General features: G+C 46.5%; 2 protein-coding genes across 3 annotated transcripts; both read right to left on the minus strand.

The window, feature by feature from the left end:
- Positions 1 to 10523: 10523 nt before the first annotated feature.
- Positions 10524 to 14190, minus strand: LOC144124903 (uncharacterized). The gene is made up of 2 exons (XM_077657853.1): positions 13968 to 14190; positions 10524 to 10651 (listed from the first exon to the last, which is right to left on the minus strand). Exons 1-2 carry the CDS (start codon positions 14188 to 14190, stop codon positions 10524 to 10526), a joined length of 351 nt encoding a protein of 116 aa, XP_077513979.1.
- Positions 14191 to 28303: 14113 nt separating this feature from the next.
- Positions 28304 to 36801, minus strand: LOC144103796 (uncharacterized). Of its 2 annotated transcripts, none has more exons than XM_077636487.1 (5): positions 36510 to 36801; positions 35654 to 35747; positions 35044 to 35119; positions 32873 to 32984; positions 28304 to 28430 (listed from the first exon to the last, which is right to left on the minus strand). In XM_077636487.1, exons 1-5 carry the CDS (start codon positions 36523 to 36525, stop codon positions 28312 to 28314), a joined length of 417 nt encoding a protein of 138 aa, XP_077492613.1. In that variant the 5' UTR covers positions 36526 to 36801; the 3' UTR covers positions 28304 to 28311. The 2 variants fall into 2 exon arrangements, with proteins under 2 accessions (XP_077492613.1, XP_077492602.1); XM_077636476.1 differs by having other exon boundaries at positions 32855 to 32984; positions 36510 to 36800.
- Positions 36802 to 72089: the final 35288 nt, after the last annotated feature.

Raw genomic sequence — 72089 nt, forward strand, 5'->3', positions numbered from 1 at the left:
CAGTTTTCAATGTACACGCTGTCCCCCACATCAAACGGCGCGTCTCTAGCACTGCGATCGTGCACCTCCTTCCTGCGCTTCGCCGCTTTCTTTAAGGACTCCTTTGCGATGTCCCTCGCCACTTGCAAGCGCGATTCTAGCTCAACCTTATAGTCGTCCAGTGAAGCGTATGGGACACGACGGGGGCCCTCTGGCACTTCACTAGGCTGGTCCGGGTCTCGGCCGTAGAGAAGAAAGAATGGCGATTCGCCCGTGCTCTCGTGTGCTGCGGAATTGTAAGCAAACATTGCATACGGGAGCCACAAGTCCCAGTCCCGCTGGTCGCGCGAAACAAAATGCGACAGGAACCCGGCCACGGTTTGGTTCAGTCGCTCCACCGCGCCGTTGCAAGCCGAATGGTACGGTGTTGTCTGCTTCTTAGCGATCTTAAGCAGCTCGCAAACTCTCCTCATTAGCTGCGACACGAAGTTCGTTCCCCGATCTGTCAAGAGTCGCCTCGGGGGTCCATGTCGGAGCACGATCTGTTCGACAAATGCTCTTGCAACCGTGTCTGCCTTCTGATCTGGGAGTGCTACCGCTTCCGCGTATTTTGAAAGGTGATCGACAAATACTAAAATGTACTTGTTTCCGGAAGTGGTCGTGGGCAATGGGCCCATTATGTCCATACCTGTCCGCTCGAAGGGAGCCGAAACCTCAGGGAACGGCTGAATTGGAGCTGGTCTTCGTCCCTTGGGTGTTTTTCTTTCGAGACAGGAATGACACTTCGCACAGTAGTCTCTAACATCCGGTCGCATGCCACTCCAAAAGTACAAACGCTCCACACGCCTGCGTGTCTTCGCTACGCCAAAATGACCGGCGCATGGCGCATCGTGAAACGCGCGAAGAACCCTTTCTGTCCACGACCGAGGTATGACGACTCTCTCCCATACGGTTTTCTCTGGTCTCCCTTTCCTGGTTGGCCTCGTGCGCCGACACAGGGTGCCGTCTTTGCCAATGAAATAACCTAGCTGTTCGGGGTGAGACGGTGCGTCCTCTAAGCTTTCGATTATTCGCTTCAGGTCCGGATCTTTGTACTGCTCTGTGCGTAATTCGGCGGGGTCGACTACGGGGACAAACTCATCTATAGCTGCCACGGCAGCTGTGCGGCTGAGTGCATCAGCATTCAGATGCGTCTTTCCCGACTTGTGCTCAACTTCAAAGCAGTATTCCTGCAGGTGTAGATTCCATCTAGCGAGTCGCGAGCTAGGGTCCCTGACACTCATCACCCATTTCAGAGGATGGCAATCTGTGACTGGCTTGAATTTGCGGCCGTAAAGGTAGCATCTGAAGTGCTTTACTGCCCAGACAACGGCGAGGCACTCCCTTTCCGTAGCTCCGTACTTTTGCTCTGTGGGGCTCAGCTGTCGGCTAGCAAAAGCAACGGGATGTTCTTTGCCCTCGATAACCTGAGATAGCACGGCACCAACTGCGAACTTTGACGCATCTGTGGCCATTACGAAGGGCAAATTAAAATCCGGGTGGCGCAACAGCGGTGCACTCATTAGCTTCCTTTTCAGGGCCCCAAAAGCATTCTCCGCGTTTTCGTCCCAGCGAAAGGCGACATTTTTGGCTGTTAAGGCGGTGAGCGGCTTAGCGAGCTTGGCGAACTCCTCTATGTGCCTTCGGTAGTAACCGATCAGGCCGAGAAACTGCCGGATCTGGCGGACGCTAGTCGGGGATGGAAAATCCGAGACACACCTTAGTTTCTCAGGGTCCGGTCGCACGCCGTCAGCTGAAACAACGTGCCCGAGGTATTTCACCTCGTTTTTGAGGAATTGGCACTTAGAGGGCTTCAGCTTGAGACCCGCTGCTCTTAGTCGCACCAAAACCTGCTCAATATCGCGCAAATGGTTATCAAAACTGTCACTGTATATGATAATGTCATCCATATACACGAAGCACAGCCTCCCCAGAAGACCTGCCAGGATAACATCAGCGGTTCTCTGCCAGACAGCAGGGCTGTTGGCCAGACCCATCGGCATTCTTTTCCATTCATAGTGCCCTGAGGGCGTGTTGAATGCCGTTTTCTCGGCATCTGCCGGATCCATTGCTATCTGCCAGAATCCCGCCGCCATGTCCACTACCGTGAAGTACCTGGCAGAGCCCAGCTGAGAAAGCGTCTCCTGTATATTGGGGATGGGGTATGGATCGATGCGAGTTACGGCATTTAGTTTGCGGTAGTCCACTACCAATCGATACGAGCCATCTGGCTTTTCCACCAATAGTGCTTGTGCTCCCCAGGGTGACTTTGAGTGTTCGACAATGCCGCGATCAATCAGGTCCTGCACCTGCCGCTCCATCTCCTCACGTTGGGAGTAAGGAATCCTGTACGCACGCTGGTAAACGGGCGATGAAGTGCCGGTTTCTATCCTGTGCTTTATAACGCCACAGCAGCCCAAATCCAGGTTTAACGCGGCGAATACCTCCGAGTAGTCGTTCAGCAAACCAGCCAGAGCCTCCCTCTCCCTGGATTTTACGTGATAAAGATCGAACGACACCTTTGGAGCAGCCGAAGGACGAGCATGCTCTACAGTTGCGAGTACCGTATCGGTGGGCTCACGTTGCTCTATCGCAGAGGTGAAGAAAGCCAATGTTTTGTTCTTGGGAAGGCTCAGTGGCTGCTGGCTACAGTTAACCACCCGTAGGGGCACTCTGTGGGCGTCATTAACTGTCACGAGGCACGCGGCTGCCTTCAGGCCATTGCTGAGAGAGTCGACCGGCTCAAGCACTCCCACGGCGCCGCTCTCTACATCTGAAGGCACAAACGCGTACAAAATGTGCTCCGACCAAGGAAGGACGACCGCCTCCTCGACCAGCCGGACGGCAACCCGCGAATACACCTTCTCCAATGATCCCACTGTTTGACGGGTGTCAATATCGGTAATGCGAATCTCAGCCCCTCTCCTGTTCAAAAACGGAACTTTTGAGCCGCCCGCATTAACCTCTTCCTCAGAGAATGAGACTACTACCTTCCCTTTTCTCAAAAAATCCTGCCCTAATATACCTGACACTCCGTTTGGCAGAGACACCGTGTCCGGGCATACGTAGCAGGGGTGCTCCAATGCAATTCCGCCGAGAGAGAAGTGTAACCGGTAGAGTCCACTTATGCCAAGAGGATCCCCCGTTATGCCTACAAATTTGGTTGCCATACCACCAGACGCTTCCAACACCTCGCGGTCCCCCTTCCTTCGAAGCGTGTTAAAACTGCTCTCCTTAAGCAATGTCACCTTTGACCCCGTATCTATCAACAATTCCATGCAACAACCATTTAACTTGCAACGCACAACAGGGCATGCCTCGTCGGCCACACAAACTACCACCACCTCATCATCCACTGCTCCCTCCCCACGCTCCTCAGGCTGGGGAGGACTATCTAGTTTTTTGTCTCGGTATCTGGAGCCCCGCTGTAGGCTTGCTTAGGGCGTGTCTCGCCTGCTTCTCTTTGTGGCTCCCCACGGCGCACGTTTTGGCAGAACCTGGCGATGTGTCCGCGACCCTGGCAAGCGAAGCATACGATTTCTTCAAAATCTCGCATACCGCGCCTGTAGCTTTGTGGCGGTCTCCGGTTTCCAGCGAATGGGCGCTGTTGAGCGCGCGCTTCAACCTGGCGTTCTACCTGCTGAGTTAGCAGCTGTTCCAAGCGATCTAACCGCTCTGTCAAGAGAGCAACCTCAGGGTTGAGCACCGCTCTCTCTATGACGCGTACTCTCGCTGCGGCTGTCGTTAACGCCTCATTTCGTTCCTCATCCAATGCGGCCTCCACGGCTTGGTCGAAATTGCTCGGCTTGCGCGAGAGCACGAACCGGCGCACGGGGTCTTGCAGACCAGCCACGAACAAAGCGGTCATTTCCTCTTTAAGTAGATCCTCCGCGTATTTCTTCCTTAGCTGGTCCCCTTCCTCCTCCCTTCTTAACGTATCGCGTGCTAGGCGCTGAAGCCGCGACGCAAATGTTCGCACGTCCTCCCCTACCATCTGTCCGGCGTCACGGAACCTCTGTACCCGCACGTGACGTGGTTCAGTGTCGAAATGCTCAAACGCGAGCTTCTTAAATTCCGCAAATGATTTTGTGGATTTTACTTTTTCGTCTCGCCAGGCAAAATCATGAGCAGCTCCTGCCATCTTACACCTCGCCATTCCCAGCATTTGAGCATCGGACCATCCCCCCATTTTCCCAATCTCTTCTAGCATGGAAAAGAAATCGCAGATTGGAACCCCTGTCTTATCTCCTGTAAACGTCGGAATGACGCTTCCTAATGCCAGCATGCTTGCTCCGAGCGACGGCTGTGGAGTGGGAGCTCCCTCAGATACAGTCATTTTTTTTTCAAGCCCTCCAGTGCCTCAAGCCTCTCAAATGGGGGTAAAAGTCCCACAATCAGTCCCGTGATTCCCTTTTGATTACAATTTTGAAGTCATGAATGTCACAGCATTCAGAGGACATTTGCTTTTGAGACCCCACTTCTGACACCAGTGTGATGACCCCCATAATGCGCAGGTCCACACGGGACGGAGAGGCAAAGAGACACCGTATGGCTCAGTTTAAACAAACAGGTATATTCAACAATTACACATGATTAAGATTATACATCAGAGGCTGGGGCGTCCGAGCTTACGTGCCGACGACTTCATGGGGGCGATGGAGTGGCTCCGGAGTTGGGCTCGAGCGGTTGCTGGCAGAAGCTGCACGCCGTCGGGCTTCGGCGCTGAAGGCCCTCTTGGCGAACGATGTCGTCCTGAGCATGTATGCAGTAGAATTTCAGTAGTCGTCCGTTTCTTCGAGGATGGTTCACAAACCCTTCCTCTAGTGTCGTTCGGCTTGGAAGATGAACAGGAGGCGAGCTTGTAGATGATGACAGCAGAGCATAATTTTACAACATACATATACAGAGAGTTAAACTGGAAAAAGCAGAACTGAATTTACAATAGAACAAACTTTGCACTACTTTACTCATCGACCGGGCAGGTTAGTGCCTAAGTAGCATCACATTACATGCTAAGCATGGAGCCCCACCTCAGACTGGACTGCATCCGTTTACATGTGCTTTTAAGCACTTGATTAACAAAGGACTAAGGGCGGTCATTTCCAGTGGCCCGCCCAAAGCATCAATTCTCCAATCCAAAATAACATGCGAGATGCGGACCACCCCTTGGGTTGGGCTTAGCCTCGAACCCAGAGTCTGTTAACAATACAAACTAAATAAACAACAAAAACGCCACCACTCTCTCTCAAGTGAGAGTATACACAGGCTCTCTCTTCGGAGCTAATTCACTAGCGCCTGTCTTTCCACATTCTTGGCGAGTACTGCCTGTCCGTCTGACAGGTGTCCGTCACGGCCCTTCTGGGAAGCTGTGGGTGCCTTCCCGGCGATAGCCCACGACAAAGGGGGGGGAGGGAAAGAATGTTGTCTTCGCGGTAGCGCATAGCGTCGGCTGTGGTACGGCGCGCTCTGGCCCGCTGACAGCTCCCTTGTCCTGGAATGTGCCCGGAAATTGGGGAGGATAAAGCCTGTTTCCCCGCGGCGGCGGCGGGTCCGGTTGTTCTGGTCGTCACTCAAAGAGCATGGCTGGGTAATTGATGATGCCGCTGTCACGGGTCTCCGTCTACGCCGCGCCGTCGAACGTGGATCCTCGTAGCACACACGGAATGTCACACCGGTGTGAATGCAAAGAGCCGCATGCCACAGGCAGCACTTCTGCAAGCTACTCTCGCCTACTTAATCGAAGAATATACGCAGCACACCCATATCTTCACCGATGGTTCAACTACTAAAGAAACTTCTTCTTGTGGCCTTTATGTGCCCTCAACAGGCCATGCCCTTTCTTACCGGCTGCAGCGGAGGCCCTCCTCTACAACAGCTGAGCTTCACGGCATTAAGGAAGCTGTTTCTTACATCCTGCGCCGAACCGCCGGCGGTTGGGTTATCTTCACCGATTCAAAAGCATCTCTGCAGATCCTGGCCAACCTGCTGAAGAAAACGAATCACCAGCCAGTTTCCCTGGACATTGGGTATATCCATCATTTAGCTATTGCCGCAGGCCACTGCATAACATTTCAGTGGGTACCTGCTCACTGAGGCATTATGGCTAATGAAAAAGCAGATGAAGCGGCCCGTAAGGGCCATCAACATCAGAGATACATTCGAAGTTTTCTCACGAAATCTTATGCGTCCCAAATGGCTAAAAGTTTTGCGTACGAAGAAACGTATCGGCTTTGGAGTTTGCCGACACATCAGTACCAATTTCTTCACTCAATCGACCCACATCTTAGATCAAGACTCTCACCCAGAATTCCTTGACAACTCGAAACACTTTATCACCGACTTCGTCTGAATTCTGCATATACAAATGGCCTGCGATACCGTTTTGGACAAATGAACAGTCCGCATTGTGACAACTGTGCTTCGATAGAAACTGTGGAACATATCCTGCTTGAGTGCCCTGCGTATGCTAAAGAGCGTGCGTACTATGAACATTGCATGCAGAAGCTCTGCCCAGTGCCCCTAACAATGGACAAAGTTTTAGGCCCCTTAGCCTGCTTCAGGCAACAGAGACTTGCAATGAACTTTCTTTTTACATATTTAAAAGACATTGGACATCTCGATAAGCTCTAAATTCACTTGCAGGTTACCTTCATGCATTCTTCTTGCAGTGAACTTCGTCAGCCCATTCGTCGGACTATGTACTTCATCATTCCATAGGTTACATCAATACTCGCCACTGCATCCTTAGTACCCATTTCATGGCTGCATTTTATCTTCGTTTTTTTTCCACCTTTTCCACGCTGCTGTCCTTCAGTCTTTATCTCCAAAATTCCCCTCCCTACGCAGAGTAGCATGCCAGCGATATTGAAACGCCGGCTAAATTCTCTGTTTCTTCATTAAAGAGTCTCTCTCTCTCTCTGACGCGGAAACCACTCTTGTCTTTGCTCGCAATTCGCGCGCAGAGCTGTGCCATCTTGCGTGGGGCCGAGAAGGCAACCGGCACGCCATGTTTGTTAGCCACTTTTTTCAAGTGGTGGGCTACTTTGTGCACATATGGCCCAACCTCCGGTTTGACAGCGGTTTCTCTGCTGACACATGGCTGCTGCAACTTGATGGTTTTTATCTTCTGTAAGAGGGCTTCAGCAACCGCTGTGATGACAGTGCCTGGGAACCCTGCCGAAAGTAATCTGTCAACCTGCGTGTCATAGCTCCCTTGCATAGTATGACAGCACGATTTCATGATAGCCGATTCAAGGCACAGCTTGGCAATGGCGCGTTTCACTGTTTTAGACTGAGCCGAAGCATACATTAGTAACTGCTTCTGTGCTCGCGGTGCGTATTGCCAACATGCATGATATACACCCACATGGATGTTTATGTCTAAGAACTGTAAAGAACCCCGCACAGGCAGCTCATGCGTGAACCTCAGTCCCCCTCTCATATCTTTAAAGGTATTTAACACAGTGCTCACAGCATCTGTGTACGTCAACTCATTCTGTTTTTAAAAACTACCAAGAAGTCGTCAACATACCTAAATACTTTCAGAACCCCCTTCCCCGTTAAACTTAGTTCTAGGGCGCGGTCAATAGATGTTAGAAAAATGTTAGTAAGTACAGGCGCTACGCAGGATCCAATGCAGATCCCTTGTCTTTGGCGATAAAATTTGTTGCCGTAAGAGACAAACGTCACACTGAGGTAAAATTCAAGTATCCTCATAAAATTATCTATTGAAACCCCTGAGGAGTTCTGAAATTGAACAGCACCACTCTCTTCTATAGCAACTCTTACAGCTACAAACAACTCACTGTGAGGCACAGAATACAATAAATCTTAAACATCCACAGAAAACACATAACCAATGGATGCACTTCCTTCTAGAAAACTAATAACATTTTTTGAACTGTTAGTATGAAAAGGATCAGATACAGATAGATGACTTAGGTGCTTTTGCAGGTATCTGCTTAGATGAAGCTGCCACGTTTCCGTCTCGCTAACCACAGATCTAAAAGGCACTGACGGTTTATGCGTTTTCGCGGTAAAAAACACTGTAAGCGCATTCTTTTTACTGTTCGTGATGCTACTCCCTAGTCTGTTCAAGTTTAAGCCCTTGCACATCTGGGCTGCCTTGCCTTTCACTCTCACGGCGCTGGCTTTCACCGGAACAAAGTTCTTGGCAATAGCTTCACCGGCTCTGACACCAAACTCTTCCTCGGTGAACATCGCAAACCGCCCTCTTTGTCGGCTTGGAGAAGCTGTAGGTTGCTTTCCCTGAAGTAGGACACTATTTTCGTCATGGTATACTTGTTAGCCTTTTCGAAACTGCTGCACGTCGATCTTGCTAACGCATCCACTCCATCCAGTAGGCATCTTGCCTTGTTTTCTTCAGAAGTCTTTCCTGCTATACGCCTATTCAAGGCCAGGAACTCATGTGCTTCAACATGCGGCTCATGGCTAAACTTCGGTCCTCTGCACAAAACATGGTTTACTTCACTAGGAAGTTCAACTTCCCCCACAATACTCACCGGACTCTTTGCCTGCGTCTTGCTCTTCGTCGCAGCAGTCCGCATCACTTGGTTGAGTGTGCGGGCCCACCAAAACTCCGTCATTCTTCCAATCAGGCGGCGAATTGCTTGGTGCTTGCTCTCTGCTAGCCATCTCGGATCCATACAGTAGCATATTGTGCGCACATAGTCTTCGCACCTTCTAATCTGTCACCACAGCTGATCTTTCAAAAATCTGCACAGCTGCTTCAGAAGACCTAACGGAAGCTGCAAGTAACCAAAAAGTGCACTCACTTCCCTAGGTATGATATCCTTTCGAAGGCAAAAGGAAATGTATCTTGTCCGGCACGTTGATGCAATTATGATGGAGACAAAGGCATCTAGCTGAGAAGAAGACAAGAAGTCACATACAAATCGTGCTGTCATACTATGCAATGAAGCTATGGCACGCAGGTTGACAGATTACTTTCGGCAGGGTTCCAAGGCACTGTCATCATAGCGGTTGCTGAAGCCCTCTTACAGAAGATGAAAACCATCAAGTTGCAGCAGCCACGTGTCAGCAGAGAAACGGCTGTCAAACCGGAGGTTGTGCCATATGTGCAAAAGGCAGCCCACCACTTGAAAAAAGGGGCTAACAAACATGGCGTGCCGGTTGCCTTCTCGGCCCCACGCAAGATGACACAGCTCTGCGCGCGAATTGCGAGCAAAGACAAGAGTGGTTACCGCGTAAGACATGCAAAGAAGTTTATGGATTGCTGCATCGGGGTGGTATGTCAGATACCGCTGTCATGCGGGAAGGTCTATGTGGGCCAAACAGGGCGGTGCATAAATAAAAGGGCAGGTAAGCACGCGCGCTCACTGAAAGACCTATGTGGTGCGTATCTTCCTCAGCACTGCACTGAGTGTTCTGACTGCCCTCGAGCGGCAGAACATTTGGCGCAGGATAGATGCCAGTCCTACAAAAAGTGTCCACCACGGTTTCATGAGATAAAGATTTTGGGCAAAAGCAAAGGTACTAGGGCAAGAGAACTACTGGGGCATTTCATATAAGGAAGAGAGGCGTATACTGTGTTAGCCATACGTCTGTGAATCTATACAAATCGGAGATGGCATATCTTGAGCGGTTCTGTTGATAGTGGTGTGTGTGGCCTGGTATCTGCAGGTGATCGGGTTTTTTTACTTATATTTGCTGCGCTTCCAGTGAATAAAGTTAGATGAAGTTTAGCGCTAGTCCTGTGTGCCTCTGTCTGGTGTTCGTCTTGGTTGCGCTACAGTTCTTTTGTTAAAAATAATGGGTTTTGGATTATGGTCGGGAAATGTACTACCGGGGACGAATGTCTTTAGGACGGGCCACTTCCGATCTTGGCGCATAGTCGCAAAGTGTGCCAATATTCCACTGCTTTCACTCGTACACGTTAGAGAGCTCAAGAGCAACTTTCACCACCGCAAGTGCGGTGTCCCTGTCAGAAATTTCAACAGCTTACTGGTCTGAAGGAAGCCGTAATTTGGGCATGTTGTTGACGGCCTGTTGTTGACGGCCTGTTGGCAACGGCCTGTTGGTGACGGCCTTTTGGTGATGGCCTGTTGGTGACGCCCTGTTGGTGACTCTTGTCGGTGTCGGCAGATGCTAGGCCTACTTTGTTATTAGCTCTATGGTACGGATCGTGCTTGCAGGCATCGGGCTGTTAGTGTAAGGCCTAATAAGGAAAGCTAAGCCTAATGGCATACCAATTAGTTCACAATGACAGCTTTTATAACTCAAAATGTGTGCTGCACATTGTAATAATAACTTAGCTTTTTCAAGTATTGCATTGCAAGCTGCTGCAAAAAGGCAGCACATACTACTAAAACGCTTTCCCAGCTGGCCAAAAGGGAAAATAGTGCCCTATTTATGTACTGACAACCAGTTTTAAGAAAAACAAAAACTTTATTGTGAACTATAGCTACCAGAAAAGTATCTATTTACAAAAATAATACACACAAACAAGGGATGCGATAAAAAAACTATTCAGGAGGTGATCTTGTCCTCCTCAGCATATCTCCCAACTTCTGGGAAAGGTGCTTGCGGACAGCTTTTAGCCTCTTCTCTGCAAGCTCAGTTGGCACATCTCCCATGTTGGTATGAAAAAGAGCTGCACAGCAGAAAGTATATACCAGATTAGAATGCAAATGGACGCATGTGATAAAGGCAAGCCTTAAATACAGTGAAATTTGGAATTAGCGCTCTCAAAGAGAAGTAAGTGATGTGCAAATGTTAGCGCAAATTGAAAGACAATCACAAGAAAGGTGGACAAGACAACGCGCTACTGACAACTGATCTTTATTGAAAGAAACACATATTATATAAGTTCACCGTCACACCCCCTATAAGCTGCAGCAAACGTCAAAAAGATGAATAGGGTCATAAAAGCGATTAAAGAAAAACACTAAAAACATGACGTAGTTAAAACGATAAGATCGGAGAAAGAACAATAACAGGCATGACACGTGGTGTAAAGGGCCAAAGAAACATGACTGATTGGGATCTGAAAGGATGAAGACAAACCAAAGAGCATTACAACCGTAAAAAAACAAAAAAGCACGTGACACAAGAAAACCATCTAAAAGGCTTTGTGCACTCAACCATTCAGATTACACTGGGAAAAAACCACAGCACCTGTACACTTGTGTGTATCAAGAAAACTTTACTAAAAAGGCTTCTTCGCTTTTATACAAGAAGATAAAAGCATCGCTAACGGCACTCAGGCCCATTTTCCTAATTAGAAAGGCTTCTTTTAATTCGCGGGACATCGATCCGGGCCTCTACCTAAAACTATGGTTCTTTCAAGAATGGGCCCGCAGGTGCTTTGTTCACAGTCGTTACAGTGAAGAGGCAGATTAGAACCTGTTCCCGTCTCCATCGAACGCTCATGATTCTTCAACCTTTCATTTAGGCAACGCCCCGTCTGTCCAATATACACTTTCCCACAGGTGAGTGGGATCTGATAAACAACTCCTTCATTGCATTCTACGTACCTACGGGCATGCCTGGTTCAACATGGCTTTTTCCTTTCTTTTTTCTGAGTTTACACGAGGACATAATGAGGTCAGCTTACAGGGAGCAGAGAATACAACTGGAATTTTGAATTTTGATGCAACTTGTTTCAGGTTATGGGCAACGCGGTGGGAGTAGGGCACTACTTCTGGCATAATTCTATTCTCAACAGGCATAGGCTGTTTACGTTCCACGCCTTTTATACTGTGAAGAAGGGACTCCACCACACTAGTCAGGACAGACTGAGAGAAGCCTGCATTCTGAAGCCTTACCATCTGCAACTGGAAGCCCCTTTCCATGGTATGACAACAGGATTTCGCAATGGCGGCGTTTAAACCAGACGTAGCAATGGCTCGCTTCACTGTCTTAGAGTGTGCCGATTCATATCGTTCCGATCTTATCGTTTTTAACTAAGTCATGTTTTTAGGTTTTTTTATCGCTTTATGACCCTATTCATCTTTGTGACGTTTGCTGCAGCTTTTAGGCGGTGTGACGGTGAACTTATATATTATGTGTTTCTTTCAATAAAAATGTGTTGTCAGTAGCGCGTTGCCTTGTCTACCTTTCTTGTGATTGTCTCTTATTTTGCGCTAACGTTTGTACATAGAACTATGCACCAACTAGCCCAGCACCAAGTGTTATTTGAGAAGTAAGTGAGGCAGAAAAGCTTACAAGAAGCAAATTTTCACCATTAAATGAAAAAATTTAATGAAATGTACGTTTAAGATTAGTGTGCAGCACCAGTTCAGGAAGCTGAACTGAAACTTGGTGCTGGCTATGCCCAAAACAAAAGGTCAAGTGCATGCAAGCCTCATCATTTGCTTGCTATGGCATTGCCGCCACATTGCAGCCAGCTGCGTGCTGCCCGTACCAACAGCCACAGACAGTGCGGAAATGTTTCCATGCAGTGAAATGTGGGAACGTGCTCCTATCAATCTGCGCCATTAAATCATTTTCTAAATAAACGAGTCATATATATATATATATATATATATATATATATATATATATATATATATATATATATATATATATATATATATATATATATTATACATACACAATTTACCAATATGCAATGAAATGCTACTGGGACTCGGCTGCTCAGGTGTGCAATGTTACAATGACGTTTGCAAATGCCAACTGCGACAACCCCCTAGTCTGATCACGTGTAGGAGATAATGGGGCTGTGATTCCAGTAATGCACGAAGACTAGTGTTTTTTTTTCAATGTACACGCACTCCCAGCCCCATGCCCGGCTTACTTAGGAAGACTCCTAGGAAAGGTTTTTGCAGCAGTGGGCAGGTGGCGATGTTACAAGAGACAATGTTTTTTTTCTTCATATCTGCACAGCATTGGTTACCATGTGGCGCCAATCAGTATAAATCATCAACCATGCCACAAAAAGTCTACCCAATTAATTGAAATATTTAGTCAAGCCGACTTATAATGGCCGCAGTTACAAGGGACGCTCGCTCATTACGAATTAGGGTGGCGCTACCGTCAAAACATCTGTTACAGCAATGGTGCTGCGTCTCAGATACAACGAACAACCATGGACATACAACTGGGTTAGAGCGGACAAGGAGGCACTATGAACTGGGCTCCGCAATCGATAAACATGACCTTCCACAAGTGAGGTGACCGAAAAGCGTTTTCGTGTTTCCACGACACTCATGCACCCCCTGCCAAAACAAGGTGGCGACGCCAAAGAAAGCAACATTAAAGCTGACATTAGAAATCCTGGGCAAGTGTGCAGCAATGGTTCACCACGTCAATTTGTGCATGCACATGTACCGGCTTGTTCAGAGCCGAAGCAGAGGCATGATGGGCATGAGACCAGTGCAACTTTCAAAACGAATCTACTGCAGGCTGCCGGTGATCAACCGCTGGCAGCGATCTCAGATCATTGAATGCTAGTCATGAGGTATACATTGCTGGCACGTCTGGCTGTCCAATCGGTTCTCCAACTCCTGCGCTGCAGTGGCGTGGAGGCCATGTTTATACAACAGGCAGTGCAACTGATACATTCTTTGTGCACGCATCAATTGCAACAGCTTAGTTGCTGCATCCTTAAAATTTGGTCAAAGATTGGAGAATGCGTAAGGCGACCTGCCACCAGTTGCTGTGAACCCTCATTTCATGATTATTAATATCACGCACATAAAGGAGGTCATTGACAGAAAGGACTCAGCGAGAGCCACATGAACACTGGAGATCTTTGAAAGCGCCATGATAAAGTCTGCACGAAGAAGCACAAGGGCATAACACAACTTTTAAAAACTAAACGCTACTTTTGCTTGAATTTGCATTTTTGGCGGTAATAAGGGAAGTTTAGTTACTACAAACCTCGGATACAATGAACACGATCTCCGTGACTCTCATGCTCTTTATAAGTGGGCTCGACTGTCAGCGCAATAAAAAGAAAGCACTGGCACCTTTCAGCGAGGAGACTTTTTCCGGTGTAAGCGCCGGTTTTGCTTCAGTTCTACCAAGTGATCTACACTTGTTTGATAGCATGCCGGTCACGCTGCGGCTCTTCAACTCGTCTGGCATCCAGAAGACTTGGGTTGCACTACGGAAGAACATTGGGTCTGTCGGTGTCCTCAGCAGCATCTGCCAGGCGTTGTGCTCCATCCAGACTCCACTGCCAGCATAGACGTGCAGCAAATGTGAAGAATTTCTCATGTGCACACTGACAGGAGTGACACAAAAAAATTTAAATAAAAGTTCATGGGTTTAAAAATAAAAACTGAGAAACAGAAATGTAGGCATGAATGCATTATTTTGCAGCCAGCAGTGTCCTAAATCAGAAGAGAAATAGATAATCCAGGGTTAAATTTTTAGATTTTTTTAAAACTCTTGTGTGCAAAATAGCAAACGCCTTTGGCAGTCCTTATTTGGCTCCAGAGTTGAAAACCACCAAAATTTAAAATAACTTTCCCCGCCCTAAGTCAGGCAAACTTAAGAAAAGAATAAATTTCGGAGATTAATAACTAGGCGCACTTTGAGACAAATCACTTATTCATTCAAAATTTCTTCAGATGCCTCCTAGCAATATGTTGCAATTGACTCATTACTAAGGTTGTACAGAGTAACCTCCACATGATAAAATATTATTTGTATATTGATAATTTTCTACTGACAAAAGTAACTGCAGGTCCATTTTTCCGTCATTGACAATGAAGTACAAAAATGTCACTCAGAAGAACGGAAGGCTGGGCAAGTTGGTTTGTGATATCCATCTTAAACAGCTGGAAAAAGGCGAACATAGGACAAGCACGACAACACGAGCGCTGACTTTCAACTAGTGGTTTAATAAGCACACGTATATTTATACTTTTTACAGCTGCGCCCAAAACAAAAACGGAAGGCAACACTGCCTCATTCCCGATTCATAACCTGCTTTTCAGAACATTCCATCACCAGGAAGGCAGTTTCGCATCTAAACAGTGATAATGAAGGTTACATGAACGTTAACATGAACGAAAACACCTTCGACGGAAGTCCATCTGGTAGGGTTCTTGAGACAGTTGAGAGAAAATTGACGCCAACCAGTATTTCTATCTTTACCCAACGTTTCGGGACGAACTCGGTCCCTTCTTCAGGGTTGACTAAAGTGTGCCAGCAGCAGCGGGTAGCTGCCTTCGCTCTCCCTTTGTTAGCACGTGGCGCAGTCTACTAATGCACGTGGAGGGGAGTGTTCTTGGATTCCTATTCATCAGCGCCTTTGTGAGCCGAAAGTGCTATGACTCAACATGTCGCCTCTTGAACAGGTTTGGCTCCACGGCCAAGATGCTCACCTCCTCGAAGGCTATCCGGTGGTCGGCTAACACTCTCTAACTCGCAGTGTCGGCGAGGGGGTTGGATTCTGAATTCCTTAGCCGGATGCCATTTTTTGTTGCCTTATGCTTGTGCAGGTTTTTGTTTCGCCGATGTATGAAGCCGGGCCCTTTGAGCATAGAATTTTGTAAACGACACCTGGTTGTTTTTCTCTGGGGACGCAGTTTTTCGGTCGTGGTAAGAAGCGGCTTATTGTCGAAACAGGCTTGTCAGCCGTGTAAATTTTATGTTTTCTCAGGATGCATGCAAGTGCCTCGCTGGCTCCCCTCACATATGGAAGCAAAACGCGCGCGAGTTTCGTTGTTTCATTGTTAGCTGGTCCCACTGTCCTCCGAGCTTGACGACGACCAATGCGTTGAATAATGCCACGTGTGTAGCCATTCTTCTGTAGGTCCGCGAAAAGGGTGGCTTCTGCTTCTGCTGGAGAGGGAACAAATTATAGTTAATTGTATCTTAGCTAAAATTAGGTATAAGAAGAAATGGGGTTTGCACAGGGCATGCTACTGATTACAAGAAAAGGCAATATAGCATATGCAGCGGGAGTCAGGGGCATAGCAAACGGACGGCGGGAGGATGAAATTAGGAAGCTTGAGGAGAAACAGTGCTCTCAGGTGGCACAGGACAAGGTTAACAAGAGCTCACTGGACAAAGCCTTTGTCCTGCAATGAGTGAACACTTAGGCTGATGTGACAATAAAAATAAAACACGGCTTCCATCACGAGAAGGATTGCTCACCAAACTTGTCTAGCCCACTGCCACTCGCCCCATTGATGGATGGGATTGTTGAGGGCAGTGCTGGGGGCATTGCCGAGGACGGGGACAGTGCGGTGAAAGTGGTAAATTTAGGATGCACTCTTTCACTTCATAAAGCATATTAAGGAAGCATTGCTAAAAAGCAGATGGCTTCAAGCACTACAGCTATGCACACCATGACACCTACATGCAATTTCGCCAAGCAGCTTGCACAAGCTTAAACGCATGGTCACTGACTTAAGCACTACTGTTAACATCAAATGCAAAGTATGCATCACAAGCAAATGCGCGCACCACGACGGTTTAGGAAGCTGTTACTGGACCCAGTGCTTGAGGAAGCGCTTGCTAAGAGTCCTGCAACGCACAAATTTCCATGTCAAATGCTTCAGCTACCAAATAAGGAGTCACATATTTATAAGTGTCTCTGCTGCACCAAGATATGAGGGTAAAAGAAACATTCAAGAAAGAATAGAGGAGGAAACGAGAACGACAGAAACCAAGAATGAGAAGTTATGTAAACCTGTCCTGCTACAGAAACTTGCATTGGTACAATTGTGGCTTGGCATGCACGTTTGTTGCCATTAGAAGAATCAGAGAAAAACTTGTGGAGCGAAGCAGAAATTACCATAAAAACCATAATATAGGTCCAACTTTTTTCAAAAAACCATGGCGAAAATTAGACACCCGCCTTATATACCGGTCATTGGCATAAAAACTACGGAAGTCTTGCAACGATGGGCGGCTGAAATAAACCACCTCCATCACCATCGCCATCAGCAGCAGCGCGGCGTGTTACCTCCATTTTGCGTTTCCGTTGTTGCAAAGCTATTTTGGTTAAAGGCTGCTTTCTCACATTTTGATCAAAATGAGCGGAACCCAACGGCAATTCACCATCAGCTTCAAGAAAAACGCGACTGGGTACGCGGAAGCTCACGGCAACTTGGCAGCACAGCGCAAATTTGGAGTATATCTGAAAGGAGCATTGGGTACTTTGGGGGCAGAAGCTGCGTATTACAAGTTGCAGCAAACAGAAAACATTATTCAGTGGGCAGACCGCAGAGTATCCAGAATTGGAACGAAAGGTTCCGGAGTTCGTCCGGGAGCTGCGTGCAAGGTCGCTGCCTGTGACTGCCGAATGCATCCGCGTGAAAGCGGCAGAGATCAAGGCACGGAGCGGCGAAAAAAGCGAGAGTACGCGCATGTGTACACATGCGCGTACCTCGTTTGTTTTCGCCGCTCCTTGTCACGATGATAAGGTGCTGACAAACATACGGGGCGATGAGCGCGTGATACTGTTAAAGAATTGGCCGGGTGTACATAAGAGCAGCATTTAAACGAAAATAAATGCTTTCACCATTATGCAACCTGTTGAGCCGCATTTGTTTCATGTTAAGGGTGACTTTCGGTACTTTTTTCATTGAAAAAATATTTTTCATTTTCAAAATTTGTTAGTTGGGGGGTCGACCTATATTCCGGTCCAACCTATAGTCCGGTTTTTACGGTACACACACTAGGCAACTCCAAGAGCATTATCTTTCCTACTGTCCACATCTCACGAACCACTGCAATATATCTGTGCCCAGTCTGCTGACACTTGCTAGTATTATTGCAATTCGAGTTTAAAAGACGCTTGCTCTTTGAAAATTATTTTGTGCAGCTCTGCCTCGCAACCCAGTAGCATTGTATTGTTACCGGAGAATAGAGCACTGCATGTTCCTTCATACGTCAACTCATTTCAGGCGAATGGATTATGTGACTGCCCAAAAATAAGTTTTTCCTGCACCTCTCGTCCATAAATTTTTGCTCAGATTCCCACAAATAAGTACACTGGAATTAACAGTTTATGAATTGTAATATTAGCACGAAACAAAAAAACTTAATCTTTCTTCCTGCACCTTGAATTGCATATATGCAATCGAACACTGGTTGTGCAAACTTCATACTGCCCATTACATCTGTCAGAGTGCAAAGTAGCTTTTCAGAAACTCATGACAGCGGCTGTACATAGGGCATAGATATACCAGGTGTTTCGGCGAAGCTCACCACTAATTTTAAAAAAATGGGGCTTTTGAGGTAAACAGAAGCTTTCTGAGGCATAGTAATACCAGCGTCGGTGGACGTCAAAGAACAGGGGTCATGCTAACTAGAAAGTGATTTAATACATTATAATATTTACTTTTCTTAACTATTACCGATAGGTGCCTGATTGCAATTAGGTGCAATGAAGTAAACGAGACGATGAATACAATACAAGAAAGCACACTTGTCTTTCTCTCTTTGAGGAGCTGCTTGTATGGCCGAATTAGCATGCACGTCAAGCGATGCTGCACAGATAATTCTGCTTTCTGAAACATGAGAAAACAGGCCACATGCATGCAACAACAGCCACCTAAAATGATGTTGAACACAAAACCATCATCATCAGTTAAGACAATTTTATAGAAAAACAAAGGCCAATCCCAGGGTCTCTGCTATCTAACCACAAATTGCAACATGCCACCACTACAGCAAAATTCTTAGCAGACACCAAACGGAAACAGTGGTGGGAACTTGGCAGTAAGTCATTCTTCAGTACACTTGCACTGCATATTTACTAACTTCATTACATCACCAGTAGCCTAAGCACCAAGGAATATAGGTATCTGGCCAGTACAAGAAATTGCATGTAGATTCAGTAGTGCTCCAAACAAAGAAATGTCAAAGCACTTGTCCAGTGGTATTATTTGCTTACTATGTAAATGCATGCACTGAGAAATAATGTACCGCCGTCAGCACACTTAACACGAACGGTCGATTGCGCGTCCTGCGCTGATATTGCAGCCCCTAAGCGCTGAGCGCTGAGTCCAAGACTATGCTGCACGGTGTGTTTTCGGCAGTTGGAGCAGCTCATGATTTGCTTCCGTCCTAAAGTTGTACGAGACTCACCCGACGACGCCCAGCGGCGCTAATGTCATTGGAAGACACGCGCTTAAGCGTTCATGTTAAGCTTGCTAACGGTGGTACATTCTGAAAACTTTGCAAAATGGCCAACCAAGGCAATGAAAACACGTAACCAAATAATGCACTCACCACATGCAAATATTTTTTTCGTGAGGCTACTCTCTAAGTTGCATTAAGCGAGCGCAGTTCTTGCAATTCCTTTTGCAGTTGAAAGACTTCCTCTTTACACCCACACGTCTCCGCAAGCATCAGTGGTACTTCTTTGTGCCATGTGTTTCTTTAGGCCAATAAGCTCTTTCTGTATGATACGCAGCTGTGCACGCAATGTTGCACAACTTTTTTTAAGATCTTCATCTGCAGGTTCCAGGTCCTGCAACAGCTCATCCTCGTGCCTCGGCTGCACCTACCTCCTGATCTTTATTGACTGCGGTACCTGCAGTTTGACAGTTATTGAAAGACACCATAGTTTCGCACTGCAATGCCACTGCAATATATTCGCACGTTACCAAAGTATCAAATCTGAACTATATACAGGGTGTCACACCTAAGGCTTTTGCAATTATTAAAAATAGACTTTTAGAGTTAGAACAGCCCTTTTTTGGCATAGCATTGCCAGCAGTATAGTCCATCAGAATACAACTAAGAAGTGCTAACTAGCTGGCTGATTAACTAATGTTAAAGAGTTAACTTTGAACTATGACTGTTCGGTTCCTTATTTAGTGAGAGGCGTGTAGCTCACCGTAGGAAAAATCCATATCACTTTATAGAATTTCGAAAACACGGTTACCTTCATCGCTGCGGCATAACAGATTTTGGCTATCTATACGAGTTACGTGCAGTAGAGAGGTTGCTTTGCTTGCAAGCTTCTCAAAAGCGCATGTAATTTGGCACGATGTAGCCGAAGTCTGTTGGGCCACAGCACTGAGGGTAATCGCGTTTCCAAAATTCTAAAAAATAGTACGGATGTTACTTACAGTAGACTGCACGCCTCTCGATAATTAAGCAGCCTAAGAGTAATAGTTAAAAAGTTAACTATTCAAAATTAGTCAGCCAGCCTTGACTGTATTTTGGTGTACTGTATCACTGATAATACCTCACAAAAGCGCTGTTCTAACTGAAAAAGCGCATTTTTTAGTAACTGCAGAAGGTCTTAGGTGAAACGCCCTGTATACCATTAGCAACTGCAATGAACACACACATTCCTACCTCACTATCATACATGCAACAGATGCAATGAACAACAGTGTCCCCAGCAGTTTGGTTAAAGCGAATGAAGAAGCGCTATTTAAAGTCAGCCCTGCAGTCAAAATCCCCTCTTTCTTGCAGGACCCAAGAGCCACAAGTGCTTCCAAGCATTTGTGACAACCCTTCCTCCTTTCTAAAAAACAAACGTGGTGACCTACGAAAGCTATAGAAAATAAGGGAGGTGTGGGCAAAATTTTTGTCGGATGCAGTCGTCAAAAATGCGTGCCTTGAAAGGCAACACCTAGCGCTGGAGAAAGGGACAGCAAGTTTAATGTCACGATCCTGTGTTAAGCATGAACCGGCAGCTGTCAAATTTCATAGAGAAGACTTGCAAGGAGCAGTGCTTTAGAAGTTACGGTCTCATACGCAACAGGCATGACACAAAAGCCTGGATGGTGCTCTTTTAGTTTTTGTTTTATTTGTTTGTCCTCTGGGTTACTAAGCATAAGTTTAGACAAGGTATGGGGACGAGAGCCGACTCATTCACCAAGTTGCTGGTTGAGTCCGATGATTACATGGCGAAGAAAATAGGAATGTCCTACTTGTGCCTGACAACCTGGCGGTGATGCATGTGCTACTTTCAATGTCTGTAGTTTCCACGTTTTTTAGCCGCCCAATGTGATGAGCAAGACCAGCCCCTTTACATGAACATAATTCATGCGCTCAAGGTGTGGTATGAGCAGCACATCGACAAACAGTCACCAGCATATGCAGATAGTAACTGACAGAGTAAGTGCCGGCATCCCAGTTTAGATCTTTCGGTTACCAACCGAGAAGAAGGTCACACGGAAGAAATTGACTGAGAAGTGCACCAAGAATTACTTCCATAAGGCAGGGTTTATGAAGCTGGGAACGATGGAAGACTGTCGAACACCAATGATATTGGAAGCGTGTGGATTTGTGGCAACCTGTCATCGATGCACATCTGGCCAGCCAGACGTGGTGTCGCCTTGGATTGACTTTTAGTGCATATGCACTAATCCAATGGGTACAGACCCTAAGCGAAATTGTTCATTGTCCGCTCACAGCTGGCCTAACGCAAGAGCTCTGTCCCGCGGCACTGCCCGCTCAGCGTCGTCTTCTATCTAGCAGAAGTCTACTTTTCCACCGATTCGAATTTAGTAAATGTTCGCTGTTTTCCTGTTGGGGATGGGGCAACTGCGCTACAAGACACGAACAGAAGCAGAAGTGGACAGGACGCGCACGGACTCACAGCTGAACTTTATTATATAGTGAAGAAGTTGAGCCAAATGGTTAGAGGCAGACGAATAGAAGTGTGACTGCCCGGCAAACTACAAGCTGCCAAACCGGTAAACCCCTGCTCCATTTCAGGCGCCTTCCAGTGTCTCAAATCCCGGAGTATATTTAGAGGAGGCCGTCGGTTTCAATCCCATCTCCACAACCAGCAGCCCGTCACCAGCCGGCTCCCCACCTCTGTGACAGACTCCGGCAGCATCAGCTCTGGCCCAGTGTCCTCAGCCCCTTCTGTTTCTTGTTCCAGAATGCTTCGCCACTGCGACCCGCTAAATTTCACATTCTGCAAGCTACCGTTATCCCCCCTTCTTCTTGTGTCCTTGTTTCTATCACCTGCGCCTCTTTTCCTGAGCGTACAGTCACCTTCACAGTCTTCTCTTTTAGTCTCGAAGATTGAAGATATCTTACTCTGCCCTTCTTCCTCCATATAATTTAAAGTGGCCACGCCGAACTAGTCATCAGCAAGGGCTCTTTCTGTTCACTCACTTTGCACCGTCGTGAATGCATTGGACACACCGAGCATGTTCGTCCCGATCACATTCTTCTAGTGCCGCCTCTACACCCCAGTTCCGCCAGTCTCCGAAAGCCTCAATTCCATCAGCCCGCCTTGTTCGTTTCCCGCAGCGAATCGATAGCCTTGAGCACATGTTTTCTGTTCACAGTATATATGCCACCTTTGATCTACTGAGGTTAAGCTGCGAGTCTGCGCGTGTCCTCTCCACTTTTGCTTCTGTTACCCGTGTTTTGCGCAGTTACCCCATTCCAAAGGTGAACATTCATGAACAGCAACTAGCCCAGCTTGCCACTCTACTATGGAATGACTTTGTTGGTGTAGCGGATGACAACAACGTCAGAAAGCAAAAAACACAAAGGAAAAAATTGTATGCAAAGTAGAAACACTGTATTAATGTCAGGAATCTGACGAAGACAATAATGAGGACGCCAACCCACCACCAGTTGCTGCGAGCACTTCGACTAAAGCATCTTGTTTATAGCAAAGGTATTAACGAGGAGAAGGCGACTACGCTGGAGAGTTTGGAAAACACCTTCTGCGCAAGTGTTCTAGTTTTAATAAGCAGAAGCGCATAATGGACATTTTACTGCAAAAGCAGCGCTACTGTCACCGCACTCCAAGCCAGAAATCCAGTGTCTGTTGAAGTGAAGCCTCCAGCCAATACTTAGAGGTGCTAAGGTATAAATGGAACACGAAAAGGTATAAATATGGTAAACATGCTGCAGTCACGATAACTTCTCCTTGTCTTTTCTCTTCCTTTTAGTGCAGGTGGGAAGCACAGCTCTTCTGCGCCTCTTTTCAGAGGTGTAGCCTTTCATTCCTTCTTCTGTTTCTGCAAGGTAAAAAAGGTTTGAGATGACAAAACATTGCCGCATTTCCACTGTTTCTTTTTAAACGACCATGAAATATAATTTGCACTCATTTGAGCTGTTATCTATTGCCGTCATAACGGTTACTTCTAAAGTCACTCCCCCAGGTCTCAGAATTGTACTACAGTAATGTACAGGAGCAGTCAAAAGTAAATGGAGGGCGCGAGAACGTGGAAAACCGTGTTGCAGCGCGTTCTAACGCCTGATATGCTAACTGATTACATCGGTCGCCAGCAAGCAGCGTGCGCTATCAGCCGACCCCTATCGGAGCGTACGGTCATCGCTTTTGGCGGCTGGAACGGATGCTTGTTGCTTTTCAAATACGACACCACGAATTTTTTTGGCGCTACCTGCGATGTGTTTGAAGAGCGATTCACGTCGTTTGACAATACTCAGCAGCTGGCACGTGCGGCCCCGAGCATACCTGGCAGCGAGCACTGCCACGACTGTTATGTTTTTGCCGTGAGCGGCGTGCTGTGGAGAACTTGTTTTATTTCTTGTGCTCAAGTCGGAGGGAGTGATTGCACCGTTTCTTCGAAGGGCGACGCCATCCAGAATAACTGAAGAAGACGGCGAAACATAATTTGCGTCAACATGCATTGAAGGTGTTCCTCAGCGCACTATAAGTCACCGCGTTGGGCGATCGATCGGCGCTGTGAATAGGATTTGCCAGGCATATCGAGATGAGGATGGCCGCATTGATGACGCCCCTCGTTCAGGGAGACCCCGATCAACATCGACAGAAGTCTACGAACTCATCGTGGCAGCGGTGGTGGCTGATTCATTTCAGAGTACGCGAGAAATTCGAGAGGCACTATCTGTATACGTCAGTGAGGCTACAATCCGCCGACGCTTTCATGAAGCTGGACTGAGCGGATGCGTGGTCCCTCAGAAACCCTACTTAACAGACCAGCAGAAGCGAGCTCGATTGGACTTTGCGCGAGTCCATGAAGAATGGTCGGTAGGCGATTGGGGAGAGGTCATCTTTACTGATGAGCCGACTGTAACCTCAAGATGGGATGAACAGCGCCGAGTATGGAACCCGTACAACTGCAGGTAAGATTTAAATATATTATCCTAATGATATCACGCTTTGCAATTGTCAGTGCTATATTTTCGGCGTGGGTGAATAATTCTGTGTGCAGTGTTCGAGTGGGCGTTTCGGCATTTGTTCCAGAGGCATTTAACTTTGTGTGGAGGCTAGGGATAACGTCTGCACGTCAGAAAAACGAGTTTAAGAATGGCGCTTGCCCACCTGTCTGACGATAACGTTTTTTTTGTTTGCACGTAGGTATCAGCCAGGGTACTTGCACAATGTGCTCAGCAGTGGTTGCACGGTTGTAAATGTTTGGGAAGCCGTCTGCCGAGATGGACTGGGTCCACTTGTGCAGCTTCCAGCGGAGTTTAACGCGTCGTCCTACTGCGATGTCCTTTAGAGCTACCTCGTCCCGTTCGCCCTTGACGGGCCCTTTAAGGATGGCTTTTTCTGGCTTCAGTAGGACCACAGCCCCGTCCACAAAGCTAAAGTCGTCCAAGGCTTACTAGAAGAGCGAGGAGTTCGACAGCTGCATGGGTGCCAAAGGGCGCGGACTTCAACATTATAGAAAATGCGTGGGGAGCTCTTAAATCCAACTTGGCACACATGAACTTGGGCCCAACAAGCAATGAAGAATTGTGGCTTGCTGTTGCAGCGGAATGGGACCGCATTAAGCAAGACCGCGAGTTTGTGCAATCTCTGTACGATCCTCTGCCCCAGTGCATGGGATCAGCAATTCGCGTTAACGGCAGTTTCGCGCGCTTCTGATCCGCGTTTGTTTTGCACCTTATATTTTTTTGTTGTGAAATTACCTCAATGAATTTCTTCCTGCAAAGAAAACTAAAGAATCCACTTGTTACGTTTGACATACTGAGTATGCGTTACCACCTGGCGAATTCACAATGCGCGCATTTAGAGTATTTTACCTCGTTATCTGTTACATATAACAAACAGACTAAACCAGCATCGTGTCCTTTTGATAATTTTGTGCGTATTTGCTCTTACAAATGCGAGGGTATATGCACAACTTAAAATAAACAAAATGGAGGCAGCAAAAAAATCAAGCGCTGTTCATTGCTGGTCCTCATTTCTTGAGTGGACACTGGAGAAGCCACGATATGCTATGTTAACCTAAAGACAGCAAACAAGAACGCCCCGCGACACGCCGCTCACGGCAAAAACTTAACAGTCGTGGCAGTGCTAGCTGCCAGCTATGCCCGAGGCCGCACGTTCCAGCTGCTGAGTATTGTCAAACGGCACGAATCGCTCTCCAAACACATCGCAGGTAGCGCCGGAGAAATCCTTGGTGTCGCATTTGAAAAGTAACAAGCATCCGTTTGAGTCGCCAAAAGTGATGGTCGTAGGCTCTAGATAAGGGTCAGCTGATAGCGCGCGGTTCTTGCTGGCGACCGAGCTAATAAGTTACCAGAGCAGGCGTTAGAAAGCGCTGCAACACAGTTTGCCACACTCTCGCGCCTTCCATTTACTTTTACTGCACCTGTACAGGGGTTCTTTATCGTGCACTGACATCACATAGTACACGGGCGCTTGCGCTTCGTCTCCATCGAAACGCGGACCGAGACTGTACCAGCATCCCGATGATCTGGCTCGGCAGTCGAGGACCCTAACTTCTGAGCCACTGCGCTGGAGCCATGATCAAGGAATTTTCGCACCAAAATACAGCTAGCTGAGTTCATTTAATCTACACACAACAAACCAAGAAGAATAACAGACCATAAATTATAATGCGCTACTTACCGGTCATATGAGAAATCATTCCGCCGTAATACCATCCCTCTGTTGTCTCATTGCCTTGCCAGTACGCCTGGTAAATAGCGGTGGCATCGAAATCAGCCACATTCTGCGGATTAAAATTCTGCACATCGCTGTGCTGCAGCACAGCAGCCGTTGAATTACACACGTATTCGATTAAGATAAACATTTTTCGCACTTGTATGCGACAAAGAAAGACGATCCAGGAACATAGGAGAACAGCGAGTGTGCAGGGGGATTGTGGAGAGATCGAGGCTATTAAGGCTCGCAGTGCGTAGACCGCAGCAGCCGACACAAGTTTCAGTCGCTAGCATCACTAGCGTGACTTGAACGTAGCTACAACGAAATGACTATTTTATTAATTTTGCCCATTTCAGTACCAGCAAGTATGAACTCATCTGATGTTTTGTGTGGTGATTATTACGGTGGTGAGTAGCAGTAATCATACGCAGTGCATACGTGAAGGCAACCACAGCGATGACAAGGTTATAGTAAAGAGCGCAGTGCGGTATGCGCCATTTACTCGATGAGAAAAACAACACCAACGACACACCGCAGCAGCCGTCGCATGCCAACGTCGCTAGCATAGTTAGCGTGACTAAAAAAGAAACCGCTCGTATTCCTTTTGACAATTCTCATACCATTAGGTTTGAACTACGCTGGTGGTTCATTTGCATTCTGATGTCAGTCGCTGTTCCAGTCAATACATCATAGTTTCTAGATGCTCTAATTAAAAATGTACTTAACTTTGCGGCAATGTATACATGCTTCCAGGCTGCTGGCGTGGCGAGGAGTTGAACAGCATAATCATTTACTGATTTTTGTTTCAGATCTCTATTTGCGGACCACAGCACCATTCCTCAGTACGACCCACTTTTGTCCGCCTCTGTCAGAGCTCATACCTATGAGTTTGTTAGCGCGAATGTGGTTCAAGGTTCGTATTTTGCGACTCAAGCCCTGCATTGCAACTAAAGAAATTACATGAAGGCAACTTGCAAGCAGCTGTAGTCGGACACACTGTGCTGTTGCTTTTAAACGGCTTCAGTCGATATATCAATGCCATATATAATTGAAGTATAACAGGAATTAACGCGCTGATGCTGCTCGAGCTAGACATATATGCATAGAAGCTGACACTGCAGCTAAGATTTGAGCAGAACAAGAGAACTGACGTACGGTCCTAAGCTCTGGCTGCGGATTCCATGATACCTGCCGTACGCGCAGCACGTAGCCATCAACGGGACCGCATCTCTATTCAGCTCGATACGATTTTGCCTCAAGGTCCTCCATGCGGCGCAAAGGGACCTCTGTTTTAGAGCTTGGCGTCGCGTACACCAAACGTTGCCTGCACAAGATTGCAGTTGCAACAGTCCGAATTGCCGTCAATATATATAATCCACTACATACGCGACAGCGACAGGCCTGCAGTGTATTCTTGCTTTGTTCACATATATGGCTCGTACGCTAGAGAGATCGAGCGGCGGCCGTGGCACAGCACATTTATCCCACTACTTTTGTGCATCGCCTCCGCGCTCAGGAGTAAACGTGCGCCCATGCCGGAGGAGCTACACGCAAACTACTCGCCTAAATAACAGCCAACTCTGCGCTACCAAAAGTTTTGCAGCTGTATGGATCTTTCAGCAACCAAACCAGAACAGGAAAAAGCAGAGCTTTGTCCGCTCTGAACAAAGCTCCAAAAATTTATGGCATGCAAAGTCCGATCAACATAAGCTTTACGGCAGTCGGCGGTGACCGGACCTGCGCCATGCCTCGTCCGCCTGATGACAAAGCGGTGAGATACGGCCGCACGGCTTTAGTGCCTCGAGCAATAGGAGGAAATTGAAAGAACGTGTTTCAGTCAATATGCGCCGAAACGTGGCCCGCTGGGGCGGTAATGTCATAGGGCTGAGCTGCTTTCGTACAAGATTTATCAAGAATTTGTGGCTGGTGCTGCCAGACATTTTATTGTCAAATTTGACCCTACCAAATATGCGTATAGCAGTAGTGGTTTTATAAAAGAAACAAAACCCAGTCAAAACGCACTACAGGATTCTAAGACAGAAAATTTCTGTAGTCTGTAGTCTTGTCGTATTTTGGGCATGTCTTGTGTAGTCTGTCTTGTCTTCTGTAGTCTGTCTTGTCTTTTGTAGTCCTGTCTTCTGTTGTGTGTCTTGTCTTTTATAGTCTGTCTTCTGTAGTTGGTCCTCTCTTTTGTAGTCTGTCTTGACTTCTGTAGTCTGTCTTGTCTTCTGTAGTCTGTCTTGTCTTCTGTAGTCTGTCTTGTCTTCTGTAGTCTGTCTTGTCTTCTGTAGTCTGTCTTGTCTTCTGTAGTGTGTCTTGTGTAGTGCTTGTACACTGTGTAACAGTCGTTACTGTCACCTGTCAAATAACGCAGGATTTGTGTTCTGGGGTAGGCTATGCACAAAAATGCACAGCTTGTTAATGGTCGCCTGTCAATTAACACAAGCTTTGTGCATTCCAGAGTAATTCGGGCACAAAACCACTAGAATAGAAATGAAAATGATCAATATTTATTTACTGTTTCGTGCTTTTTTTTTCGAGCTTGCTGATGCATGCTGTCCAGCGTTGTCCTGGCCGCAGGTTCCTAGATACATCGCCCATGAGCCAAGAAAAATGGTTTTTGTCTTGGCTGAAAAAAACAAAAAATAGAGATCACCGCTGCTACCTGCGCAAAAAAAATGTGAAAGCGTTGATGCTTCCTCGACACTGGTCGCCTTTCAAATTTGGCGCCATGGTTGTTTTCTCGTTGACTTGATTGGTTATCAATTAACTCTTATTTTACCCTCATTTCATCCCAGCAACGATTTTGAGTTTTCAAATTTCCCTCCACGGATCGTTCTTGCCCACTCACTGAATACCCGCCCAGTCTAATCACGCGTTCATTGCCTTTCGCTTCTCAATAATTACCTAATTGCCTCTAATTTATCATTCTTCTTATCTCCTGGTTAAGTATAGGACACTTATCACTGGTCACGTGATTGCTCATTTCGAGTTTTCAAACTTGGCGTCAAACTTTGGCTTTGTCCATACTTCCAGTTTTTCAAACTTGGCACTACGCTGTAGCTCCACCTACTTTCAGCGTTTTCAAATTTCGCGGCACTTTTTCTCTGGCCCAGCCACTTTTTGGACATTTTTGGCTGTAAATAATTATCCGATTATGAAATTTTCTTTTCGAGCAGCATCCTCACATCATCCTCTGCCAATTACACAACCAATCGTATGACGCTATCTCTTCTGAGTTGCCCACAACTGCTGCGGACACGATCCCCGGCAACATAGCCTAGTAAACTTCTCACTTTATTCAAAATGTGTGTAATACTGAACAAGGCTTATGACTGGCCGAGTTGGTACTGACTCACCTTAAAACCAGCCAGAACACACAAGAAGACATGAGCTCAAGAGGCGGGACTAACAAAAATTTAATTGAAGATTTTGATTATTTGATTTGTGAGGGTTTAACGTCCCAAAGTGACTCGGGCTATGAGGGACGCCGTAGTGGAGGGCTCCAGAAATTTCGACCACCTGGGGTTCATTAGCGTGCACTGACAACGCACAGTACACGGGCCTCTAAAATTTTGCCTCCATTGAAATTTGACTGGTGCGGCCAGGATCGAACCTGCGTCTTTTGGGACAGCAGCCGAGCGCCATAACAACTGAGCCACTGCGGCGGCATCATTGAAGGAAAGCCGCAAAAGGAGACCCGCGAAGAGATACAAGCGCACAATAGCCCAAAGCAGTGAAAGGGCGAAGTGCAATCAAAGGTCACTGGCATACTATTGAATCATCTAAAAAAGCAAATTCCTTACGGTGAACGTTTTCCGATGGCTTAGCCACACGTGTCCTTAGCCTTACCGATGTAGTAAGCCTCAACTATCTATCGACAGATTTATCCCTTCCATAAACCACTGATGTGTTGTGGAAATTAGGCGTGCAAAGAGACATGTCATCCTCAGATTTGCATTCACAAGATTGAGCATACAGTGCCAGATTAGAATTTGCCTTCCCCCTAAGAGTGAAAGTGCTCAGTCAAGTGCAAATTCAAATATCTGCCTGTCTGCCCATATTAGTTGCAGCCATAAGGCAGTGGAACGCAATAAACTCCATTACTTTTGCAAGTGGTGAACCTCTTTTTGTGACACTGTCCATTGTGGACAAGTACCCAGTTTTATCAAGCCTTTTTAATGGCAGCGCAAAGGCCTCCTGTCTTGCACTTTGCTGTTAAGACAACAGCAGCATTACGCTTTCCCGCGACTTTCTTGAGACTGTGAAATACTGTGGAGGTAAGGTGTATCAGCATCATCGGAGTATCTGCTCCTTACCCTCGAGCGAGTGAAAACATACTATGAGAGGTTGTTGAGATGGGCAAGTGGGAACCTAGCTGCTTGGAAACCTGCTACAAGAATGCGTCCTCAGCAGTGATGGCATGACTTATCTAAAGCTGATGTCATGCACATGATTGCACACCCATCAAGTGTTTCCATCTTTACTGACCTTAACCAGCGACAAATTACACCTCTTCACCATCCTTCCCCAAAAACGAGTGGTCCGACTCGTAGCTAAAAAGAGCCTTCCCCGATCTTTATCTGTAGCCCCGACAAACATATTCGTCCACAAAGCGCAAGTCTGCATGAAGAAACTGCTAACGGTTCTGCTTAGACAATTCTGATGTAAAAGACAGGCGTTGACCGCATGCTTTAAAGACTACTAAAACATCTTGTGCCAACTTATCTGAGCCTTCTATGTCTAGAAAAATTACAGTCATGAACAAAACGAAATGCTACTATGCCAAGGTCTTCCAAACAGGGCTCTAATGCCTTATTGACTTTAGACAAAAAAATGTTGCTGAGCAAAGGTACGACCTGCATGTAAATACCACCCTGCCAACTGACAAATGCGGATTTGAAGTAAAAGGACAACAGCCCCAAGAAGCCAGCAACCAAAATCACGCAATCATCTGTAAAAGCATGTTCATTGTTCACCCTGATGCAGTTTGCACATACCTCAGAGGTCTATCATGTGACAATGAATAGTGCAGGCCCCCCATGTCGATGCTCACTGCAGAGCACCCGCCCAGGTTGCTGTCCACAAGAAACTAGAACTCCACAGAACTCCACTTTTGTGAGTTGGCAAGGCAGTATTTACATCATAAATCAGGCATATGCAGAGGGTCCCAGGTTGCACTGTTCCTCCGCGACATTCTTCTGTCCAAAGTCGATACCGCATCAAAGCCCTGTTTGGAAGGCCTCGGCATAGTAGCATTTCGTTATGCTGATAGCTACCTAATTTTTTTGCACAAGGAGGGCTCAGATAAGTTGGCACAAGACGTTTTAGAAATCTTTAGGCATGTGGTCAAAGCCTATCTTTTAGGTCTGAATTTCACTAAGCATAACCGTTTGAAGCTTCTTGACTTAGACCTGCGCTTTGCGGACGACCACATATGTTGGCGCCAAAGCCCAAGATCAGGAAGCCTCTTATCTACGAGTTGAACCACTCGAGGCTGGTGGAGGACAGGTTGGCAATCACATGCATCACGACTGCTTTATGGAAGTCATGCCATCACAGTGTTTAGAATGCATTCTCGGAGCAGGTTTCCAAGCCAATGGCACCTGGGTTCCCACTTGCCCATCTTGCGCACCTGTCAGAGTGTGTTTTTACTCTCTCGAGGGAACGGAACACCGTTCACATGATGCTGACGTAGTTGAGCAGCACAAAAAGACGGGCTCTATACTTTACCTCCACGCCATTTCGCACCATCCCAAGAAAGTTGCACCAAAGTATGATGTTGCTGTTGTCTTGACCGCTAAAAGTAAGGTAGGAGCCCTTTGCTTCTTCGTTCAAACTAGGCTTGATACAACTACGGGTAATCGTCCGCTATGCACAGTGGCAGATAAAAAATGTTCACCACTTGCAAAAGTAAACCGGTTTTTTGCATTCCACTGCCTCGTAGCTGAAACTACTATGGGCAGACAAGCAGATATCTGAATGTGCGCCTGGCTGAGAGCACTTTCACTGTATAGAGAGGAAGGCGAATTTTCACCTGACACTGCACGTTCAATCTCGTGAATGCTATCAGAGGACGACCTTTCTCTTTGCACGCCTGATTCCTGCGGCACTTCAGTGGTTTAGGGAAGTGATAAATCTGTCCTGATATAGTTGAGGCTTACTACATCAGTAAGGCTCAAAACAAGTGCCTGGCTAAACCGTCCGTGAACCTTCACTGTAAGGAATTAGTTTTTTAGATGGTTTACTAGCACGTCAGTGCCTTTCGGTTATTTTTTGCCCTCTCACTGCTTTGGGGTCTTGCGTGCTTGAATCTTTTTGCACGTCTTCTTTTGCCACTTTCCTTCAATAAAATTTCAGTTGTTAGACCAGCCTCATCTTGTGCTCATCTCTTCTCCTGTTTTGTGTCTTCCGGCTGGTTTTAAGATGTAATACTGAATGCCGAAAGAAAGCCATTTTAGAGTCAAGTGCATTTATAATGGCCACAGCTATAATGAATGTTCATTTATTACAAAAAGTAGTGCTTACTTCATTAATTTATGCAGGAAGTATGACACTGCATCAAAATAAAAAAGGACTAAGCCTCTGCCCCTCATGGCCAAACTGCAGTTACAGCAAAAAAAAGGACACCATAAACCTGCCCCACATGCAAAAGCTTGCACTACAGGCCAACGCAGAAATAAGATCAGATTACTTCCCAAACTGCATAACACTGCCACGCAAAGTAAAGATTGTGACAGGCAATAAAGGTGCAACAAAAAAGCAAACTGTAGGTAGCAGCCAATCTCATGCAGACAAGCTACAAGGTCAGGCCAACATAGACGTGGAAAAAATTTGAAAAAAGAAAGCCACAACAAGCATATAATTTTTAAGGTTTTCACAGCCCTTTAAATGGCAAATACTTTCCTGAAAAAACATAACAGAAGCGGCAATTTTTTTTCGGCAATCAATTTTTTTTCATGTACTTCATTATTCTTGAAGCATGGGCGGGCATAGAGTAGTCAGATTAGTGCATGCGTTCCTAAGCAATGCCACGCCAAAAACTGTACTTACAGAAAAAGCTTGCCTTACTGAGTGAATACCACTGGCCATCCACTAATTTCCCAGCCTGCTCCAGGTCCCTGGCAAAAATCACACGCAACTTGGTGGCTTGCACAACTTCCATGCAACTCTTGGTCTTTAGCTGGAAAAAAATTGAAGGATCAGTGAGATTAAAATTTTACATGCATAGCTTTGTTTCAATGACCGAATAAGAAAGAAACAGCGGTTTCTGTGAGCGCAACTATTTTTTCACACTAGCTTTCTACAGTAAACCATGTTTATCGCGACCTAATTCACACTGACTTGCTGCACGGCCCCAGCACTACTGTGTATAGCTCTGTGGTTTCAAATTCTTGTTAGCTCTGAGCCCTTGGGCTTGCACTCGTTAATGCAGAAAACCTCGGAAAGGGCAACCAGAGCTTCGAGCTTTAAGCCATAGGTATTCAGAAGCTCAGTGGTCTGTGGGAGAACTTTTGGCTGGGTGACACAGTAGCAAATGCTTCTCCAGCTACTTTCACTTCATTGCAAAAAACTCGCACAGCAGAGACCTGTCCTCCATTTTGCATTGCAGAAACAATCACTGAAATTCAAAGCACGCATACTAAATGCACACCTACCTTCCAACACAGCTTCATAATAATGGGTATAATTATTGGAATGAAATACCAGTCAGTACATGTAGTTTTCAGTTTATCCAAAAATTATAAGCAACCGACAAACAATAAACATTAAAAAAGAAATAAAATAACCAGAATTGTTTAAAAAATCTGTCAGAAGAATTATGTGACATCCACTACACTCCAGCAGCTCTTCGCCATTGTGCACCTTCAAACCACACTTTCTTACAGGCACATTTGCACAGAAATTGGGTTGAACCTGATCTTTAAGAATCTTTTTTGGTGCAACAGTAGGAAGAAACCAGATTTTACCCAAAAACGAAGCACCCTACACATTGCATCACAAGCCCAGATGGTGCACTTGTTCGCCTCTTATGCTTATGCAAGGAACAGGAATAGAGATATCTTGACTAAATCAAAAAAAAGAGGAAGTGCAGTGCATGTGTAATGCAGAGAAGATATAAGCAATACCACACTAAAACACTGGGAGGATTCCAAGAGTAGGTGAATGCATGAATGGGTGGCAATCAGGTGGCTAAATGAGATTAGCAAATTTGAGGAAAAAGGGTGGTAGCATGTGGCACAGGAGACAGTTACCTAAAATGAACTAGAGAACCATTGTTCTGCACTAATTTTAACAGCACATTCACACGACAGACAAAATCACTAACTCCAGGAACAGACTGAGCATCATGCAACTCAATGTCAATCACCATTGAAAATGGCACCAGCACCGCAGACTGCACATGAGGAAAAGTAGACATATTTTTGCTCTCAACTTTGAGCAGCAGTCAGCTGCGCTTTTAGGAGCAAAGCTCTAAAGTACGGCAACATTGGCACTTTGTTTTACTGACATGAGGGTGCTTGTGAGCGTGCAAGTCCCATGTTTGTTTTGCACCAAATGTGTTAATTGCGAGGTATGTTTAAATAAAGAGGGGCATCTAACATGGGCATCAGCTCTTCATTACTTCCCTTCTATATCCCTCCCTTATATCACGGTTCAAGTGTCCACCAAAATGGGAGACAGTTACTGTTACATTTCCTTGAATTTCCTTCAACTAATTTTAAATTTTTCAAATATACAGCTTTAAGAAGGTAGAGGTACAAACTGTGCAGTATAACCATATGCTATGGCAATAAACCAGCAATAAATCTGTGCTGACAGCAGCTTGCCCAGTGCATTGCAAGGATGCTGTACCATACAAGGATTGGTGTCATCGTGCAAAGTTACATTACTGACTGACAATTTGGTCTCTGTGTCAGAAATACTAGTAAACCATCATTGTAGAGCACAATGTTTTTAAAGGGATAAATGAACATATAGGTCCTTTTCGAGGACACATATGCATACCAGGCAACAGGTGTGCAATGTCAAAGCACGTTTATGTTAACAGCAGCTGTGTCAAAAGCTACATCAGCAACTATATTTTGTACAAGCCTACAGATCCGGTAATTATAAGCTGAGGTACTGCTGTGAAGTGCATGTAGAGTTTCATGCATTTCTAAACCTAGCTGCAAGCCTATATTGAAAATATTTTTCTAAATAGGCAGCTAAGATATGCATCACTGAAAAAGAATAACTACCATGAACGGATCAGGAGGGATGACACAGTCGAAGGCAGGAAGCACGCATGGCCCAATAGATGCTGGCCGCTGGCAACTGCAAATAAATACATCCAGGGCAACAGCTGTCAGTGGCTGTAGCCATGTCATGAATGACAAGAGAGGAAATCGTCTACTGCTTTAAAAACTAAGCTTAGACGTAATATAAGTAAATAAAAAACCAATGAGCTAGCCCATGACAAAACAAATGAACAGTTTTTATGTAATGCACCCATATACATTCTTTGAGAAGAGTCACAATGACTGTTATAACCACACTGAAAGATGAGCTGGCTGAAATACCGCACACAAATTTGAATATAGGATGTGCAGGTTTTCATGAATTCCTATCATGGTGCCTTGCACCAATGTCTAGGTATTAAATTGAAAGTTGCAACCAGTCTGCCTTGGTTAAATGAGAAGAGGGAATGGAAAAAAGCATGCCTTCACTAGCAAGAAGCTTGATATCTCAGAGCACAGCTTGGCATCATAGAAAAATTGCTAGCGCATTTAACAAATCTGCATACCATTAAAAGCTGCACAAATTTGTCGACTGGCAATGCAAGTAAAGGCAAGAGAAACAAAAAAATACCAAAGAACACTCGTGAGTGCGGCGAAGGGAGGTCTGCGGGTAGGATCCCGTGCCTGGGAAGAGTTCCGAGCTCGGAGAATCGCCGGCACCACAGCTGATGGCACGCAACCAAGAATAAATAACAAAGCGAAAATAAGTAACAAAGAAACCATCGACAATGGCGAACGACTTGAATGCGGGTCACAAAAGCGAGGGATATAGTAAAAAGGTAGAAATCCTAAATAATTGTGCAGTTGCATATCCGACAAACCGCAGTGCTCAGACGGAGAGGAAGCATCAACGTTTACAGCTCAGGAGACGCAAGATTGATCTAACTTTGACATAACACTGCCTCAAATCCTGTTCCACTGGGGAAGCACAGACAAGTTTACAAATGACAAGGCGATGAATATGAACTAGCCTTTCGCATGCGATCACTGTCTCAAAATTTAGTATGACGCATATTAAGGCACAAGCACTAATCCGATGAGTACTAACCCTGAGCAAAATAGTGCGGTGTCTGATCGCAGCTGGCCTAGCGCGAGCGCTCCGCCGCGCGGCACTTCTCGCTCATCGTCTTCTACGCAGTGCAAATCCATGCTTTTGCACCGAGTGTCGAAGCGCTAGCAAGCGAAAGCGTAACTCTGTTGTGATATCTGGTGCCATTTTTATTTACCAAGGCACGCGAGTAATATATGCACATAAAGACAATGAAAACAACACTTGTCATGCAGGATATAGGCCCAGCTTTTTTGGCGCCGCAAAATAGCTGCGGCAACCGCAGGCGGACTGCCTCCACTCACATCCCTATATAGCCGCATACAAATAGCGCGTGTGAATACAGATCATTAGCAAAGAAACGCAGAGCGGGACTCACCGGCCATGCGATTCATCCAGGCTTAGTAAAACGGCGCAGGAGTCTTCGTTCCCCTAACAGATGAAAAGACGTCGCAGCACTCTTCATGGCTTACCCGTTGAAACTCGCCAATGTTGACAGGCCGAAATCCTGGTCGTTGGCTTCCAAAACGCACTCCTGCTCACCTTCCTATTGAATGAGTTCTTCACACGTGTCCGCCGTACAAGTACTCAAGCAATGCCTCAAAGAGGCAAATAATACAAAACACGACCTGTCGGTTGCGCTGCAATGGCGCCGACGGCTGCGCTTTCGTGTCGGTGAAAAATTACAACCGACAAAAAAATTTGTTTTTTAAACCATGAATACTTATATTATCTTTACAACAAAGACACTGCATTTATTTTAAATTATTTTTAAATTATTTAGGAATACTAAAGCGCTTTCAGTTACTTTTTCTGGCATGTCGTTTGTAGAAGCTGCGATCCTGTGATCCCCTGAAGTGACCCGGATGCTCTAGCAGACGACGGAGCCGACGACGGTGTTGACAGAATGCAATTTCGTTTGATGCCAGATAAAATCACTAAGTTGCGACAAAAACAGCGAAGAAAAGCGCCGTATCTCAAGCTGGCGAATATCGTAGATAAGTTGAACGCAATTGGCACTATGGAGAGTAGCTGCGATGCATTAATTTGCGCGACACTGGCACGCTCACCGGAGATCATGAAACTGAACAGCTTAATCAGTGACCAGTAGAAGCGGAGTGCTTTGATATCAACTGCGTTACGAAACTACGCCGAGTCTCACTTTAGCTAATATGCAACAGTGGCTAGCACTCGCCGCATCCTGATCGCGTGTGGTTTAACAAGCAAGAGCCCACTAGCGCCTCGAAGCAGCCGCGTTTTCGAGCTCGTATCGTTACGAAAAATACGAGTTGTTACGGCACGTGCTGGAATAGAAGTTCTCAGCCTGTGCGTCACGGACGGTGACGATGGCGTCGCGGACGATCTTAACTAAGACTCGCCGCAAAGCAGCCGATAACCCAAGCATATGTGCGTTAAAGGTTGTTCACCAGTAGTGCAAGCGTGGGCATAAAGTATCGCTCAGTCGCAGCGCCAGTCGCTCGCTTCTCGATTTTCCAGCCTTCTGAGTGAAGGTCGTAAGCTGTTGAGCCAATCAGTGAGCCAGAGGGAGTGAGCGAGGCGAGCTTCCGGGAACGACGCCGCCCGCGGGCGCGCCGGGCAATGAACTACGCGCTACCCCCTGGCTGCCCTAGTCGTCGCTAAGCCTAGCCGGTTTCGCATCGATGCAGCAGCTGAGTGCACTTCGAAACTGGCTAGCGCTGAGGTGCTGCTCTCGTCATCGTTTTACTGTGAACCTCGTCTCATAGTAAAACAAAGATATGCTCGGTTTCCGCGACACCTTCAGGAGCGGAGCCAGCTGAGGCCAGGGGAGCCGCGATTGAGCAGCAGCGATTAAAGGCGCCGTGGGGAGACATTTGTTTGTATTCCTGTTATCGCTTCTACCAACGACTCGATATTGGCCAACGATACTCCATCCGACGGCTTAGTATGGACTTGAACAAACATTACTGTCGCATTTTTTTGACGCTGGCGGCCGGTATTCAGGCTGGCATGCCGCGCCCGTACGTTATCATGTCGCTCAACTGTATGGCCGTGGTGCACATCAAAACCCCCAGACATCCTCTTTTTCGCTCATATTGTCATAGCACACAGTCACACTGGGACCAGAGTAGTTTAGAGGACAGAGCGCGGGTGCACAGGAGCTAGACTGTGTCAAAGCAGGCGAAACTCTTTAAAGCGCGCGGTTGACGTCAGTCCCAAGACTTTATTCTCATTTCGACCGAGAATCAAATCGGTTCAAACTCGCCGGCCGCCGCATTTCACCTTCGGCTGCATACGCTGCTCTCTATATTTATCGACATTTTCGTGTCACCGTCATGAAATTTTCAGTGAAGGCAATGAACGACATCGTAAAGTATTTTTTTTTTGCTATTTTATGATAAGCGCCACGTCACTGCCGCTAAAAAAAATTCTCCGCCAACACTGCATCAGCGTTGGACTTAAGAGCGTTAGCTACGAGAGTTTCAAGTGTTTAGATCGGGGTGCTCAGCAAACGTGGAGAAGACAAAATACAAACATCTGAGGGCATTTCGTTTCGGAAACATTCGTTCTAAGATACAAGCAGCGTCATCTACTTCAAAGATTTTGCACTATTGCGATTTACAGCCACCTTCGCTATATCCGGTATGTTTCCTCCTTATATATCAGTTAACGAATTTTATAAACGTGTGCATTACAACAAGATGAATTGTTTGACTGCATCCGGAACTCTCTGCTACAAACGATTAGGCCTTATGGCTGTTTGGAAGTCCCCGGAATGCACGGTTTGGGGGCGAAAAGGTCGTCGGTGTGAATCCCACACATATTTTGGGCTTCATCTAAATATTTATTTTATCCTCAGGAGCATGACAAGTCAAATGACACCACTTCGATCGTTATGCGTCAAACGGGCGGCCCCCAAATTTGATGCAAATGGGGGTCCCCGGGGTTCCACTTCGATAGCCGCTATACTGGCATATGTAAAACGGATCGAAGGTATCTGTGACAACTGAGGCTGTACGCGCCCGCTGCTGCTATGTGATATAGTGTGGTAACTGTCTTGGCTAATTTGACCTTCCCTGCAGACAGACGTGTCCTTGACAAACGTAAGTAGTAAGAGCTGACGCTCTTAAAACTGAAACGCGCGGAAAAATGATATCGGGGTTGCTTTGAACATTTATACAGAGATCTGCGTGCATGTACACACATGCTGCCTTGTGTAGCCGGATGGTTATGGCGAGTAATTTTCCCTGATTGACGATTAACGACATTCTTTTCCGCGACGCATAGAAGTGTCCTTGGTTTTTTCTGCGCATATAGTAGTAGCGGTACATTATGTTACATGGCTTGAACATGTCACAGAAGCCAAGAGGACACTGACTTTCAGTAGCGCCATTCGACTTGCGCACAACGATTGGTGTGCAGGCGCTGTCGTGGCTGCAGCTACATGCCACCACCGCAAGAGCGTGCGGATACGCAGGTACCGCTGGCTTCGCCGCTTGTGCATACAGATTTTGGGCTTTCAAAGCCGCATTATACTCTTGAGCATGCACTACTTTCGTCACATAGTCATGTGGGAACAGAAGGAAATTAGGTGATTGCTCGAGCAGTGCCTCTCCTCTAAGCCAATTCTCGTTGGGTGAGAGAGCCAGGTCGCGGGAAGCGAGTTGAAAACTCGATTCGCCAATGTGAATGAGCACTTCATTTCGCTCAGTGCCCGCCACCAACAGACCAGAGCACCTCGCATCCTCTTCGAGACTCGCCACAGTGAACGCGCTTTGAAGCATCTTTGGTCAATTTGATCCTATCACTGTCACACGACCGCACGACAGTATTTCTAGAATTCTCCAGTAAAATAATTACCCTCACCAGGAATCTGTCGTATGACACATCCCACGATAGGTATCTATCGCGCGGCACAATCCACGACAGGTATCTGTCGCGTGACTCATCCCACGACAGGTATCTGTCGCGCGGCATATCCCACGACAAGCTGTTGTGTCGCGCGACAGGCCGCACTACAGGTACTTTTGTCGCGTGAAAAGAGGCGCGCTAGAAGTCTGTCGCGCGACTGAACCCACGACAGGCAACTTTGCTGAGGCACGCAATCTCTGTCACGCGGCACGACTCCCACTGTCGCGCGACAGTACCTGCGACAGAAACCTGTCGCGCGACAAATGCTGCGACAGGGACCTTCTTCGCACGACAAAATGCAGGAAAGATGTCTGTCGTGCGGCAGAACCTACTACAAACAACTTTGTCGCCCGAAAGAACCCACGACACGAAGCTTGTCGCACGACACAAGGCACGACAAGACAGCTTGTCTTGCGACACAAAATTGTGTCGCGCGACAGATGCGCGACAAAAAATTCTGTCGTGCGTTTTGATCGGGAAAGGAACAAAAAAACGCACTCAATTGCTATATAATATCTTTTGAAAATATAACGCAAAAAAGGCCCGGACGACACAGATGTGGACGGGTCATACAAAATATATGTTAAGCATCGGAGGTGCAGACGAGCGCTAATAAGGGAAAGAAATCCAGTACAAGTGCTGAGGGGAGCTAGCGAGAAAGGGCATGGGGAGATGATTGTGCGCTATATATTCAAAATATTTACAAAAATATAAAAAGTGAAAGAGTTTAGTGCCGCTCGCGTACCAGTGTCTGGAACTGTTTGTATTAGAATCGCGGGCGAGCGACTACTGCACATATTATTTACAACATATAACGCGCACATCGTCCTGTCGTCAATTATAATGGATCGCGCTCGCTGCGCACTGCACAAGCGACCGGCGTGGGGCCCCAACCCCTGCCGCATCTGCCTTCCAAATACAGGGATTTACGTTTGTATGTGCCGGATTTAAAAAAAATCGTGTGCGCCAAATACTGGTCTAATACTGGTCGACATTTTAAACTAGTTTAGCTATCTAGCTTGCACTGTGCTTGTTCGCAGATTTCGATCAAGCCGTTCGAGCCGCACAGCCAAATCGATATCTTTTATCCACTCACGCGCTCTGCTTCGAGATTTTTCTCTTTTTTGCTCTTTCTGGGGAGACATTCATTGCACCTGCGGTAAGAGCGCGCAAAACGCAAACCTCATGAAGCTAGCGTTCCATGGTGGCTTCAGCTGCATAATATCGCGATGACAGAAAGCCGCGACAACGCTACAGACGCTACCTCGAGCAGGGAACCAGCGTTCGAGTTCCTAGACAAACTGCATGTGGCCAATGCAATAAAAGAACCAAGACTTCAGTCGTTGCTCAGGTAGGTGTGTTTTAATTAGGTGCTTATTCAGGAGTCTGGTTTTCGACTGCTTGTAATTGAATCAGGTTTTTTACAAAACAATTACTGGCGGTGGCGCATTGCAAAGCACGAAATGTTTTGCGAAAGCACGGTTTTTCCAGGTGGACACCACCGCCACATACCTAAAAGCGCGATTGAGGTGTGCATGCACTTACCAAGTCCAGTACTTATGCGCCTTTTTTCTCCTCGAAATCAACGGAGTTCGAACCTTGCGCTGATTCTAACAAAAGGAAAGGCGCATTAACCAACTGTTCGCTCCGCTGATTGAAGCTGAAGGCGACGCTTTGCAATACACAGCGCGTGTGTGTGCTGCAGCTTAACACGAGGCATGTTCTGCTGCGGCAATAGCGTAGTAAAAAAAAATTCTGGGGGCACTTTGGCGGTCTAAAGTGCGCGAGCCCAAAGCCTTTCCGTGCGACATTGGCTTTTACTGTTGCGGCCTTTGTGAACTACTGATTAATCGTTATTTAACCACGAATTTTAACCAATAATTAATGGTTGACTAACAGCTAATTAATAGGTGCTTAACCGCTGTCAACTAATTAAGAGTTAATCAACTACAGACTAATAATTAGCGCTTAATTAACTACTAGCGCCTAATCACTGGTTAATTGTTAACTATTCATTAATGGTTTGCTTCATCATTTCAAGTGGCTATTTAGTAATGACTAGTAGTAGTTACGACTAGTTAACTAGTTGGTTGCCGGATGTAACGACGCCGGACAGATCCATGGCTGCGAGTATGAGCCATTAAAGGCTTTCGCCTTAAAAAAAGCGGCGATAGCGTATTGGCCTCGTGCAGCAACCTATTGTTAATGTAAGCACAGTGGAGCTGAGCTTGTTAGCTTCGTAGTCACTTAAACACAATGATGTCCCAACAAAGTCGTCGTCAATTGACTGACCTATGTTCGTGAGCATGATTAGCAGAATTGATACAGGCTGCGCCCAAACTTGCTTTAATGAACTTGATTACTCCTCGTGCGTGCATATTTACAAAGCTGCCCATTTCAATGTGGGTTTGATATGCATTAACAAATGTAAAACAACTGTAACTTTCAGCAGTGCAGAATCAGATATACATACAAAAAAACAATAAAATTTAAATAAAACAATAAATAAATAACTAAACAAACTTAAGTCTTGTCCGCCCTCAAAATGTAGCTCTGTAGTCACTGTACTTATGGGTTTTCAGGAAGAGTTTTGCATTAATTGTATCGCTAATTAAACCATGAACGTAACCAGGACTATGAGTGCACATGAAAAAATGGTTTCTTAGGGGTTATGGCACTGATGGCAGCGTGCACTTCTGTACAGTCAATATCACCCACTTACTCGGGATCGCAGTGCTTTCAAACTCAAACCACCTACTCATCTGATATATGTAGTGAAGAAAATGTTTATAAAATGTTATATTAATGGTAGATTCATGTACTCAATATTATTTTCACATTGCACATCTACTAACGTTCCCGGAGATAGAGCGGTATGCTACAGAATGGGAGACAGTAAACAGTGGCAGAAAATTTTGAGTACCTGTCGCTGCCACTTCCATGTACTCTATTCAATGATTCATAAATCATTTTGCACCGATTGCATTAGTCCATGGACATTTTGGTGTTTCACCTTCTTGCTGAATTCATTAAAACTACATTAGAACTTGCTGAATTTCTTTAGTGCTGTATAGAGCTGGCTGAAATCGCTCGCTGCTCCTAAGCAGGATTTGCTGTCAGCATTGCTAGAGCTACTTCACTTGAAATCTTTTTTGGATTCATATGGTTTGGGAAAAAAGTGAACGGCTAAGGAGAAAAACTAAGTAACCTGTGCACACCTATAAGAAAGCACTTTGTTCAAAGCTATACTACCTTGCTGTTTGCTGTAAAGAATGGAATTTGCTAAGTAAAGAGACAGGTATTTAAATCGTTCTTAAATCGTTCTAAAGATGTTTATTTTCATTTTCAGGATAATCAGAACCAGGCAGCTGTAGGCTCAAGCCAGCATGAAAGAAAAGAAATTGAATCGTCGAGTGCTGATGACATTGAGGGCTGAAGTCCAAGCTTGGCAAAGACAGCAGAAAATGATGCTACTCATGAAATGCTTCCTACTTATGAAGATGACAGTGCTGACTCTACCAGTGATGGTTGAGACACGGACAGCTCTGATAAAGAATATGTGGAATGCAGCACCAATCAAGGCGCAGACGAAAACAATGATGTTGAGGAAGCTGAAACGGAGAGTACAGATGACTTTTTTGATGTTTCTGATGACTTTGAAGCGTACCTCGGGCAGCTCTCAAAGGAAACGCTGCTACATAAGTTAACAACTAAAGCTCAAGCACTGCTGTTAATTTTGGCTTACATTGTGACAGCAGGGCTTACCTGGTCACAGGTTAAAGGTCTTCTGACACTTCTTTGCGCCCTTTTGAAGAATCAGTTGTGCCACAGTCTCCCTACTTGCTGCGGAAGATGTGGAAAGAGAAAAAACAGGCTCTGAGTTTGCATTTACTTTGCCAGCATTGGGCATCCATCCTCAACATAAAGCAATTTAATGCCTATTATCGGTGCACCTGGTGCTTTGAGGAAGGTACATATGTTAATGGTAAGTTTCAGTGACTATTTCATGAGCATCTCAGCACTACACATGGTATTCCTGCCATCAGTGAAGTCACCTGTAGCAGCTGCAACTTAAAGAAAAGCATGAAAAGCCTAAGAGGAATAGGAAATTTTTTCGTCATTTTCGACTTTAAAAATTTATTATTCGATTTCATCAAGCATTATAACTACATCTTTTTTTGAAAATCGGCACATGATTTCAACAGTGACACGAGAGCTAGGAATCTACAGAGATGCGACTGATGGTGACCTCTATCGAAGCATTCGGCGACAGCTCAATATGTCATGGAGTGATGTCACACTCACATTTAGCATTGATAGGGCACCTGTGTTTGAGTCGTCGAAAAGCTCAATGTGGCCTATACGAGTAATGTTGAACGAACTGCCCGCGGAACTTCGGTGGAGAAATGTGACACCCTCAGGGCTGTGGTTTGCAAAGGTCTATCCGCCTATGCACATGTTTATGCGAAGGTTTGTTGATGAAGCTATCAATATTGGAACAATTGTGTGGTCCCATGGTGGAAAAATTGTGAAGTCCGCGGTACATGCAGTTGTGTGTTGTGTGGACTCACAGAAAAGGGCATCCATCCTCAACATAAAGCAATTTAATGGCTATTATTGGTGCACCTGGTGCCTTGAGGAAGGTACATGTGTTGAGGGTAAGTTTAAGTGACTATTTAAAAGGTGGTTTGTTGCATAAGAGGTCCACAGTAATATCGACGGACAGTTAATCAGGTGTAAAAATGGTATTATGAAGGTGCTAAAGTTGTGCTGAGCGAAACTAAAGCATGGAATTAAATGTATAAACAGGCTAATGAATATGGAGCTACTTCCTGACCTTAAGTGGCTTGAACGCTGTTCCCAATGCAGACCATCAGGTTCAAAGAAGGGAATGTACTGTTTTTTAAAGCATAAAACTTTTATAGTTTCTGCCATGCATTGGGTATGTTTTGGTGCTGGGCTGTCTGATTTATATGTGGTACTTGTAAGCATTACATTTGGTTTTCATTCCCAATGCAAGTGGAAGGTTCAGGCTGAATTTTGCAAGCTATACATTATAACAGAGAGAGAACTGCAAACTATGCAACTTTTGCAGGCACGATCAGGTTCCTCTCCCATGGACAACTAGCCTGTGAACGGACACACGGACGTGTGTTGGAGGCAGTGCGACAAGCAAAGGGACCGGATGCAACATTTCATAGCTTTAGAGGGCCATCTCCACTTCTCAGGCTGAAGGGCCTTGACCTTTAATGGGGTCTACTGCCAGATTACATGCATTGAGTACTTAAGGGCATGACAGAGCAGCTGGTGGAACTGTGGCTTTCAATTACGGGTTCGGTCTTCTAGGTCGGGCGGAATGTCAGGCTTTTGGATTGTAGACTGTGCACAATTAAGCCTCCAATCACTTTCTCGGGGACTGCACGACCCCTTCTCAGAGCGTGCTTATTGAAAGGCAACTGAATGGAGGTACTGGTAATTTTTTACAGTCCCATGCTTGTCGGATCTTCTGCCTCGATTATACATGGTATACTTTGCGATTCTCGTGAATGCACTGTTTCTGTTGCTGCTAGATACCATAAGTGAGAGTACATATCTGCAGCTGAAGTGTTATTGCTGTCTTTTGTACAGCAGGTAGCTAGGCTCTGTGATGATACAGCAATCCCAGTCAAAACACACTACGGGTTTCTAAGGCAGAAAATTTCTGTAGTCTGTAGTCTTGTCGTGTTTTGGGCATGTCTTGTGTAGTCTGTCTTGTCTTGTGTAGTCTGTCTTGTCTTTTGTAGTCTGTCCTGTCTTCTGTAGTCTGTCTTGTCTTTTATAGTCTGTCTTCTGTAGTTTGTCCTCTCTTGTGTAGTCTGTCTTGACTTCTGTAGTCTGTCTTGTCTTCTGTAGTTTGCTCTGTCTTCTGTAGTGTGTCTGGTGTAGTGCTCGTACACGGTGTAACAGTGGTTACTGTGTCACCTCTCAATTAACACAGGATTTGTGTTCTGGAGTAGGCAATGCACAAAAATGCACAGCTCGTTAATGGATGCCTGTCAATTTTTTTTTAATTCGAAAATGAAACTGAGCACAATTCAATATGTACAATAATAACTGGACCCATAGCCAGGGGCTAGTTTCGGGTCCAACACAATACAATACAACATATTTGCAGCACGCAGAAACGAACATTTCTATTCCTAAAATGAAAATTAGAACGTTATAAGATTTGCGGAGAAAAAATACAGGAATACAAACAAAACGCTCACAAAAAACATATTTCTCTTCGAAACAAAAAGTAAAAATTCATACCATATACTTCACATATTCATCAGGAACATTTTGAGGGATTGTACAAAATTTTTTTCTGTTTTAACCTCATTAGGAATGCCATTCAAGATTAAAACTCCATTGAATTCTAATAATCTTTGCCCGTAAGTATTGTGACAGGCGGGCAAATTGAAATGTTTTGCACTAGCAGCCCTAGTCTCCCTTTTAGGAGTTATAAAGATACTGTGGGGAAGCGGTTCATTGAGCTGTAGTATTTTATGAATTGTCTGGGCTATCTTTAATGTATACATGGAATGGAAAGGTAGAATGCCGGTGGACTTGAAAAGTGGTTCAGTAGAGTCAGTATATTTTGAATAGGTAATTATTCTTATCGCTCTCTTCTGCAATCGGATTACAGGTTCGAGATATGTGGGGTATGTGTTACCCCATGACTCCATGCAGTAGATTAGCTGGCTTTGTATAAAATCAAAGTAGAGTATTCGGAGTATAGAGAAACTAAAGCATTCTCGCGCTTGTAATAAAATACGGCAACCATATGCCAGTTTTGAGCAAACTTGCATTACTTGATTCTTCCAGTGCATATCAGAATCAAGATATACGCCAAGATATTTAAAACTGCTTACTTCTTGTATTGGCTGGTTATTTAAATCCAAAGCAACATTTTGGTAGTGTTAGCGGACCTTCCGATGCGCGGCGAGAGCGCGCAGCGGAAAAAGCGCAGTTGTCCGGCAACCCTGGGCGAGCAGGCGGCTAGCAACCCCGGGGAGGAAGACAGGAGACGCAAGATGGACGCTGGACCGTACGCACCCGTGTAATCGCTCTAAACGTAACCTTGTTAATAAACAGTTTGAAAAAGTAATAAGGCATCCTGCCGTTAATTCGCGCCCCAACACGAAAAAAAGCCTACAAATCAGAAGTGGGATTACCGCCTCCGAAAGCCTGGAGCGGATTACCGCCTCCGAAAGCCTGGAGCAACGAGAAAAAGGCAACCGCAACGACGCCGACTGCGTGAAGACGGCACCGGTGAGCCTCCTTCCAATACTCTGATTCCTCGAACTGAAGCGGTCAGCTAGCAGCAACCCCTACAGCATCGCCATGTCCCAAGACAGGGAAATAATCAAGTCGCTGACGACGCTCACCGAACAACTAGCCCACGTACAGCTGTTGGCAGCCCAAAACCAAGGCAACGCGCAAGTTACAGCAATGCCGGACTTGTCGGCATCCATTCCCGCCTTCTCGGGAACCGCCATAGCGGGGACCGGAGCGAGAGAGAGCGCAAGGGAGTGGATATCGAATGTCAAGATGGTGGCGGGGCAGGCCGGCTGGAGGGACGGTGTCGTTTACGCTGTTGCAGCGTCGAAGCTCAGCGGCACTGCCTTGAAGTGGCACAGAGCAAGGGGGAAGCAGCTGGAGACCTGGGAGAAATGGGCGGAGGAGCTGCAGAAGGTCTTTCCCGACGACGAGAGCAACCCACTTGCCCTCTACGAAAGAATGCTCCGCCGTACGCAAGGTCCACGCGAGTCCGTTGTCGACTATTTTTTCGACAAGAGTTACCTCTGCACAAAGTGCGATGTCAAGGAGGACACTTCGCAATGGAAGAATTTGATCATTGCGGGCCTGCAGAGTGCAAACCACGCTGCGATACTGCGGCTTAAAGCAGCAAGCTTCACTACATCCTTGGAGCTGCTTGAGGCGGCAAAAAGCCTCGAAGCAGGGGAGAAAGCCTACCTCAGCTCCCATGGAAGCCACCGGCCACCCAGCCAGGGCGGAAGCAAGCGTGTGTCGACCACACCAGAAGGCGTGGAAACGAAGCCGAAGCAGATCGCGCACGGTAGCGCTGAAAGGGCCGCAGAACCGAAATGTTACAGATGCCGGAAATACGGTCACGTTGTTAAAGACTGTCCGATGCCTGTTCACCGCACCAACAATGAAACCACAAAGCCGGGGGCTGCACAGCCATCACAATACGTGTCTGCGTCATCGAGTAGCGAGCTACCCAACATTAAGTACGTGAAGACTGCGGTGGTCAACCAGAAGAGCTATGATGCGCTCGTCGACACCGGAAGTTCAGTCTGCACGATCAAGGCATCCGACGCCATGGGTTGTTGCTCTTGCTTCGAAGAAGACAACCTGGAGTTGTATGGATTTGGCCAAAGCCCTGTCAAATGCCTTTCAAGATTCAGAACAACAATAGAGATAGATGGCGTAAAAGGCGAAAACGTCATGCTTCATGTCGTGCCGGACACAGCACAGCACTTCTCTCTAATCATTGGTCGCACGTGGACGGAGTTGCCTAACATCGCTTATGTCAAGGTAGACGACGCCTTCAAGATCATGGACAAGAGAGACGATACATTCGGATATCTCGAACCCTTCACCCAAAACCAAGCCTTAAAAATCACTACAAAGAACGACGTAGCCCTCGAGCCACGTTCAGTGAATTTCATCATGGCAAGTGTAGACCTTGAAGGCGAGACTGACGTCCTGTACCAGCGAAAGGGTACGATGACTGGAAGCGTGTTTCATGTTGCCAGCAAGCAGCTCAGTGTACCTGTGGCAAACACTTCGAACTGCGAGAAGGTTCTGAAGAAAGGGATGAGCCTTGGTTGAGTAGAAGAAGTAAATATAGACACGGCTAAGCTCAGTACAACAAGCGAAACAACGGAAGTGAAAACGGCAACTGCGGATCCGATTCACGAGAAGGATGTTGCAACAGGCAACAACGTGACGACGAAGGAACGACAAGACCTACTCAAACTCCTCAACCAACACCGCGAGTGCTTCGCAACGAATATTGAGGAGCTAGGCTGCACCAACCTCATTGAAATGGACATTGTCCTGAAGGAAGGAAGTATGCCGGTTTCTTCTAGACCCTACCGAACAAGCAAAGAAGAGCGTGAAACTATACAGAAAATTGTCAGCGAGTGGAAGGACGCAGGAATTGTGACGGAGTCACGGTCACCTTACGCAAGCCCTGTACTTCTCGTGCGCAAGAAAAACGGCGAACCGAGACTTGTAGTCGATTATCGGAAGCTGAATGCACAGACAGTCAAGGACAAGTACCCCTTGCCACTAATTGATGACGCTGTCGAGCAGCTCGCAGGAAGCAAGCTCTTCACAACGCTTGACCTTGCGCACGGCTTTCTTCAGATCCCTTTGAAGGAATCTGCGAAAGAGAAGACCACCTTTGTGACCCCAGACGGAACATGGAAGTTTGAAAGACTCATTTTTGGACTTTCGAATGGACCAACAGAGTTCCAGCGCCTTATGAACACAGCTCTGGGAAATCTCCGCAATACTATAGCAGTATGCTACTTGGATGACATCCTTGTACCTGCGAAAAATTTTGAAGAGATGCTAGAAAGGCTGACGAAAGTGTTCCGAGCTCTCCGCGACGCAGGACGGACACTCCGACTTTCAAAGTGTAGATTCGCAGATCACCGAGTCGAGTACCTTGGCTTCGTCATCGGTGCAGGTGGCGTGAGACCGGGAACTGACAAAGTAAGGGCAATCGATGAGTTCTCAGCGCCGAAAGACCTTCATGAAGTCAAGAGGTTTCTCGGGCTCACCAGCTTCTTCAGACGCTTTGTCCCTCGTTACGCAGCGCTGAGCGAACCGCTCAGTCGGTTAACTCGAAAAGGCGAGGCATTTCACTGGGACCAGGATCAGGAGGACGCATTTCAGGCCCTGAAGAGCGCATTGACATCACATCCTGTGCTGCAGCTCTACAATCCGAAGGCGAGAACAGAGGTGCACACCGACGCCTGTGCTAACGGGTTGGCGGGCATTCTTCTGCAAGCGGACGAGAATGACGTCGTACACCCCGTCTACTACGTCAGCAAAAAGACCAGCCCAGCTGAGAGGTTCTACCATTCGAGTAAGTTGGAGCTGCTAGCAATAGTGTGGACCATCGAGAAGTTGAGACCGTTCTTGATTGGAATCGAGTTCACCCTTGTGACTGACTGTCAGGCTCTCGTCTACCTGAATGCCACAAAGACGCTCAAGCCACAGATAGCCAGATGGTTTGACATGCTTCAAGAGTATACCTTCGACATACGCCATCGACCAGGTTCGAAGATGGAGCACGTTGACGCAATGAGTCGCGCTGCAGTTGAAGACCCAAGCGATCCGTGGGATAACGTCATCGCCGACAAACTGGACATGTGGATGACAATCAGTTTGCACGACCAAGCTTTGATAATTCAAAGGTCAGACGAAGAAATTCGTCTGATAGCTACAATTCTAGAGAAAACGTCATGCGATCGAACTGCAGAAGAACGCGCCTTGGCACAGAACTTCGTGCTGAAGGAGGGACGACTGTTTCGCGAAACAGAGGCAAACGGCAAGAAAAAGTTGCTCTACGTTATGCCTAATTCCATGCGAAAAAGCCTTTGCGTTAAATTTCACGACTTGGAAGGTCACTTCGGGCTTGATCGCACAATCGCAAAGATCAGCGAAACATACTGGTTCCCAGGGATGCGCAGGTACGTCCGTGAGCACATCAGACGGTGTTTTGAGTGCCTGATCTGCAAGGTGCCAAGTGGCAAGGAAAAAGAGACTCCTGCACCCCATCCCTCCTGGGCGGCGACCGTTCGAGACCATTCATGCAGATCACCTGGGCCCATTTGTGAGAAGCAAAAAGGGAAACAAGTACATCCTTGTCGTCATCGACAACCTGACAAAGTACGTGAGGCTCTTCCCTTCACAAGACACATCGGCAAAAAGTGTGATAAAGTCTTGTGAGGACTTCACCTTTAGTCACGGTCTGCCGGAAAAGATAATAACCGACCGAGGAACGTGCTTCACATCAAAGGCATTTGAGGAATTCTGCAAAGCCAGGGGTATCCAGCACGTACTGAACTCAACGAGACACCCTCGCGCGAACGGTCAAGTTGAGAGGGTCAACCGAACCCTTGTTCCGACCATCATGACCACCATGGACGGAAACGACCAGCGAGAATGGGACATTGGATTAAAGGGTGTCGAAGCTTTCCTCAACACGTCCTACAACAAGAGTACCGGAAGGACTCCGTTCGAGGTGCTTTATGGCTACAACCCGAAATTTCATGACGGAGCGTTGCGTGAGATTGCAGAGACAGAAGATAATGTCACCTGGACGAATCCAGAACAACTTCAAGCTGAAGTGCGAATGCGTATACTGGATTCTCAGGCAAAGTACAAGAAAAGGTTCGACATGCGTCACTGCAGTGGAGACACGCTCAAGGCTGGCGACGTAGTCGTCATGCGATGTGCGCCCGAGCACACCGGCGAGCCGACAAAGACGCAGCCTCGCTACAAAGGGCCGCTCGTTGTCACCGAAGTTAAACCAAACGACACATATGGAGTCGCAGCACTGAAGGGGACACGAAGCAGGCACTACACAACAACGGCTCACATCAGTTCGCTAAAAACATGGTCCACGTCGAACAAAGACGTTGAAGACTTTGAGGAGCCTTCGGACGAAAGCGAGGGCGCTTCTGATGCCAGAATGGCCGAATGTTAGCGGACCTTCCGATGCGCGGCGAGCGCGCGCAGCGGAAAAAGCGCAGTTGTCCGGCAACCCTGGGCGAGCAGGCGGCTAGCAACCCCGGGGAGGAAGACAGGAGAAGCAAGATGGACGCTGGACCGTACGCACCCGTGTAATCGCTCTAAACGTAACCTTGTTAATAAACAGTTTGAAAAAGTAATAAGGCATCCTGCCGTTAATTCGCGCCCCAGCACGAAAAAAAGCCTACAGTCGTTTAATTTTTTCCCCTAGAGCGGAACAAAGTATATTTGGTTTTCTGAATGTTAACGGAGAGGTGGTTGTTAGTAAACCAGTTAAGAACCATTTCCATCTCTTCGTTTATCTTTTTGTTGAGTTCATCGATTGTGTCTCCTATAAATATTAAAGCTGTGTCATCAGCGTACATCACTGCTTGAGAATGTTTTAGTATAGACGGGAGGTCATTTACATAAAGCGAGAAAAACATTGGTCCCAGAACTGAGCCCTGTGGTACCCCAGTCAGCACGACCTGCGCCCCAGAAATCACGTTATTCATTACAACATGCTGTACGCGGTTTGTAAGGTAACTATTGAAAAAAATCTAACATTTTCCCTCGGAAGCCATACTTACTGAGTTTATCAACAAGGATTGTATGATTAACCGTATCGAATGCCTTTTTAATATCTAAATACACCACTATGGCAATCTTATTATCGTTGAGGGCAGTATTTATCATTTGCGATAGGATAAGGACTGCGGATGCTGTTGATCTATGCGACGTGAAGCCATGCTGACTTGGGCATATAATATTAAACTTACCTATAAATTTCTTTATGCGTATACATATTATTTTTTTCAAAAACTGTATTGATGACACCAAGGACTGAAATTGGCCTATAATTACTCGGTTCCGACAGTTCCCCTTCTTTATGGATGGGCACGACTTTAGCTACTTTTATTCTTGCAGGAAATATTGAACATTCTATAGAGTGCGTAAATAGGTGTAATAGGTGCATGGCTAATATGTCAATATTATCTTTGATTATTTTTACTGGAATGGGGTCCAGACCCGGGGATTTGCTTACTTGAAGTGTGCTTACCACACTAACGATTTCGCCCAGCTCGAGCTCTTTCATTACAAAACTACTTATAACAGGGTTTATAAGATTGCTAGGATCAGTTATCGGGATCAGCTGCTGGGCTAAGAGAGGCCCGATATTTACAAAAGTAATTTTTAAATATGTCCACCACATCCTGATCAATTACATCAGGTTGTACTTGTTGCTTAGAGGTAGGGCGAATAGCATCCTTTACGATGTTCCACATTTTCGCTGTATTTCCATTTGCTTGCTGAATAAGGAAGGAGTAATATTCCTTTTTTCTTTTTCTCATCATGGAGACTGTGGAATTCCTAAGGAGCTTAAATTGGGTTAGGTAGTATTCATTTCTTTTATTCTGTTTCCATTTTTTATACCAGTACTCTTTTTTTTAGATCATCAAGAATGGATTTTGTCATCCACGAGCAAACAGGTTTCTTGTAGTTTTTTATGCATGTTTTCTCACTACATTGTGCAATTATACTTTGAAGGGCGTCAATAAAATTGTTAAATTCTGTGTCAACATTACCGTCATATGCAGCAGAGAAATCTGTTTGTTCCAGTAAGTTGCGAAGTAAGCCATGATTTATTTTTTTATGATGTTTAGTGTGATTATGCTTCACACCCTCTGGAGCCTTATTTTCCAGGGCAGCAAATATTGGCAAATGGTCGGAAATTGGAACAGAGCACACACCAGCACAAACAATGTCATCCCTGCTACAAAGGACATGGTCAATCAGTGTGCTTGTGGTGGTGGTAATCCGGGTAGGTTCAGCTATTAGATTATGTAAGTTGAAGGATTCCAGCAACAATGTGTAATCATTTTGTGTGTCTGATGTGGCATCAATGTTAAAGTCACCAACAATAATAATCCTACCGTTAGGCCCACGCGATAACGAAGTAAGGGATGTTTCAAACCTTTCAGTGAAAGACCCCAGTGATGAACTTGGGGGGCGGTACACCACTCCAACTATTATGCCATTTGCCAGTTTGATAAAGAGTGCTTCTATACAATCGTCGCTAACAGATGCTGTAGAAAGGGCCCGAAATGCAATGTTTTGTTTAATGAATAAGGCTACACCACCTCCTCTTGCATGCGACTCCCGTGGGAGTGACAATAATTTATAGCCGGGGATGGAAATGGTCTCATTTTTCCTCAACCAAGTTTCACTTAAAGCAATTAAATCGAAAGTAAACTTATGGCGAGAAATATATCCAGTCAACTCATTGAGGTTTTTACGTAGGCTTCGAACATTACAGTGTAGAATTGAGAATGTGTCCCCGTTTTCTATCAGTTGCTCTATTTGAGAAATAGTGTACGGCATTTTCTGCCTTTAAAAAAAAACAAAGAACAAAAAACAAGATGCTACCCTTTGTGCTTCCAGATTAATTCGTGCACAAAACCACTAGAATTGAAATGAAAACGATCAATTTTTATTTACTGTTTTGTGCTTTTATTTCGAGCTTGCTGATGCATGCTGTCCAGCGTTGTCCTGGCCACAGGTTCCTAGATACATCGCCCATGAGCCAAGAAAAGTGGTCTTTGTCTTGGCTGAAAAAAAAAAAAATAGAGATCACCCCTGCTACCTGCACAAAAAAATGTGAAAGCGTTGACGCCTCCTCAACACTGGTCGCCTTTCAACTTTGGCGCCATGGTTGTTTTCTCGTTGACTTGATTGGTTATCAATTAACTCTTATTTTACCCTCACTTCATCACAGCAACGATTTCGAGTTTTCAAATTTTCCTCCATGGATCGTTCCTGCCCACTCACTGAATACCCGCCCAGTCTAATCACCCGTTCATTGCCTTTTGCTTCTCAATAATTACCTAATTGCCTCTAATTTATCATTCTTTTTCCTGTCTCCTGGTTAAGTATAGGACACTTATCACTGGTGACGTGATTGTTCATTTCGAGTTTTCAAACTTGGCGCCAAGCTTAGGCTTTGTCCATAGTTCCAGTTTTTCAAACTTGGCACTACGCTGTAGCTCCACCTACTTTCAGCGTTTTCAAATTTCGCGGCACTTTTTCTCTGGCCCAGCCACTTTTTGGACATTTTTGGCTGTAAATAATTATGAAATTTTCTTTTCGCGCAGCATCCTCACATCATCCCCTTCCAATTACACAACCAATCGTATGACGCTATCTCCTCTGAGTTGCCCACAACTGCTGCGGACACGATCCCCGGAAACATAGCCTAGTAAAGTTCTCACTTTATTCAAAATGTTGTAATACTGAACAAGGCTTATGACTGGCCGAGTTGGTACTGACTCACCTTAAAACCAGCCAAAAGACAGAACACACAAGAAGACATGAGCTCAAGAGGCTGGACTAACAAAAGCTTAATTGAGGATTTTGATTATTTGATTTGATTTGTGAGGGTTTAACATCCCAAAGCGACTCAGGCTATGAGGGACGCCGTAGTGGAAGGCTCCAGAAATTTCGACCACCTGGGGTTCTTTAGCGTGCACTGTCAACGCACAGTACACGGGCCTCTAAAATTTCGCCTCCATTGAATTTCGACTGGCGTGGCCAGGATCGAACCTGCATCTTTTGGGACAGCAGCCGAGCACCATAACCACTGAGCCACCGCGGCGGCATCATTGAAGGAAAGCCGCAAAAGAAGACCCGCGAAGAGATACGGGCACACAATAACCCAAAGCAGTGAAAGGGCTAAGTGCAATCAAAGGTCACTGGCATAATACTAATGAATCATCTAAAAATGCAAATTCCTTACGGTGAAGGTTTACCGACGGCTTAGCCACACGTGTCCTTAGCCTTACCGATGTAGTAAGCCTCAACTACCTACCGACAGATTTATCCCTTCCGTAAACCACTGATGTGTCGTGGAAATTAGGCGTGCAAAGAGATAGGTCATCGTCAGATTTGCATTCCCAAGATTGAGCGTGTAGTGCCAGATTAGAATTTTCCTTCCCCCTATAGAGTGAAAGTGCTCAGTCAGGTGCAAATTCAGATATCTGCCTGTGTGCCCATATTAGTTGCAGCCATAAGGCAGTGGAACGCAATAAACTCCATTACTTTTGCAAGTGGTGAACCTTTTTTTGTGACACTGTCCATTGTGGACAAGTACCCAGTTTTATCAAGCCTTTTTTCAATGGCGGCGCGAAGGCCTCCTGTCTTGCACTTCGCTGTTAAGACAACAGCAGCATTACGCTTTCCCGCGACTTTCTTGAGACTGTGAAACACTGCGGAAGTAAGGTGTATCAGCATCATCCGAGTATGTATTACTTACCCTCGAGCGAGTGAAAACATACTATGACAGGTTGTTGAGATGGGCAAGTGGGAACCCAGCTAATTAGAAACCTGCTACAAGAATGCGTCCTCAGCAGTGATGGCATGACTTATGTAAAGCTGATGTCATGCACACGATTGCACACCCATCAAGTGTTTCCATCTTTACGGGCCTTAACCAGCGACAAATACACCTCTTCACCATCCTTCCCCAGCAACGAGTGGTCCGAGTCGTAGCTAAAAAGAGCCTTCCCCGATCTTTAGCTGTAGCCCCGACAAACATATTCGTCCAGAAAGCACAGGTCTGCATCAAGAAACTGCTAACGGTTCTGCTTAGACAATTTTGATGTAAAAGGCAGGCCTTGACCGCATGCCTTAAAGACTCTTAAAACATCTTGTGTTAACTTATCTGGGCCTTCTATGTCCAGAAAAATTAGGTAGTCATGAACATAACGAAATGCTACTATGCCAAGGTCTTCCAAACAGGGCTCTAATGCCTTATCGACTTTAGACAAAAAAATTTTGCTGAGCAAAGGTATGACCTGCGTGTAAATACCGCCCTGCCAACTGAAAAATGCGGATTTGCAGTAAAAGGACAACAGCCCCATGAAGCCAGCAACCGAAATCACGCAATCATCTGTAAAATCATGTTCATTGTTCACCCTGATACAGTTTGCACATGCCTCAGAGGTCTATCATGTGACAATGAATAGTACAGGCGCTCCATGTCGATGCTCACTGCAGAGCACCTGGCCAGGTTGCTGTCCACAAGAAACTAGAACTCCACAGAACTCCACTTTTGTGAGTTGGCAAGGCGGTATTTACATCAGAAATCAGGCATATGCAGAGGGTCCCAGGTCGCACCGTTCCTCCGCGACATTCTTCTGTCCAGAGTCGATACCGCATCAAAGGCGTGTTTGGAAGATCTCGGCATAGTAGCATTTCGTTATGTTGATAGCTACCTAATTTTTGTGCACAAGGAGGGCTCAGATAAGTCGGCACAAGACGTTTTAGAAATCTTTAGGCATGCAGTCAAAGCCTATCTTTTACGTCTTAATTTCACTAAGCATAACCGTTTGTAGCTTCTTGACTTAGACCTGCGCTTTGCGGACGACCACATATGTTGGCGCCACAGCCCAAGATCGGGAAGCCTCTTAGCTATGAGTCGAACCACTCGAGGCTGGTGAAGTACAGGTTGGCAATCGCATGCATCACGACCGCTTTATGGAAGTCATGCCATCAGAGTGTTTAGAATGCATTCTCTGAGCAGGTTTCCAAGCCAATGGCAACTGGGTTCCCACTTGCCCATCTCGCGCACCTGTCAGTGTGTTTTTACTCTCTCGAGGGAACGGAACACCATTCGCATGATGGTGACGTAGTTGAGTAGCACAAAAAGACGGGCTCTATACCTTACCTCCACGCAATTTCGCACCATCCCAAGAAAGTTGCACCAAAGTATGATGTTGCTGTTGTCTTGACCGCTAGAAGTGAGGTAGGAGCCCTATGCTTCTCCGTTCAAACTAGGCTTGATACAACTACGGGTAATCATCCGCTATGCACAGTGGCAGATAAAAATGTTCACCACTTGCAAAAGTAAACGGGTTTTTTTGCATTCCACTGCCTCGTAGCTGAAACTACTATGGGCAGCAAGCAGATATTTGAATGTGCGCCTGGCTGAGAGCACTTTCACTGTATAGAGAGGAAGGCGAATTTTCACCTGACACTGCACGTTCAACCTCGTGAATGCAATCGAAGGACGACCTTTCTCTTTGCACGCCTGATTTCCGCGGCACATCAGTGATTTAGGGAAGTGATAAATCTGTCCTGATATAGGTGAGGCTTACTGCATCGGTAAGGCTAAAAACAACTGCCTGGCTAAACCATCGGTGAGCCTTCACTGTAAGGAATTAGTTTTTTAGATGGTTTACTAGTACGTCAGTGCCTTTCGATTGTTTTTTGCCCTCTCACTGCTTTGGGGTTTTGCGCGCTTGAATCTTTATGCAGGTCTTCTTTTGCCGCTTTCCTTCAATAAAATTTCAGTTGTTATACCAGCCTCATCTTATGCTCATATCTTCTCCTGTGTTGCGTCTTCTGGCTGGTTTTAAGATGTAATACTGAATTCCAGAAGACAGCCATTTGAGAGTCAAGCGCACTTATAATGGCAGCAGCTGTAATGATTGTTCATTTATTACAAAAATAGTGCTTACTTCATTAATTCTTGCATGAAGTATATGACACTGCGTCAAAATTAAAGGACTAACCCTCATGACCAAACTGCAGTTACAGCAAACAAAAGGACACCATAAACCTCCCCCTATGCAAAAGCATGCACTTCAGGCCAATGCAGAAATCAGATCAGATTACTTCCCAAACTAATTGACACTGCTACGCAAAGTAAGGAATGTGGCAGGCAATAAAGGAGCAACAAAAAAAGCGAACTGTAGGTAGCAGCTAATCTCATGCAGACAAGCTACAAGGTCAGGCCAACATAGACGTGGAAGGAGAAATTTGAAAAAAAGTCACAACAAGCACATATTAATTTTTAAGGTTTTCACAGACCTCTAAAAGGCAAATACTTTCCTGAAAAAACATAAAAGAAGCGGCAATTTTTTTTGGCAATCAATTTTTTCATGTACTTCATTGTTCTTGAAGCATGGGCAGGTGTAGAGTAGTCAGATTAGTGCATGCATCCCTAAGCAATGCCATGCCAAAAATTGTACTTACAGAAAAAGCTTGCCTTACTGAGTGAATACCACTGGCCATCCACTAATTTCCCAGCCTGCTCCAGGTCCCTGGCAAAAATCACACGCAACTTGGTGGCTTGCACAACTTCCATGCAACTCTTGGGCTTTAGCTGGAAAAAAATATAGGGATCAGTGAGATATCAAATTTTACATGCATTGCTTTGTTTCAATGACCGACTAAGAAAAAAAACAGAGTTTTCTGTGAGCGCAACTATTTATTCACATTAGCTTTCTACAGTAAACCACGTTTATCGCGACCTAATTCACACTGACTTGCTGCACAGTCCCAGCACTACTGTGTATAGCTCTATGGTTTCAAATGCTTGTTAGCTCTGAGCCCTTGGGCTTGCACTGGTTAATGCAGAAAACCTCGGAAAGGGCAACCAGAGCTTCGAGCTTTAAGCTATAGGTATTCAGAAGCTCAATGGTCTGTGGGAGAACTTTTGGCTGGGTGACACAGTAACAAATACTGCTCCAGCTACTTTCACTCCATTGCAAAAAACTCGCACAGCAGAGACCTGTCCTCGATTTTGCATTGCAGAAACTATCACTGAAATTCAAAGCACGCATACTAACTGCACACCTACCTTCCAACACAGCTTCATAATAATGGGTATAATTATTGGAATGAAATACCAGGCAGTACATGTAGTTTTCAATTTATCCAAAAATTATAAGCAACCGACAAACAATAAACATTAAAAGGGAAATGAAATAACCAGCATTGTTTAAAAATCTGTCAGAAGACTTATGTGACATCCACTACACTCCAGCAGTTCTTCGCCTTTGTGCACCTTCAAACCGCACTTTCTTACAGGCACATTTGCACAGAAATTGGGTTGAACCTGATCTTTAAGAATCTTTTTTGGTGCAACCGTAGGGAGAAACCAGGTTTTACCAAAAACTAAGGGCCCTACACATTGCATCACAAGCCCCGTTGGTGCACTTGAGTCACCTCTTATGTTATGCAAGAAACAGGAATAGAGATATCTTGACTAAATCGAAAAAAGAGGAAGTGCAATGCATGTGTAATGCAGAGAAGATATAAGCAATACCACACTAAAGCACTGGGAGGATTCCAAGAGTAGGTGAATGCATGAATGGGTGGCAATCAGATGGCTGAATGAGATTAGGAAATTTGAGGAAGAAGGGTGGTAGCATGTGGCAGAGGATAAAGTTACCTAAAATGAACTGGAGAACCATTGTTCTGCACTAATTTTAACAGCACATTCACACGACAGACACAATCACTAACTCCAGGAACGGCCTGCGCATCATGCGACTCAATGTCAATCACCATTGCAAATGGCAACAGCACCGCGGACTGCACATGAGGAAAAGTAGACATATTTTTGCTCTCAACTTTGAGCAGCAGTCAGCTGCGCTTTTAAGAGCAAAGCTCTAAAGTACGGCAACATTGGCACTTTGTTTTACTGACATGAGGGTGCTTGTGAGCGTGCAAGTCCCATGTTTGTTTTGCACCAAATGTGTTAATTGCGAGGTATGTTTAACTAAAAAGGGGCATCTAACATGGGCATCAGCCCTCCGCTAGGGCAGCTCTTCATTACTTCCCTTCTATATCCCTCCCTTATACGTGGTTCTAGTGTCCACCAAAATGTGAGGCAGTTACTGTTACATTTCCTTGAATTTTCCTTCAACTAATTTTAAAATTTTCAAGGATGCAGCTTTAAGAAGGTAGAGGTACAAACTGTGCAGTATAACCATATGCTACGACAATAAACCAGCAATAAATCTGTGCTGACAGCAGCTTGCTCAGTGCATTGCAAGGATGCTATGCCATACAAGGATTGGTGTCATCGTGCAATGTTACATTACTGATTGACAATTTGGTCTCTGTATCAGAAATACTGGTAAACCATCATTGTAGAGTGTTTTTAAAGGGATAAATGAACATATAGGTCCTTTTCGAGGACACATGTGCATACCAAGCAACAGGTGTGCAATGTCAAAGCACGTTTATGTTAATAGCAGCTGCGTCAAGAGCTACATCAGCGACTATATTTTGTACAAGTCTACAGTTCCGGTAATTATAAGCTGAGGTACTGCTGTGAAGTGCATGTAGAGTTTCCATGAATTTCTAAACCTAGCTGCAAGCCTATGTTGAAAATATTTTTCTAAATAGGCAGCTAAGATATGCATCACTGAAAAAGAATAACTACCATGAACGGATCAGGAGGGATGACACAGCAGAAGGCAGGAAGCACGCATGGCCCAATAGATGCTGACTGCTGGCAACTGCAAATAAATACATCCAGAGCAACAGCTGTCAGTGGCTGTAGCCATGTCATGAATGACAAGAGAGGAAATCGTCTACTGCTTTAAAAACTAAACTTAGACGTAATATAAGTAAATAAAAACCAATGAGCTAGCCCAAGACAAAAGAAATGAACAGATTTTATGTAATGCACCCATATACATTCTTTGAGAAGAGTCACAATGACTGTTATAACCACACTGAAAGATGAGGTGGCTGAAATATCGCACACCAATTTGAATATAGGATGTGCAGGTTTTCATTATTTCCTATCATGGTGCCTTGCACCAATGTCTAGGTATTAAATTTAAAGTTGCAACCAGTCTGTTATGGTTAAATGAGAAGAGAGAATGGAAAAAAGCATGCCTTCACTAGCAAGAAGCTTGATATCTCACAGCACAGCTTAGCATCGTAGAAAAATTGCTAGCGCATTTAGCAAATCTGCATACAATTAAAAGCTGCATAAATTTGTCGACTGGATATGCAAGTAAGGGCAAGAGAAACAAAAAAATACCAAAGAACACTCGTGAGTGCGGCGAAGGGAGGTCTGCGGGTAGGATCCCGTGCCTGGGAAGAGTTCCGAGCTCGGAGAATCGCCGGCACCACAGCTGATGGCACGCAACCAAGAATAAATAACAAAGCGAAAATAAGTAACAAAAAAACCATCGACAATGGCGAACAACTTGAATGCGGGTCACAAAAGCGAGGGATATAGTAAAAAGGTAGAAATCCTAAATAATTGTGCAGTTGCATATCCGACAAACCGCAGTGCTCAGACGGAGAGGAAGCATCAACGTTTACAGCTCAGGAGACGCAAGATTGATCTAACTTTGACATAACACTGCCTCAAATCCTGTTCCACTGGGGAAGCACAGACAAGTTTACAAATGACAAGGCGATGAATATGAACTAGCCTTTCGCATGCGATCACTGTCTCAAAATTTAGTATGACGCATATTAAGGCACAAGCACTAATCCGATGAGTACTAACCTTGAGCAAAATAGTGCGGTGTCTGATCGCAGCTGGCCTAGCGCGAGCGCTCCGCCGCGCGGCACTTCTCGCTCATCGTCTTCTACGCAGTGCAAATCCATGCTTTTGCACCGAGTGTCGAAGCGCTAGCAAGCGAAAGCGTAACTCTGTTGGGATATCTGGTGCCATTTTTATTTACCACGGCACGCGAGTACTAAATGCACATAAAGACAATGAGAACAACACTTGCGCTTAGAGTTAGTTTTTCTGGCATGTCGTTTGTACAAGCTGCGATCCTGTGATCCCCTGAAGTGACCCGGATGCCCTAGCAGACGACGGAGCAGACGACGGTGCTGACTGAATGCAATTTCATTTGATGCCAGATAAAATCACTAAGTTGCGACAAAAACAGCGAAGAAAAGCGCCGTATCTCAAGATGGCGAATATCGTGGATAAGTTGAACGCAATTGGCACGATGGAGAGTAGCTGCGATGCATTAATTTGCGCGACACTGACACGCTCACCAGAGATCATGAAACTTAACAGCTTAATCTGTGACCAGTACAAGCGGATTGCTTTGATATCAACTGCGTTACGAAACTACGTCGATACTTGCGTCTCACTTTAGCTAATATGCAACAGCGGCTAGCACTCGCCACATCCTGATCGCGAGTAGTTTAACAAGCAAGAGCCCACTAGCGCATCGAAGCAGCCGTGTTTTCGAGTTCGTATCGTTACGATAAATACGAGCTGTTTTGGCACGTACTGGAATTGATGTTCTCAGCCTGTGCGTCACGGACGGTGACGATGGCGTCCCGGACGATCTTAACTAAGACTCGCCGCAACGCAGCCGATAACCCAAGTATATGGGCGTTAAAGGTTGTTCACCAGTACTGCAAACGTGGGCATAAAGTATCGCTCAGTCGCAGCGCCAGTCGCTCGCTGCTCGATTTTCCAGCCTTCCGAGTGAAGGTCGCAAGCTGTTGAGCCAATCAGTGAGCCAGCCGGAGTGAGCGAGGCGAGCTTTCGGGAACGACGCCGCCCGCGAGCGCGCCGGGCAATGAACTACGCGATACCCCCTGGCTGCCCTAGTCGTCGCTAAGCCTAGCCGGTTTCACATGGATGCAGCAGCTGAGTGCACTTCGAAACTGGCTAGCGCTGAGGTGCTGCTCTCGTCATCGTTTTACTGTGAACCTCGTCTCATAGTAAAACAAAGATATGCTCGGTTTCCGCGACACCTTCAGGAGCGGAGCCAGCTGAGGCCAGGAGAGCCGCGATTGAGCAGCAGCAATTAAAGGCGCCGAGGGAAGACATTTGTTTGTATTCCTGTTATCGCTTCTACCAACGACTCGATATTGGCCAACGATACTCCATCCGACGTCTTAGTATGGACTTGAACAAACATTACTGTCGCATTTTTCTGACGCTGGCGGCCGGTATTCAGGCTGGCATGCCGGCCCCGAGAAGGGCGCCCGCACGTTATGTCGTTCAACTGTATGGCCGTGGTGCACATCAAACCCCCGACATCGTCCTGTTCGCTCAGATTTTCGTAGCACACAGTCACACTGGGGCCAGAACAGTTTAGATGACCGAGCGCGGGTGCACAGGAGCTAGACTGTGTCAAAGCAGGCGAAACTCTTTAAAGCGCGCTGTTGACGTCAGTCCCAAGACTTTATTCTCATTTCGACCGAGAATCAAATCGGTTCAAACTCGCCGGCCGTAGCATTTCACCTTCGGCTGCATACGCTGTTGTCTATATTTAGCGACATTTTCGTGTCACCGTCATGAAATTTTCAGTGGAGGCAATGAACGACGTCGTAAAGTATTTTTTTGCTATTTTATGATAAGCAGCACGTCACTGCCGCTAAAAAAAATTCTCCGCCAACACTGTACCAGTGTTGGACTTAAGAGTGTTAGCTACGAGAGCTTCAAGTGTTTAGATCGGAGTGCTAGATCGGGGTGCTCAGCAAACGTGGAGAAGACAAAATACAAACATCGGAGGGCGTTTCGTTTCGGACATATTCGTTCTAAGATACAAGCAGCGTCATCTACTTCAGAGTTTGCACTACTATTGCGATTTACAGCCACCTTCGCTATATCCGGTATGTTTTCTCCTTATATATCAGGTAACGAATTGTGTAAACGTGCACATTACAACGAGACGAATTGTTTGACGGCATCCGGAACCCTCTGCGACAAACGATTAGGCCATATGGCTGTCTGGAAGTCCCTGGAATTGCACGCTTTGGGGGCGAAAAGGTCATCGGTGCGGATCCCACACGTATTTTGGGCTTCAACTAAATATATATTTTATCCTCAGGAACATGACAAGTCAAATGACACCACTTCGATCGTTATGCATCAAACGGGCGGCCCCCAGATTTGAAGCAAATGGGGCTCCCCGGGGATCCAATTCGATAGCCGCTATACTGGCATATGTAAAACGGATCGAAGGTATCTGTGACAACTGAGGCTCTACGCGCCCGCTGTTGCTATGCGATATAGTGTGGTAACTGTCTTGGCCAACTTGACCTTCCCTGCAGACAGACTTGTCCTTGACAAACGTAAGCAGTAAGACGCTCTTAAAACTGAAACGTGGAAAAATGATATCGGGGTTGCTTTGAACATTTATAGAGATAACTGCGTGCATGTACATACATGCTGCCTTTGTGTAGCCGGATGATTATGGCGAGTAATTTTCCCTGATTGACGTTTAACGACACTCTTTTCCGCGACGTGCGTAGAAGTGTCCTTGGCCTTTTCTGCGCATGTAGTAGTAGCGGTACATTCTGTTACATGGCTTGAAGATGTCACAGAAGCCAAAAGGACACTGACTTTTAGTAGCGCCATTCGACTTGCGCACACCGATTGGTGTGCAGGCGCTGTCATGGCTGCAGCTACGTGCCGCCACCGCAAGCGCGTGCGGATACGCAGGCACCGCTGGCTTCGTCGCTGGTGCATTACAGCTTTTTGGGCTTTCAAAGCCGCATTATACTCTTTAGCATGCACTACTTTCGTCACACTGTCATGTGGGAACAGAAGGGAATTAGGTGAATGCTCGAGCAGTGCCTCTCCTCTAAGCCAATTCTCGTTCGGTGAGAGAGCCAGGTCGCGGGAATCGAGTTGAATACTGATTTGCCAATGTGAATGAGCACTTCATTTCGCTCGGTGCCCGCCACCAACAGACCAGAGCACCTCGCATCCTCTTCGCGACTCGCTACAGTGAACGCGCTTTGAAGCATCTTTGGTCAATTTGATCCTATCGTGGTCACACGACAGCACGACAGTATTTCTAGAATTCTGCAGTAAAACAATTACCCTCACCAGGAATCTGTCGTACGACACATACCACGATAGGTATCTATCGCACGGCACTATCCACGACAGGTATCTGTCGCACGGCATATCCCACGACAAGCTGTTGTGTCGCGCGACAGGCCGCACGAGAGGTACTCTTGTCGCGTGAAAAGAGGCGCGCTAGAAGTCTTTCGCGCGACTGAACCCACGACAGGCAACTTTGCTGAGGCACGCAATCTCTGTCGCGCGGCACGACTCTGTCGCACGACAGTACCTGCGACAGAAACCTGTCGCGCGGCATATGCTGCGACAGGGATCTTCTTCGCACGACAAAATGCAGGGAAGATGTCTGTCGTGCGGCAGAACCTGCTACAAACAACTTTGTCGCGCGAAAGAACCCACGACACGAAGCTGGTCGCACGGCACAAGGCACGACAAGACAGGTTGTCTTGCGACACAAAATTGTGTCGGGCGACAGATGCGCGACAAAAAATTCTGTCGTGCGTTTTGATCGGGATGACATTTAATGTTGATCAGCTGCTGCACTTATCTAAAGCCATTCGCATGTCTGGCCTATTGTGGGGCATTTCCACATTTCCCTTCGAAGATGGAATTGGTCGCGCACTGCGGCTTGTGTCAGCAGCGAAGATGGTGCCTATGCAGGCCGCTGAACGGTGCAATATGCAGCATTCATATCGGTGCTTGGAAAGGAATTTGGAGCTTCCAGCTCATTTGGCCTTTGCCAAGTGAAATATTGCCGCTCAGTACAGAAGCATCCACCAAACATTGGCTCTCAGTGTGCCGCACCCTGTTACAGCATTTCCTGAGCACCTGAGAACTAATTTCAATGCACGCTTTGACTGCATCCCTCAAATGTCAAGATACTTTAGAGCTCAAATTGGCAGCATTATTATACATAGTTCTGGTTATTCGACACCGGAAAAGACCTGTTCTTGTTATGTTAAAATGGTTGATGGCGCATAATGTTATGTACTCGGTATTTACGAGATTGCAAGCTGTCTGTATTTCCACTCCCAACGACTGCTTGCTTCACCGCTTGTATTTGATGTGTTGCATATGCAGGGTCAGCATCCACCTTCTGATCAGAATAATTGTACTGTTTTGATGATGTGGCTGTGCAGTGTTTTTTAATGTTAATAATCTTTCATACTTGTGTGAAGTGCCAAACCAAAAGGAAAGGGACTGATACGGCATTGATGTATGATGTCAGTTCATGAAGGTAGTTTCAGTGCAATTTTTATTTTTGTATTCCTTTGCAGTAGCTCCTCAGAGTCAACTTTTTCATATTTGTGGCCACGTAATTCATTGCAGATAGCAACAATTACGCCACATATTAAGTGTGACGGAAGGCCACTTTATATCGGCACATGGTCAAAAGTTCATTGTCAGCTTTAAATTGAGCACAGCCAAGAGCGGTAGGCATCACGTTCGGCAAGCGCCGAGGACGCTTGTTGCTATGCCGCTGCCGAGTCACTCGGTTCTTTATGGGCGCGATTCAGCCCAATAAAGAGTTTCTTTTAGAATCCTTTTTTTTGTCTTCCAAACTTTCGAGCTGCGACACAACTACGAAAGAAATGTGAATGTTTCTTTTATGCTTGAAACTTTTATGCTTCAAAATATTTAGTGCAAATATCAGAACACATTGGCACACAGGCTGACATGAAAACCATTGATTGCATTTATATGACAGAAGGATATGCCCAGCCTTGCAGCTTCATAGGATGATTATGCTTTCTCCTGCTTGTTTTCTTGAATGTTTGAAATGTTTGCTGTTTTTGAGTATATAGAATATATTGTATTTTTATCATAATTTGCTAGCATATCTTTTCAGTTTCAGCATGTTTCTTTTAGCCTTTTATTGTTCCCTCTGCTTTGTTGTTGTCCAGCATGTATAATAAATCATATCTGTAGGTGTGTTGACACCCTCGGAACTGAGTGCACTTATTTTTTAGGCATATTGTTACGATACGCAATCGCCAAGCGAAGACGGCGTTGTTGTTGTTGCTCCCCCGCTGTGTCGCTGGGCAGTCGACGAAGAAGAAGACGCTGCCGCTAGTGCTTGTGTGACCCGTTTCGTGGTGTGTCTTCGGTTTACGGCGTACCATACCTGCTGCTGAACTAACCTCGTAATATTTGGTGCAGGTTGTGCTGGGTACTACACCACGCCCTGTACCTCCGCAGCGGTCGTCACGTTGAATCCATCGCAATGCCGTCCAACGCATCTCCAGCCACAGAGTCAACCCCAGCGCCGACCGTTGTCGTGGCACAGCCTCGCGACCCGGGCACCTTTTGTGGCACCGATGACGTCGATGTTGAAGACTGGCTAGCATTGTATGAGCGTGTGAGGAAGCACAACCAATGGAAGCGACCCTCATGCTTGCTAACGTCTTCTACTTGGCGGGAACGGCGCGCGTCTGGTTTGAGACGCATGAGGAAGAACTTACCTCTTGGGACACCTGCAAGCAGAAGCTCCGCGACATATTTGGCAAGCCAATTGGACGCAAGCTCGGCTCTAAAAAAGACCTCGCTCCTCGAGCTCAGTCATCCACCGAGTCTTTCATCTCTTACATCCAGAACGTCCTCGTTCTTTGCCTTAAGCTACACAGCGCCATGTCAAAGACCGACAAGGTGGGCCACATCCTCAAGGGGATCGCTGACGACGCTTTTAACTTGCTCCTCTGCAAACACTGCGCAACGGTCGACTCTGTCCTTCAGGAATGCCGACAGTTCGACCAAGCCAAACACCGCCGCATTGCTCCCCGTTTCGACCGCCTTCCGATCACGGCGGCGACATCCTGCTGCGAAGACCTGCCAACACTGCAACAGCCGTCACATCCTGCCAATTTAACCAGAATTGTAAGGAGGGAACTGGAGGCTATGACTCCCATCGCCTTCACCCCTCAGCCGCCTGACGCTACGATTGCTCTGATCCAGGCCGTTGTTCGCCAGGAGTTCGCGAACGTGGGTCTCAATTCCGGCCTACCCTCTGCGTCGCCCTGTACACCAACCAGTGCTCCATCGATTGCCACTGCATCACCGACTCCGGCCATCCCACCGCGTTATCGCTACCGGAATCTTGTGGGTTGGAGAACCTCAGACGACCGGCCTATCTGCTTCACCTGCTTCCGTGTCAGCCAGATTTCCTGCCTCTGCCGCATCCGTTGATTTTCCCCACCTCACTCTAACTATAGTTATGATCGTCGTATGGACTACGGACCTCGTTCTGATTACGGTCGTCGTGCTGACTACGGACCGCACCAGATGTCTCCCCATCCCGGGTTTTCACACGCCAACGACACTCCGACCCCATGCAGGTACAGCCGCTCGCCTTCACCTGAGATCCGTCGCTCCTGTTCGCCGCAACTTCAACGCCCATCCACTCCGCACTTACCTGGCTCTCATTCGAAAAACTAACCGATGTAGCTCCCGGAGTTGACGCTGCATTGACGACCCGGACCAAAATCCTCTCCTGACCCCCACTCCTCGCCGCAACCTTCTCGATATCTGCGTGGGCGGTGCAACAGTTAAGGTTCTGATTGACAATGGCGCTCAAATTTCTGTCTTGAGTTCTTCCTTTCGTCGTCGTTTGAAGAAGGTTGTGGCGCCCGCCGTTTTCTCAGCCGTTCGTGTCGCCGACGATGGTGCTGCTGCCATCGTTGGAATGTGCATTGCGCGTGTTTGCATTGCCGGGCGTACTACAGCCGTCCTGTTCACTGTGCTCGACCACTGCCCCCACGATGTTATCCTCGGCATCGACTTTTTAACAACCCACGCGGCGCTAACTGATTGCTCCGCCTGGCCTTCTTCGTTTGGACCTGCCGCTCTGCTGTGAAAGCACCGATTCCAAGCCGCCCCGCTTACGTGCCGCTGAATTTACTCGCCTACCGCGCGATTCTGCACTCTATGTTCAAATGTCCCCGGCTTCCCCCGTTCCTGATGGTGCCTACGTCACTTCGCAAATCAAGGACGTTGTCCATCAGCGAAATGTCATCCTTCCACACACCCTCCTGACCGTCATCGGTAAACGCACCTACATTCCGATTCACAACTTCAGCCTCTCCACTCAAGTTTTACACTGTGGAATCGCACTTGCTGAACTATTTCATTTGGCCGAATGCACAGTTTCTGCTCTCGCAGCTGAACCTCAGACTGGTCTCCCTAATCCCCGCTCGGCAGCTTCACGTCCGGACTTTATTTCTGCAATGATCGCGGCGGAATATGCCACCTGACCACGCCAGCGCGCTCACCACCCTGTTAGTTTCCTACAGTGACGTCTTCGATTTTGGGAATCGTCCTCTCGGCCAAACTGCCGTCGTGACCCATCACATAAATGCGGGCGATGCCAGCCCCATACACAGAAGGCCCTATCGTGTCTCCCTTCCTGAGCGCCATGTCATTCACGGAGGTGGACAAGATGCTGGCGAACAACATTATCGAGCCTTCTAGCAGTCCGTGGGCTTCCCTGGTTGTGTTAGTCAAAAAAAAAAGATTGCAGTTGGCGCTTCTGTGTCGACTGTCGTCATCTTAATCAAATAAAAAAGAAAGACGTCTATCCTCTTTCGAGAATTGATGACGCCCTCGACAGCCTACACGGTGCCAGCTATTTTTCTTCTATTGATCTCCGTTCCGGCTACTGGCAAATTGCTGTTGACGAACGGGATCGTGAGAAGACAGCCTTTGTCACCCCCAATAGCCTGTACCAATTCAAAGTCATGCTTTCGGCTTCTGCAATGCTCCTGGTACCTTTGAGCGTATGATGGACTCACTCCTGCGTGGATTCAAATGGACGACATGCTTGTGCTACCTGGATGACGTTGTCGTTTTCTCCTCCACTTTCGAAAGCCACCTACACCGTCTTTCTACTATAATTTGCGTCTTCCGCCGTACTGGCCTCCAAATTCAACTCCAAGAAGTGCAGCTTCGGCCAGCGCCAAATCAAAGTCCTCGGCCACTTGGTCGATGTTTCTGGTGTCAAGCCCGACCCTGACAAAGTTCGTGCCGTCCGAGAGTTCCCCACCCCCCGTTTCGCGAGTGATGTGCGCAGTTTCCTCGGGCTCTGCTCGTATTTCCGCCGGTTTATCCAGAACTTCGCCGACACAGCCTGTCCCCTTACTTCCCTCCTGAAGAAACATGTGCCTTTCTCCTGGTGCTTTGACCAAGCTAGCGCCTTCACCGCACTTGTTGCGGCCCTCACTGCTCCACCTGTGCTTGCCCATTTCCACCCTTCTGCGCCTACGAACTTCGTACCGACGCCAGTGGCATTGGTTTTGGGGCCATCCTTGCGCAGCGCCAGCACGGCCACTATCGTGTCATTGCTTACGCCAACCGCCTGCTATCTCCCTCTGAACGTAACTATTCCATCACTGAGCGGGAGTGCCTTGCACTTGTTTGGGCGTTAACAAAATTCCGCCCTTATTTGTTTGGGCGGCCCTTCTGCGTCGTTACGGACAACCATGCCTTGTGTTGTCTCTCCTCTCTTATAGACTCCACAGACCGACTAGGTCGCTGGGACTTGCGCTTGTAGGAATACATATTTACTGTTGTTTACAAGTCCGGCCAGTTGCACCATGACGCTGACTTTGTCCCGCCATCCTGTCGATCCTCCTGATTCCCACAACCGTGATACCGACGATTGTGGTTTGTCTATCTCGGACTTTCTACACATAGACGACGAGCAGCGCCGTGATCTATCTCTGCGCCCTATAATCGACCGCCTCCGAAGCCGCCCTTCCGATCCTGACCTGAGCCTGTTCGTGCTGCATCATGATATTCTCTACCGTCGCAATATGCACCCTGATGGCGCCGACCTCTTGCTCGTCGTCCCGACGCATCTCCGCCCCACAGTGCTTGCCCAGCTTCATGACGCACCTACTTCAGGGCACCTTGGCGTGTCCCGCACGTACGACAGCGTGCGCCGGCGGTTCTTCTGGTCTGACCTTTACCGCTCTGTACGCGGTTACGTTTGTGCCTGCGATCAATGTCAGCGCCGGAAAACGCCCCCTCTCCCGCCTAGTGGCCCGCTTCAGCCCATCGACATTTCGACTGAGCCATTTTACGTGTTGGTCTCGATCTGCTCGGGCCTTTTCCCACATCAACTTACGGGAACAAGTGGATTGCCAATGCGACCAATTACACTACCCGGTACGCTATCACGCGCGCTATCCTGACCAGCTGTGCCTCCGATTGCGCCGACTTTCGCCTCCATGACGTCGCCATGCTTTATGGCGCTCCTCGTCATCTGCTTACAGACCGAGGCCCTGCTTTGTTTCTAAAGTGATCCACGACCTTCACCGCTCCTGCTTCACCCGTCACGAGTTCACCACGGCCTACCATTTCCAAACTAACGGCCTTACTGAGCGACTTGACCGCACCCTGACGAACATGCTGTCCATGTATGTCTCCGACCACCATCGTGACTGAAACGTCTGTTTACCCTTCGTGACGTTCGCCTACAATTCCTCACGCTATGATACCACCGGATACTCCCCCTTCTACCTGGTTCTTGGCCGCGACCCGTTGCTACCCTTTGAGAGCTTACTGCCTTCTGACCCTTCTACCAGCAGTTATGCTTGTGACGCCATTGCCCGTGCTGACGCCGCCCGTCAAATCGCTAGGGATCGTCTCAACGCTTCTCAGACCGCCCAAAAACGTCGTTAC

The sequence above is a fragment of the Amblyomma americanum genome, chromosome 1, assembly GCF_052857255.1.
Source record: "Amblyomma americanum isolate KBUSLIRL-KWMA chromosome 1, ASM5285725v1, whole genome shotgun sequence".
In the NCBI taxonomy this organism is placed as follows: Eukaryota; Metazoa; Arthropoda; class Arachnida; order Ixodida; family Ixodidae; genus Amblyomma; species Amblyomma americanum.

Bases quoted from the DNA above. Each gene is read 5' to 3' on its own strand.
- LOC144124903 (XM_077657853.1), bottom strand. From the start codon at position 14,190: ATGGAGCACAACGCCTGGCAGATGCTGCTGAGGACACCGACAGACCCA. The intron at 10,652-13,967 runs GCTGACAGTCGA...TCTGCTGTGCAG, and splicing joins CAGTGCTTTCTTTTTATTGC to CTCTTTTTCATACCAACATG.
- LOC144103796 (XM_077636476.1), bottom strand. The intron at 35,120-35,653 runs GTATTTTTTTGT...ATTTATTTGCAG, and splicing joins GCACTCACGAGTGTTCTTTG to TTGCCAGCGGCCAGCATCTA. The intron at 28,431-32,854 runs GTAAGTACAGTT...TGTTTTTTTCAG, and splicing joins CAGTAAGGCAAGCTTTTTCT to CCAAGACAAAAACCATTTTT.